Below are 61280 nucleotides of genomic sequence, written 5' to 3'. Positions count from 1 at the left end.
GTTTCTTCCTGCTTCCTTGCTTCCTGCCTTCTGCCTCCTCCCTTTCTCCCTCTTTGCTTCCTGCACACTTGCTTCTTGCCTCCTTGCTTCCTGTCTCATTGCCTCCTCCCTCCTGCCTCCTTGCCTTCTCCCGCATTGCTTCCACCCTCCTTGTTTCCTGTCCCCTTGCCTCCTCCCTCCTGCCTCCTCCCTCCTTGTTCCCTGTCTATTTGCCTCCTCCCTTCTTGTTTCCTGCCTCATTGCCTCCTACCTCCTTCCTCCTTGTTCCCTGTCTCCTTGCCTCCTCCCTTCTTGTTTCCTGCCTCATTGCCTCCTACCTCCTTCCTCCTTGTTCCCTGTCTCCTTGCCTCCTCCCTTCTTGTTTCCTGCCTCCTTGCTTCCTCCCTCCTGCCTCCTCCCTCCTGCCTCCTCCCTCCTTGCCTCCTCCCTCCTTCTTTCTTGCCTCCTCCCTCCTTGTTCCCTGCCTCCTTGCTTCCTCCCTCCTGCTTCCTCCCTCCTGCCTCCTGTCTCCTTGCCTCCTCCCTCATTGTTTCCTGCCTCTTCCCTGCTTGTTCCTTGCCTGTTCCCTGCCTCCTTGCCTGTTCCCTGCCTCCTTGCCTTCTTGCTTCCTCCCTCCTGCCTCCTCCCTCCTCCCTCCTTGCCTCCTCCCTCGTCCCTTCTTGTTCCCTGCCTCCTTGCTTCCTCCCTCCTGCCTCCTCCCTCCTTGCCTCCTCCCTCCTCCCTCCTTGTTCCCAGCCTCCTAGCTTCCTCCCTCCTGCCTCCTCCCTCCTTGCCTCCTCCCTCCTTCTTTCTTGCCTCCTCCCTCCTTGTTCCCTGCCTCCTTGCTTCCTCCCTCCTCCCTCCTGTCTCCTTGCCTCCTCCCTCATTGTTTCCTGCCTCTTCCCTGCTTGTTCCTTGCCTGTTCCCTGCCTCCTTGCCTTCTTGCTTCCTCCCTCCTGCCTCCTCCCTCCTTGCCTCCTCCCTCGTCCCTTCTTGTTCCCTGCCTCCTTGCTTCCTCCCTCCTGCCTCCTCCCTCCTTGCCTCCTCCCTCCTCCCTCCTTGTTCCCTGCCTCCTTGCTTCCTCCCTCCTGCCTCCTCCCTCCTTGCCTCCTCCCTCCTTGTTCCCTGCCTCCTTGCTTCCTCCCTCCTGCTTCCTCCCTCCTGCCTCCTTGCCTCCTCCTTCCTTGTTCCCTCCCTCCTGCCTCCTTGCCTCCTCCCTCCTTCCTCCTCTACTCGTATTGTAGGTGGTCGAGAGGAAGAGCAGAGCACCGCAGAGCGAAAATGGGAGTAGAAATCGAGACGATATCTCCGGGCGACGGTGAGAATTACTCGTTTTGCGTAAAAGCCCAATGTTTAATCTGTAATTTAATATGTTTTCTTTTTTTTTATTATTATTTTTTACGCCAGATTTCTCATTTTTTTCCTCCTTTTTTTTTTACAGGACAGACATTTCCTAAGAAGGGGCAGCGCGTCGTGGTGCACTATGTCGGTGAGTGCGGAGCTCAGGACGGCTTTTTCTTAATCTAATTCATGTCGACTTCACATCTCCTGTTTGTCCTTTCAGTGGATTATGTATGAAATGTGTGAGAAACTGGTCGCTGCTGCTGCGGCTCACTGCGGCTGGTCGCTGCTGCGGCGGCTGTTAGCATCGCAGCTAACATCCGTTAACCGACTAACGACTCACCCTTCTGCTAATATTAAGATAATATAATCCAAATGCCGGATTAATCGCGTATGTGTGCGACTATCCTCACTGGTCGATCGGATATGGTTCGTTTTCACCAGAATGGACAGAGGAGCTACCCTGCTATCAGTGTCATAGCTAATGGAAGCTAAGTGGCTAACGCTAGCTTTCGGCTCGCGCAGATAAAGTGACATTTCTCATCATTAATATCCATATTAAGCCCCGTAAAGATTATTTTAGTCACGTGATATCATCACTTTTAGTAGCAACGAGTGTAATCACTGTGTTATAGTTTGTAACGCGGCTGTGATTGCGGAGCCTGAAATGGCTTCGTTACTCGTTACTTTTCCTGGTCTGGTGGCTGCTGGAGGAGGACGGTGCTCACGTTCAGGAGAACCTGTTACCTGTTACCTGAACTCCTGTTCGCATCTCGAGGACTCGGTGGTAGAGAGAAGGTCATGATCATCCAGCAAAGCGTTGGGGTGTCAACCTGTGGTCTGGGAGCCTGTTTGGAGGCCATAAGAGTGAGAAGCAGAGGCCTGTTCTGAGATTATCTTAAATAAATGGTTAAAAAAAGCATTAAAAGGTCAGTTGGTTGAATCAGGAGCAGATCTGGTGTCCTGTCCATCATCGTGTTTGAGAGTGCGGGTGTGTCTGCCGCTGGTTGGCTTCACCGCAGTATTAGTTATCTCTGTTTCTTTTGCATTTCTTCAAATCTATCAACGGTTCATCACCCGCAGGATCAGAAAATATGTCAAAATGATGTGCTTAATATGGAAGTTGTTATTCATTATACTTCTGCTTTAAGATCCTTGTAATAACTTAGAAGAGAGCTGTGGTTTACCCTCTCCCTTTGCTCTCATTTTCATTATTACACAGCATGAACATTAAAAAGCAAACTAAGTCGCACTCCTGGAGACGAGTACCCCATAGTGTTTATTATGTGGCAACAGGATTGTTCAACCTCATTCAGATTATATTCCAATTATACCTGATCATTTAAACTAATTGCTTGGTTTTGTTTCTGGGTGGTGTTTCTTTTTTTTTTTCTCCAGGCACCCTGGAAGATGGAAAAGTGTTTGACTCTTCGAGGAACAGGGGAAAGCCGTTCAAGTTCAAGATCGGACACCAGGAGGTGATCCGCGGCTGGGATGAGGGAGTAGCTAAGGTGAGAAGGAACGTTTGCACTCAGGTGCTCAATAGATACAAGTGCCCGTTTATAATTTATACTTGATTCCGTGCAATGTGTCCGGCTCAATCAATTTGCTGTAAATATCAATCAAGCTCTCTTCTATTGTAGTAATGGATAGACGGTACTATCTGCTGGTTTTGGTTCACATGCAAATGAAACGATGAGAAGGCTGTTGGGTGTGGTGGCACAGTGATGGGGACTGTCGCCTCGCAGCAAGATCTGCGTTTATTTCCAGGTCGATGCGTCTGTCTCTTCAAGTGTCTGGGTTTTTTTTTTTTTTTTTCTCCTACCACAACTTCCTCCCATGATTGAAAAGCATTTATTGAATCCTCAGCAGTCGGTTGGTGTGCATGAAACCCTTAAGGCTTAGATAAGACTGAAATGAAAATGTATAATGTGTGCAGGGATGCATTTCTGATCAGTCCCTTCAGAACATTTACAGCCATTGTGAAGTTCAATGTAACACCTTTTTTTGGGGGGGAGATTGTGTTGTTTCAGAATTTTTCTGAATAATCTGACCAGAAGTTGTCGTGCACACATTATTTTAGCACCATCACATTGCACCAGATTGTATCACAGTGCAGGGAGCTGCTGGAAAGGATGAGTGTGAACGGCAAAACGGTCCTGTGATGTTTGACGCTCCGCGTCCTGGCTGAGCAGCGACTGTTTACGTCTCGTCTCAGCTTCTCGCTGTACCTGCTTGGATTTTCTCCGCGTGCTGGGGAAAGTTTGAAGCCGATCACGTGCATAAACCTGAGCGTGCGCGCGTCTTCTTTATCACGCTTACGCTTCACGTCTCCTCCACAGTTGAGCGTGGGCCAGCGGGCGAAGCTCATCTGCTCGCCGGACTACGCCTACGGCCCCAAAGGTCATCCAGGGGTCATCCCGCCCAACGCCACTCTCACCTTCGACGTGGAGCTGCTTGGTCTGGAAGCCTGAAACTTGTGCACTCAGCTTTGTTTAATTCCACTCAAATTTTCAGGGTGAGAAGCTGCATGTTTCGCACGACGATTACTGGTTCTGGATTGTTTGTTTGTTTGTTTGTTTGGCTGCTGTAGTTCACTCGGCGTTGTGTGTGTGGATTAGATGCTGTTGACATAACAAGATTTTGGTCTCAATGTCTCGTAATCCGCCGCACTAAGACCGTGTTTGTGTTTGTTTTCTCCTCAGGTTGACTCCTATCTTGGGAACATGGAGGAAAAACGTTAACACATGATTCCTGCCCTTGATTCCTGCATAGGACCTATGTCTATAGCTTCACTAGTCACCCCCTCATTTAGATACAAATTGTGTTACGTCACTTGCTTTAAACTTTTTCCTTCATGCTATACTTTAGACTCTATACAGTAATAATTCATAGGCCATCCCACCCCATTTACTTTTCCATATTCTGCTATGTATTTTTATCGTGATGGGTTGTTTTTTTTTTTGTTTTTTTTACTTGACTTAAAAATTGACTATTTGACAAAATGTGTCATCAGAACCACGTTTTAGAAAGAAAAGAAAAAAAAAGCGTCGTAAGTACTGAATCAGTCTCATTCCTGTGGCTTCGTGGCCTTTAGAGTAAATTTGTGTTTGATTGCGGGTAATGAATTGTGTTGAAATAAAAAAAAGCAGAACAAATTGTTAGAAAAGGTGAATAGCTCTATGGATAACCTTTTGTGATACTTGTTAATGGGCTGGATTTGAAAAAAAAAAAAATGTACTGAATATATTGTTAATCAGGGTTTCACAAATCACAAGCACATCCTCGCCATGATTTGCCTACAGCTCTCTGCAGATGAAATATTTCTTTGTACTCGCAGCATCATTTCTTCGTTTATGAGATAAATGATTTTATTGCTGTGACGTTCACTGCTGCACAGTTATTTGATTTGTGGGCCAAAAAAGAAAAAAAAGATGTTGTGAGATAAAGGTTTTTGTCTTTGTTGAAAAGGTGTGATGATCTGTGGCTTACTTAAAAACACATTGAAAGAGTTAATTTAATAAAAGCAGCTATTTTTCCTTCACTCGGTTCATCGTATGTCACTGCTTCACGTCATTTACGCCGACTCATAAATCAAGACTTGATGGGTCTCCCGCAGCACACTAATAATAAAATGAAAAAAGAAGAGAAGAAGAAAAAAAAATGAAAACAAGCATGTTTTATTTCTCAAGCGGACAGGAAACATCGGGTTTGTTGCAATACTCAGTCGTTTTCTTACAGACATCAAGCAAGTTGTGTAGCTTTAGAAGCAAAGTCCTGCAACCTGAAAACTCATAAAAGTGACTGTCAAGGAGTTTGAAGACGCGTCCTCAAGAATTTCATTCATAAATATCGTTACATTCAATTCTCAACCATGAGGCCAACATCGAGTTTTAGAAAGCTTCTTTGAAGGCTCGAGTCAGTCACCAGATTAAAGGAAACACAAAAAGTAAAGACTGTCATGTTTGGTGGATTATTTGTGTTTTTGTAAGAAAGCTTCTTGGCATAAAAAAAAAATTTCTTCTTAGAATTTAATGAAATATCTCTTTTACGTTTATTACAAACTGAGATGTTTTAGACTTTTTTGTTTCCCCTCCGTCTTCCGTCGTGCTTTACTCAACCCGGAGCACATCCGGAAAGAACAGACTCGTGGGCAGTCGACAGTCTTCTGAAGTCGGTGTATGTTTCTGGACTGGAAGGAAACGACACCCAGGCCGAGGGAGAACATGCAAACTCCACACAGGAAGGCTCCACCCAGACCCTGAGGCGAGTATGAACCACTACGTAGCGGCAGATCCTCGTCCGAGTCTTAAAATTTTAACCTGAAAGTCATGATAATTGTCTATTTTCCAAATTTCTATAATCAGTCATAATAATTTGAATAAATAATTTCCTTTATGTTCCATCAATCTTACGAAGCCAATCCCAACTGACGACACTGGACAAGCCGCCACAGTAGAAACGCTTGCAACTCATTTTATTTGCTATGCGTGTAGAAATGAACTTGTATTCAAAATTGTGAGATGCACATTTATTAGTAATTCTAGAATTTGAAAAGCAGGAGACTCAGTCGCAGCAGCTAGCGTAGCTTTGTATGTTTGTTCCTTTTTTTGTTTGTTTGTTTCCATTTCTCTGCTCCGCTGCTCGTCCCGCAAAAGCATGTAGTTTACAAAACTGGCCCCATTTGAAAGGTGTGATTGATTGCAGTGAAGCATTTTTACTTCTATAAGTAAATCCAGCAAACGCACGTACCTTCTGCGTACTGCAGGTTTCAGGCCTTCTGGCTCCAATACCTCAAATTGAAATTAGTCACCATCAGTCCTACTTTTCCTTTTCCCGCGTCCAGAACTTGTATGTTATATTACTTTTCAGTTTATATTTCTGATTTTGTGCAGCTAAATCATTTCCTCATTGTGACTTCTAGTCCGTTGCTTATGAGCAGTTTTCTCAAATGTGATCGCTAAAAAACAGAAGAGGTCAGCTTCAGTTACTTTTCTTCTCATATAAACCAACATTTTGCCCTGATTGCTTGTTTAAAAAAGAAAGAAAGAATCGTGTTTCTGATGCAAGCAGAAGAACCCAAACAAACTGGGTCACATGCATTTTGCAATAAAGACCATTTAAACTGCAGGCAGGAGCAGTAAAGATAACTCAATAAGGAAAGTATTCAACGTACAACTAATCCTTTGTCCTCTCGGACAAAGCGTTGCTATAGAATCACAAGGGGCTTTATGTAAAATATAAAGACCATAGAGGAGAACTCTAACTGCCGGTTGGACCCGACTGCGTTAAAACAGTCGGCGTTGTGCCTGCGGACGGCGTCAGATCGACGTGGCTCCGTTCATGCTGGCGGGCCGGCGTCTCCGCCCTGCGCCCTGACGGCGCAGTGAGTGGAGGGCGACGGCACAGCAGCCCCTCAGCAGGGACCCGATGTGATAGGCCGGCATGACATCATGTGGCGCCCCTCTGCACAGCCACGCCATGGTTGGGACCACCGGCATCGCCACGGCTAACAGATCGACAAGGAAGTAGCGGCTCCAGTGGCAACGCTGCGCTGAGGGGTCGCCCGTCCCTTCGGTTTCTTCACCGTCGTCTTCGTCGAGCTCCAGGACGGTGGCTTCCTGCCTCGCTGGAGGAGGAGCTGCAGGCTGCGGCTGGCAGGTCCGCGGCTCCGACGGCGTCTTTGTTATCTTGTCATGTTTGTCAGGAGGGAGCGGATCTGCACTGTAGGGGAGCTCAAGAAGGGACAGGGGCGGTAACGAGGATGACGGGGGTGGCGGGCCTGAGGGGGAGACGTCCATTGTGGGTGAGGAAATGACGCTCAGCTGCTCGGCGGCGCTCTCCTCGCACAGCCAGGTCATGGTGGGGCTGCAGGCCTGAGAGCGCACCTCTGGCTTCTTCCCCGCAGCGGGAACCGGGACGGGGTTAGACTCGGCAGCGGGGGCCGGGGGCGTGCTCGCCGCCGTCGCCGGGGGCTCCTCCTGAGGTAAGTGCAGGAATAGGTGATGATGGGGGAGGTAGGTGTGTCCACTGCACCTGCAGCTGCTACTGAGAGTGTGGCAGGAGTGAGAGACTGGCAGCACGGCCCCCCCGCTGCACAGCCGCTCGTAGGTGGAGGAGCGCGGCACAGACAGCGGCGCTCGGATGTGACCCTGCGGGGGCAGCGGCTCTGACAGGAGGGCCGCCTCCAGCAGCAGGTGAGTCTGTCCCGCGGTGCGGGGGGTTCCGCTCGGCTCGGGAGCGTTGGGGCCTCGCTCCAGCTGCAGGGTCTCGCTGTTCCGTCGGGTGTAGGTGGTGCCGCGGCTTAAAGTGCTGGCTGGGGAGCAACCACAGGAGCGAGACCTGCCCACCGGCCGAGCTCCCTGCAACCCTGAGTATGGCTTGTGGTCATGGGGGTCTTGTTCACGGACACCCAGATTGGTCTTGACAGACTCAACAACCCCCTGAAGGTGCAGGATCTCTCTGCGCGCCTCCTTCAGGGCCAACTGGGCCTCCACGCGGTGGCATTCCTCTTCTATCCAGTCCTCCTGCATCCTGTACAGCTGGGTCCTCAAGTCGTCTATTTCACAGTCCCTGATAGAGCAGAAAAGATAACGGAATAGAAACACTGTCACTTTAAAAGTAAAACCAGGCGATCTAGATTTAAGCCAGAGACTCAGTGTTACCTGTGTTGTAGGCGTTCCACGTTCTCCCTCAGTCGGGCTCGCAGGTGTCGTATACACACCTCCTTCTGCTGAAGGGGTGTGAGGTACTGCTCCGGGGTCGGCGGTCTGATCCCATGGTTGTCACTGCAGGATGTGTGCTTTGCCTGACGCCTGAATATGACGGGGGGGGCAGAAGCCATCGATCAACACGAATATCAGTATCACCCAGAAGTGGCTTGTTTTCATCTGTGGTTAGTTTCAAAAACCTTAAAAGGGTCATATTATGCAAAATTCACTTTTTAAAGGTTTTCCAACAGTAATAATCGTCCCCATACCTGGAATGACGCCCCAGAAGTGAAGAAAGTCTGTCCTCTCTCTCGCTGGCTTGTTTGAGTTTATAAAATGTTTGTTGCTCCAACCAGCCAATCAGAAATCAAACCCTATATAGTGTCAGCAGGGGTTTACCCAATCTCAATCAAGGTAGGCCCTCCCTTTGACTCCTCCCACAATTAGGCAGCTCTGCTCTGGCACATGGCACCACGAGAGGAAGTACTTCCTCCTCTTCTCAAGATGAGCATGTATGGGCGGAGCCAGTCCAGCTCACACAGACACAGCAGATTCTGAATGCTGCTCCTATGATCCAATATTCAAATGAAGAAAAATGGAGGAAAAGCTGGATTTGGGACCATAAACTATAAATACAAAGTTTGTGGACCAACGAGACCAGGTGAAAGTGTTGAAAAGCTGGATAATATGACCCCTTTAAAAACTAAATTAGAATCGTCTAAAACTAAATACATACAGACAAATACCAAGTTTGTTTGTTTTTTGTAAGCAGATTTGATGGGATTTAAAGTAGATTCAGCTCCAGAGTTACTTTAGAAGCTGTTTCTGGTGTTGAAGGAATAGCAATCGCCTATATCAAAACAAGTTTCTAATAATATCCCTGTTTACATAAATGGAGCTGAAGGGCTCAGCTGATGAGACGCCTGCAGGAACTCAACCAGTCCATCAGAGGGCAGCAGCTCGCTCAGACACTCAGCTACAGTCACAGCCGCCAGCAGCTGTCTTGTCTGTTTAGATCAAACGGCTTTGTGTGGACACATTCATCCATCTCCCAGATCGGCTCCTTTCAGGTTATTATCATGGGTCCTCAGACTGGATCCACTACACCACTGTACAGCATAGCTCCTCTTTTTCAGAATGTGGTCATGGTCTGCATGAAAACGAAGGGACAATGTGGAGCTGGAATACTGTCATTCTTTCATCCTGTCAGCAAATTCTGATGTAATGTGGCAAACCTCTGAGCGTCCAACTGTTTCATCCAGATAACCACGGGTTTCCAAAGCCTGATGTTTGCCACCCACCTGAAGATGCTCAGGTTGTGCCTCACCTGGGTGTACTTGGATACGTCCGTGCCGTGGGGCTGCCCTCCGGTGCCTTGACCCGCCCGGGGTAGGTGTGAGTGCTGGAGGTGTCGCTGTGGGCGTATCGCACGCTGCCGCCGGTTCCCACCGAGCGTCTTGCAGAGGGAGCACTGAATATGTGACATTGGTGAACCACAAGTGTTTTGGATGGAGGGGGGGTTGGCAAAAACTGCATGAGAGGAAAGGAACAGTACCTGCGCTGACCTGAGGTGGGCTTTCGACTCGGAGTGAGAGACATTGATGTGTGAAGTGACCTCCAACCTCTCCACGGCGGTCTCTATAGAGGGAAGCTGGCAGCCCTCACTGCTGGACTGTCACAGACACAAACAAACCAACAACAACAACAACAAAAAAAAACATAATAATTTTAAATCCCAGAAACTCTTGAAAGAATCCCTAAAGCTAAAAACAAAGTGTCTCCTGTTGTGGCTTCGCTGGAGGCCGGCGGCTGAGGTCCGACCGTGGAGAGTCAAAGCCGGCAGCAGCAAATAAAAGCTTCTTTCTGTGCCGACACAAAGACGACACAGTGAGCTCACTGCAGCTGCCTCAGACCGAGCTGTGTCCTCCCCGTCTGCAGAGCTGCGCGCAAACATGATTAGACCTCACATTAACTGCTGTCAAGAGTCGTAAAACAAACACGACCTGGCGTTTGGAGGCTGGCAGAGTCAAGAGTCGCCGGGGTTATTATCTGCAACGGATGAAGAGTTTGGTCTTTCTGTCGGGGGTCGGGCTGCGTGTTCTGTCTTTTGGTGTAATACATATACTGATCATCACGTACACGCTTCAAAATGCCAGCTGCTCTCTGCAGGGGTCACCGATCAAATAGTCAACATGTTTCAATACACTCATCATCATCATCATCATCGGTCAAGATTGTAGAAATTGAGAGCCTCTACAAAGACGATATTATGTGCAGGAGGTTTGTTTGGAAGACCCACCTCACCTTTTATTGGAGGGTGAGGAAGCATCTAATCCCCAAATCTGATTAGTTTAGCTCAAACCACACTAAAACCTGCAGACATGTATTTTCCTATATATTAGAGCTCAAACGCCACACACATTCTTGCGTCACAATAAGTAGTATCGTTTGGTCAACTACTGGATTCCTTGGACCTTCAATCAGCCCATCCTAAGGTAAGACATTACACTTGTTGATAGGTGTTAACAGAAGACTTTACTTGAAAGTGAAAGCGTTTGTATGTCTCTCCAGGCAATGCTCCTGTAACATTGATCATGATCTTGATTTAAATTTTGACTGCATCACACCATTTCATTTATCTCATCAACTTCTACACAGACAAGACGTTTGTGTTTGAATAACACGGACTTAAATCAACCCTATTTATTCCTTCTTTTCTGATTTGTTTTTCATTTGATCACTGTCCAAAACATGCCAAATTACATTCAGAATTAGTGATGAAGACGATTTGAATGCAGACACACTTATCACAAAAACAGACAAGAGAAAATTGTTCAAACTAAAACAAACGACGTTCATCAGTCACATCAGCAACGTGTGCAATGAATTGATGAACGTCCCTAAAGTGCCGCGGAGATGATTCATTTGGAGAAATGGATCGAAGCGATACCGCCAAAAACCATTTGAGCTGCATTAGCTAAATACTCTCCCAGGTTCGGCCAGGTTACCTCTCAGGACGGCCGTAACGGCCTTCACGAGAAGGTAAGAACATCTATTACACAGATATGAGTGATAGAAAGCCTCCAATCAACTGAACAAGCATGAATCTGAGGCACTTGGAGAAAACTCGCCAAAAAGGGGAGCCTCAACATCCTGCACAGAAATTCCACTTCAACAAACCTTATTTCTGTCACGTGACAACCAGTACATTGGTTTTAAAACTCAAATTATTTAAAAACTTTACATTTTGTTGTGTTGAAAATTGGTACATTTGTCATCATGACTCAAACAAATGATTTCAGTTGGACTTCAGGTTTGAAAAAACAAACAAACATTGCTGTATATTAAATAAACAAATACAATTAAAAGATGGGAAACGTTGAAAAAACACTAAAATTGTTAAATATTGAATATACCATAACAAAAGAAAATCTGCTTTGTGTTTGAAAGTCTTTGTACAAAAGACATCATAACATTTCAGGTAAATTATATGTATATATTTTATGGTTCACAGACTTAGATGAGAAAGCTTGAAAGCAACACTTTGATTTGTTTTTCATTTTTCTCAGCTTGTGTTTGCATCATGACATTTTGTTTGTGTAAAGCCCAGCATATGTAGTGAGGAATTCAACATTCATAGACATATTAGGAATTAGAAGAAGTCAAAATAGATTATTAGTAGCTATAAATTCTACAAGGAACGACCCATAATGCATTCAGATGCATAACCTGGTATTATGCAAAAGCTTCTCGCTGAAATGAACCCAGTGACCTCACTACAACTCTCCCTGAGCTAAATGGGAATAATGTACATTTACATTTAACAGCAAAAGCCCAAGCTGAGTACAAAATGTTCCATGTCTCTTCAGAAGTCCCTGCAGCTCTGAAGAAACCTGCTGATCCAGGCCCAAAAAATCTACCTGCTGTTCAATAAATCCCGAGACCCGAGACTGTGAAGGGAAGAGAAAGGCCCAGCAAACGTCCCATTGTGTCCTATATTTAATTTCTAGGACGATGAGGCAGGGAGCCCACCTCCCTCCCCTCTGTCTGCGCAACAAGTGGCAAGCGCTGGTGAGAAATACGCAATCATCTTACGTAAGTGTGAGAATGAGTGTTTATTGAGGAGGCGAGCTTCCGACAGCTGGAGGATGAAACTGCACTCAGAGGCAGCTGATCTCATCCCACCACTGTGTTTCAGGATAAATACACCACAGAGGGGATGATGCGCCTCGTCCTTGAATTGTCATTTAGGGATTAAATAAGAGGATCTCCAACATCTGTCCCCCTTTTTTTTTCCAATAAAGCGCTGTTAGATAAGCAAAGAGTCATGAATAAACTCTTTTGCAGCTGATTGCGCGCGTAAAAACGCAGAACATCCAAACACCCCAGCAGGTACTTTCCCCACTAAAGAAACCCACTTCCCTTCCAAACAGACAACAAATTCACCCCCAGCTGTGTCCTACATACGGTTTTGACTCAGTGAGGACCTGAAGCAGGTTTCTGGATGTGAAGCAGAAACGCGGCTGCATGCGGGCGCGCGAGAAGAGCGCGTGTGAAACGCTACCGTTTGGGCAGGTGGACGCTGCGCATCGGAGAAAAGCCTCGGCTCTTGCCCGAATGGACGGCCCCCGGTGGGATGCGGACGAGCAGCCGTTGCTGGTGCTGATGAGAGTCCATCCTGCAGCCATGAAGCCCGGAGACGAAATGAGGCGACTGCGTCTCTGCTGCGCCGGAGCCTCTTAAAGTGACAGCAGGGAATCACACAGCCCGAGCCGCCGTGATGGGGGGGGGGGATTTCACCTGGTATACACACGTGAAAAGTGAATAAATCTATGATTTATATGCTGAGAAGAGCTACAAACTATTAGGTGTAATTCCAAACATTCTATCTTTGAACTGCTGGTCAGTGAGGCTCCTTGAAAATCTACCTACAGTCAGATTAGAGTATAAGGTTTCAGCTTGACTTCAAAGAAAATAATACAAAAATGATCTGTAAGAAATTGCTCTCTCATTGTGGCATTTGGCAAATAGAAATAATTTTGGGAATTCTAACTTACTTAAAACAGAAAAAACAATAGTCAGACTTAACTTCAGAAAGTGAGATAAAAAGGGTTATGTGTCTTTTTATGCAGTGTATTTAAACTTCTGATTCTAACTGTATATATCCTCAAACCTTCAGTTACAAGCTCATTAACCTCTTGGTCACCACTGCCGTGTTCCTCACCATATATGTATTAATAAAGAATTGAATGTAATATGATTATATTAGATTAAATAGATTTTTTTTTTTTTTTTAAAGTGAGGTTGCACAGTGGCACAGAATGGCCTCACCGTGAGAAAACCTCTAGTTTGTCCAGGTTTTTGACCTGAGTTTGCATGTTATCCCTGTGTTTTGTGGGAGTATCCCCCACCCCTCACCCACCCCACCCAAATATTCCTGAAGATGTATTGAGTCTGGACTTTGGCTTTCAATCAGTGCAACTCATACAAATGGTTTCACTTATTTTATTATTTGAATATGTCCTTCAAAAAAAAAAAAATGCATTTAATATAAAATGTTATAAGAAAGCTTATTCCTCATTTTGACCTTACTTATTGCTTGGGCCTATAGGTTTGGTCCCATTTCCCAATTTACAATGTTTGTATAAAGGTAATAATAATGATACCTTTTCTAATTAATGTTATTTTTAGGTAGTGACTATACCAGTGTGAAGGTTAACTTCTGTTCCAGCCTCTCTGGTTCCTTACAGTCTGTCTTTTTCTGGCTGAGTCCCCTCTCTGGCTAATCTCTAAAGTGGAGCCCAACTGTTCCCTGGACCTTCTCCAGTACATGCACACAGATATCACCAGAATTGGCAAAAGTAGTCACATTCTGTACTTAAATTGGAAGTACTGAGAGGCTAACTGTGCTTAGAATAGAACAGAATAGAACAGAAGAGAACAGAATAGAATAGAATAGAATAGAATAGAATAGAATAGAATAGAATAGAATAGAATAGAATAGAATATATATATTTTATTTGACTCATCTATTTGAGTTGGAAACATTTTGCAGCTTCAGTGTGAAGAACTGCTACGCTGCTTTGGATGTTTCACTGCAGCTGAATCGTTTTCATGAACATTAAAACAAGGAATGAGCCAGTTTGAACAATGTCAGGAGGAGAAACACTCTTGTCTTCATATGTAAGGAGTAAAAGTGAGAGGTCATCATACTGATAAAAACTTGAGTAAAGGATTACTTGCCGCCTCTGCGCTCCACCCAGATCACAGTATCAGCTAATGTGTGTACTGTTACTGGTTATATACACAACAACCAGAGATAAAATATAAAGGCGTTCATAAAGTGACGTTAGACCGTAGACATACGGAACATCAACAGAGATGTTAAACATTGATTTCTCTGAAAGACTTCTGATGTGACAGAACCTTTCTAGTTTTTATCTTTAGGTTACTATTAAAAACACATAACGAGAGACATGACACCTCAAAAAGAATAATGGGGTAAGCAGGCAACAACAAAAGTGAGGAATAAATGCACCCAAAGAAGAGACGTTTAGTCATTTATTTATCGAGCGGTTTGACAGCACAGGAGATTAAAAACAAACAATCTCTTTTATCTGTGACTGGATTCTGCTCTGATAGAAACATTGAGATGTTTCTAGGACTGCAGGCATTTATAGGAGATGACCTGTCTTTCTTTGAGAAGGTTGGCTTCAGGTGGCATCATCTTGCCTTTTACTGAAAGAAATAAGAAACAGAGCAGAGATGCCAATGATCCTGCAGCAGTATTTCTGAGCCCTCTGCAGCTTCTCATTGGGCCTTTTTGCACTTGTGATGCATCAACGGTTTAACAATAAAGCTTTAAGTTAAATTAGAAATGGCCTAATGATTTGTTTTGATAATTTTTCTTTCCTCCTAGACTGTAATGCCAGTCAATTCATGTCTGTTTCAAACAGATACATCTGGAAGTTTGGATTTTATATTTGAAGCAATCACTAATAACAGTGATCATATTTTGTTTACTATTTTAGAATAGTTTTTCTCTCTACATTGTTTCACAGTGTCCTGCAGTCGGAGCTGGCCCAGGTCAAATGGAGGCTCCGAATAAAAGGGAATTATAAGTCCCCCTTAGGATTACAGTATTTAGACCAGCCCAATCAAAAGTTTATGAAGAAATCAAGAACACGGATCCTCAGTAAATCGATTATGAGATGACATTTCCAGCCTTGTTAGAGTCCACAATTATTTACTTTAATTCAGAGGTGTCCTTAATCATAGCAAACATACACAACAATTTAACTGTGTTAAATATTTTAAGCTCAGAAGATTAAAAGGTGATTCTCTTGTAACGAAACACAACTGTTCACATGCAGAAACATAGATTACTTAACAAGCTGCACTAAAACTGTCATCGTTAATTAGAGCAGCCTTCATTCTGATGACTTTCTCTTTCCTCAGACGTCCATGTTGTTCATTTTAGAGTTATACTGCCACCCAGTGGCCACTTGAATGAACACATCAGACAACTTGTACAAATTGCAGCTTTTGATGAGGCGAATCAATTTTAATATTTCGGATGGATCAGATAAGTGATGTGTGCTGAAAGTAGCTTCCAAGGAAAACATTAAACTGTCCAACAATGAAAACACAGACTGCGGACACGGTGGAATATGTTTACAAGGTTTCTTTTTCATGTGCTTGCCCGAGTGGCAAGGCCCAAAGATTAGTATCCTGGGATGCTATTAAATCTTATTCATTTTTTGTTTTTAATTCTTATTTTTCTGACATTTTTACAGCGAGTAACTAGTTCTGCACTGTTGGAGCACGGTCATAAACAGGGGGAATGAAACGTTCAGCAATAGGTTGTTACCACAGTTGATTTGGCTAACCGTTTCTGGAAAAAAAATCGCAAAGAATTTTGAAAAAATGTCCCAAGAGGCACCTTACGGAAGAGTATTTTACACAAACATCACATAAAATAATTATTGAATTGAATTGAATTGAATTCCATTTAAAGACGTACGTGCTGTTCTACTCCAGGCCGGCAGGGGGCGGAGGTTCCTTGCGGAGCCGTTGGGCAGGACGGAGCGGACAGTAGAGAGAACAGTGTGTCCCGCCGGTGTTTCAGTTTAGCCGCAGAAGGTCGTCCGCGGCTCGGCCACTTTCGGACGCTGAATCGCAACCAAAACCATCCTGAACGCTGGGTGTAGCGGGTCAGGTGCCGGAGACGGGACGTTATGTGAGTATCACTGGAAAAAGTCGAGGATCGCGGCCGAACGCCGCGTCTGCTCGGTCTGTTATGAAACCGTGCTAGCTAACGCTAGCAGCTGGTAGCGCTCACGGGTTCGAACGAGAGACCCGTCGGAGGTGCAGCTGGTCCGGATAAACGCTTAACGGTACGCGGTGTTTTAGTTTTTTTTTTTTTTAAACCAAATTCCGTCCTGATACAGTGGTTGGAGGGTTTGGATTGTCAAGTGTGAGAAAAGCCCCCTGCCCCCGGTCTCGGACCAGACCCCGGGGCTCAGCGTCACGCAGCCAGGCGTCAGAGCGGCTGGTTTGATGGCAGCCGCGGCCGGTGCCCGGAGGTTACCCATGGGTGTGCGGACAGTCAGCGACTTCCTCCACATCGCCACGGTGGGCTCCCCTCGCTCCTGCCGTACGGCGGTGCAGAGAGGATGCCAGCGGCAGAACATCAGGTGAGCCTGGCTCGGATCGTCCCGGTTCTATTATTAAAGGCTGGAGGTATTCGGCTCTCGGTGATCTGCTGGTCAGGCGCTGCCCCGGGAGAAGGTCACCGGCTGGAGGGAACCAAAGCCGAACCCAGCCTGCGCATTACTACACCCCGCTTTTTGTGAGAAATACTCGATAACACGGTCGCTAGTAGTTCTGAGGTCGATTTCAGTGTATTCACTTATAAGTACAAAACCTCTTAACTGATTTTTAAAGTCTACCTCTTCAGCTTGAAGCGATCATTTCTAACTTTATTCCTCTTTTCAACTTGTGTTTTCTCATTTGGCTTTTCAATTGTCTCTGGATTTCAACATTTCTCTTGACATATCTCCTGTTTACCAATATTCTCCGCTATTTATTTCCTTGTCCTCCCTTGTTTATCCGTGAAGCACTTTAAATTGTGTCAACACACTGAAAACACAACGTGTGCATAAACATAACATTCTGTTTTATATATACAGATTAAATCAGGGACGTCCAAACAGAGTCTAATGGAGTCACATACACAAATGCACTCACCAGAGGTTAATGGCTTAACATTTAGTGTTTTAAAGTGAGCAGGACCATTTAAATGTAGGAAAATTATGCTGGATGTTAACAGGAGGCTTGGATCATTAGCCAGCCTCATACATATATATATATATATATATATATATATAGCTTAGAGGCTTTTGGATGAAATTATTTAAACAACACAGCAGGACAGGTTTTATATAAAGCCGATTTTCTCACTAAATTGGTTTTACAATATTTTCCCCGATTCCGAGAGCAAGAAATGAAACTATGAAGATTGTTTGATTGCCGCACGGACACATTTTGTTTATTATGGTTTGGATCATTTCACATAGACGTTTTAATGTCATTGCTTCAGGAAAACTTTGTTTCATAATGTTCTGACCTCTGTCGAGTGATTGAGGAGTTTTAAATGTTGAACAAACTCTGGAATGTTGTTAACGTCGAGTATGTAATTTGACACACATCTGAGACGTTTATATGGGCTTCAAAGGAAACTTCCAACGTGACGTCTCAGGCTGATCTTTCTGATATGTTTGATGGCAGTAATCATAATGTAGGTCAGGATTTTGGGGAACTACGGGTGGTGTGGGGTCACTTGGCGGGTCGTTCTCCTCAGAGAAAATTCATCATATCAGATTTGCTCAGAATTTAAACTCTGGGTGCCAGAAAACTCTGCTCTCCAGTTCAACAAGTACCAGTCATGTGTAAAAAAAAAAAAAAAAAAGGGCTTCTCATTAAAAGCTCAACAGAGAAAGAGGTAGGTGAGGGTGTTGTAAACATTAACATGATTCAGGAAGCCCCTGGTGCAGCTCTGTGTGTGTGTGCGCGCGCTCATGCACTCGCTGGAATGTGGCGGCGGTTTCTTTTTGTCGAGGCTCCGGCCGATCGAACGCGTTCCAGAATGAGGCTTTCGAACAGTTTCCCCTCTTTACCTTTCAGACATTTGTCATCATGCGGCATTTTGATGACGAGATCTCCCAGGGTGCTTTGCCTTCAAGACTGGGACACAATGACAACGAATCCCCAGCGCAGAAACTTCATCAGCCTCACCAACAAAAGAAAGGAGTACTCTGAGCGGAGGATACTTGGGTAACTTTCTCGTATGAGCCACTAACGGCTCTGCTTTCAGCGTCCAAAAGCAAAGTTAATCTTTCCTTTGTTTTCTCTTCTAGGTATTCTATGCAGGAAATGTACGATGTCGTGGCCAACGTTGACGATTACAAGCACTTTGTGCCTTGGTGTAAGAAGTCCCAGACCATCATGAAGCGGGCCGGCCACTCCAAAGCTCAGCTGGAAGTGGGATTCCCTCCTATGGTGGAGAGATACACGTCTATGATCACCAGTGTTCGGCCTCATCTAGTCAAAGTAAGAAAAACCTCCCGGTGTACGATGTGACGTCTGTGTACTGAAGTTGGTTTGAAGTTCTTAAAAAGGAGAGGCGGAGAAAGTTATTAATAATTTTACTACTAATATATTGGAATGTTTCCAACAAAAAGCTGGAAAAAAAACATATCTCTTTACTTTAATAGGGTGCATTCAATTATTTTACCCAAATAAAATCTTTAAAACAAATGTAGATAAAGTTTTGACTGCTGAAAGGCGGAAATAATTTTCTATAAACATGCAGATGAAAAGGTTGGATTCTAATTTAAAGTTATAGGTGTACTCGGCAGCAGCTCTAGATTTTTAAATTATAGGAATAAACTCAAAAGTGCTTAATATCAATAATGTTAGTGTTTGTTATGAGTCATTTTCCTCCCCTTTAAATGAAATAAACAAATAACCCAGACTTTCACTGAACCGTCAAACCCTTTTTTTTGTTGTTTTTCAATAGCGACCCCAGACGGTGTCTATTTAGTCAAATACTTAATGATGTAATTGTCCTGTAATTTGTTCTTTCGCCGCTGCTAAAATTTAATAAAAGTTTTAATTGAAGCAATTTCCTGAAAGTGAGCCCAGCTCGGGAAACACGATTGTGTCCGTTACACTCACACGTTGCTGTGGAGTTTCTAACCTGGCCGTCTGGTTCCGGGTTGTTTCAGGCGGTGTGTACCGACGGAAAGTTGTTCAATCACCTGGAGACGATATGGCGCTTTAGTCCCGGCATTCCCGGATACCCTCGCACCTGCACAGTAGACTTTTCTGTGAGTATCAACAAGGTTTTTTTTTTTTCCTCTTCTACTGCCTCGGTTAGAGGAAGTCTGCACTTTCTATCAATATGACATCATGTGTAACAGCCACGTCCTAAATTAACTTCCACTAATGATGGCAGAGTATATAATGAAAGTTTATTGGCTTTAATAGTTATATTGTGGCTGTGGACGCCCCGATGCAGAGCTGGGCATCATGAGGCCCTTCAGCTCCGATTGGCCGGCCGTCAGGAAAATCCTGTATCCAATGAAAAAGACAGTTATTTAATTTACAACGTCTAAAACGGTCAAGTTTTTCACGTTTATTGTTATTGGCCATTAAGACATTTTTGGTTGGGTCTAGCATCTTGGCTAGCAGAGCTGCATCTTTGTGTTTGAATGGCAACGTTTTGAAAACGATGTCTGGTTCCATGGAAAACTGCTGAAAACGGTGTTTTCATCTTGAGCCACTAGTGGGTGCTGTTGTTTGTTTATTTTGTAACGAAACCACACGCAAGCAAGCAGAGAACAACACGCTATAAACATTGACGCTAGTGAGTACACGGACATTCATAAAGACGGTGAAGTTGCCGAGTGAAAGTCGACTGGAAGTCATGGCGCGCTGGAGGGAAACGTCACTATTGTCCGTCTGCTCACACGTGTGCAGAAGAACGCTTCACTCCGGCCGCGGTGCGCAGTGGGAACGTTTCAGCAAAGTTTTGTTTCCTCATTGAAAATGAAAAATGAAAACAAGTCCCGCTGAGAAAAGGGCGCCATGTCTCTGACCTTTGATTGTCACACTGGATTATTTGACTCTTCACTCTGCTTGTCCTCTGCCTGCCACAGATTTCCTTCGAGTTCCGCTCCCTGCTGCACTCCCAGTTAGCCACCATGTTCTTCGACGAGGTGGTGAAGCAGAATGTGGCTGCGTTCGAGCGGCGAGCGGGCAAGATATACGGCCCAGAGACTCGTATCCCCCGGGAGCTGATGTTTCACGAGGTGCACCAGACGTGATCTCGCCCTCCTTGTACGTCCTCACCTGGCCTTAAACCGCAAACCACCACCCCCCGACCCCACTCCCCCCCCCGCCCCACCGTATCTCCGCTAACACCTTTCAGACCTGCATGATGCCGCTTCGTCGGTTTCTCCACTTCCGAGCCTCCACTAGTGTCTGCAGAGGAACTAGGCGATGACTCCGCCCCCCCTTAGCAGAATTCGTTCTTTTTGCCCCGCCTCCTTCCCCTGCCTCCGTCTCCCTTCTCTTCAGGGTGAACGCTCTCCAGCAGAAGGAATCCACCATGGCTGTTGCTTTCTAGCAGTTACACTTTCTCGCAGTACTTCACTGCTACCTTCATGCTGAGAGTGTTATTAGGAACTCCACCGTTATTTTGTTTTGTTTTTGCTTTCTTCCTCTGAGACACAAGCCAGACATGTAGTTCTCTCTGGCTCCAGGTTACTGTTCTAACTTCTACACATCAAGTAAACTGCTGCTCTGGGATCATTTTGCTGCCTTTCACTTTTCTTTTCTTTTTTTTTTTTTTGCTTTAGTTTCAGGTCAATTTTAATATATTTTCTGACATAAAAAAAAACTGTTTCAACAAAATCATAACTCAATTTCAAGTCTTGGGATTTACCGGTGCACATTTGATGTAAAGAAGATCCAAACTAAAAGGTGCCATGATTCGGGACGTTAGAAGAAGCGTCGTCGCTGCGCAATGAGACGATCTGAGTTTAGCTTTAACCTGGTTGTTGTGCTGTGAGCATTGTGTGTTTGGAGAATGAGACTTAGGCTGCCAGTTTTTTTTTTAATTATTATTATTATTAATGAATGCCTTATTTTACAGCCCAGCTTTGAGGGGGAGGAAAGAAAAAGGAGCGATGAGGCATTTAAACTTTGCACAGCCTGAATGGATCCACACGATGACGTCTCTTTGACGCGTTGAAAACAAATTAAAGAGAAGTTGCTTTATTTTTGTGGTTAATTTTGCCAAATGAGACAAAAATCTGAAGGGGTGGTTGTTTGTTACACCCCACCCCCACCCCCACCTCCTCCTCGCGCCGCTTCGCTGTCGTGCACATTCTCCCTATAAAACGTGGCGACGGGCTGTAGAATAAAACATTGCGAAATCATTTATCCTCGTCATGCTTAATTTGTGGGAGCTTTTATTTCTATTTATTGAGCTGCATGGACGTAACGGATCCAAGATAAGGCGAGTACATTTCGAGCATTTGCGTGTTGCTTTGTCGGGGCCGGAGTTCGGCTCCGTTGGGATTTATTCTTCATATCAAGAGTGAGACGTTCACCGATTGTATTAGTTGTGCGAGGGGGGGGGGGTGCATAAAGTCGCTGAAGGTCACGAGGTGACGGGCAGTTGGTTTAGTCCGCACGCTCCAGATTCGCTCTCGGAAAAGACTGAACTGTGACTTGATTATCTTTTTCTTTTTTTTTTTGAAGCTGATGTGTTTTGTTTTATTTTTTCAGGTCATGTGAAAGTGGAGGGTCAGTTAATCATCAATGCATGAGGAATGTGTATTCAAATCTAAACAGGCCTGTTGAGTCACTGTTAATGTTTAAAATGATCTAAATGAAAATAAAAACCACAGTAAGTTATTAAAGATTTTAAATTGATAGTTTTTTGGCGTGTTTAGTGTTTGTTTTTTTTTTCTGGAAAAACTGAAAAAAAAGAATGTTTTGATTTGTGGTTATTTAAGCTGTCCTGTAAATCTACAACCTTTTTTTTTTTTTTTTTCCTGTTTATCAGAATCATGAGGCAAATGAAAATGTGTGGTTTGTGTCGGTGGATCATCCAGTCGAAGCTCCATAATAACTCAAGCTCACATTACAGACCTTCAATACAGCTGAAACTCTTTCCCATTCAACGCTCAACTATAATCAGTACTTTAAACATAAACCCAATATGTGAGGCTCAGCTGACGTATTAAGAGAGTTAAAGGTATTTTCTTTCTTACTGTAGCTTTGCTTTATATCCACACTTGAAAGTCTTAGAGTCAGACGTCATCTCGGCACATCTCACCTTTTACACTAAAGTATTTGTATCGCAGGAAAGGAAGGAGTCGAGTCGACCTGCAGAAAATTGGACCTGAATCACAAGTTTGTGTCCGAAGTTTTCGTTTCAGACTGAAAAACGTGAGATGACGAGTCGTCATCGGGACGACGACGCGCTGACAGAAACCGACTGATGCCTAAAGAGGAACGTGACTCACGGGCCAGATCTGAATTCTCAGCAATGCTGCATCGTTAAGGAACTTTTAAGTTTGATGTTTGTAGCAACAGACGGCGTGATAATAAACAATAACCTGCCAATGATGTAATAATAGAATCTTATGGCCTTCGCTATACTTTCTATTTCATTACACTTTTGGGAAGGTTCACATTATCGGCTTTGTTACACTGGGAATGACCAAACTGACCGTCAGGTTTTAAAGGTCATTATTCGATTTATTTGCTTCAAGGTTTGTTTTTTTTTTGTTTTGTTTTTTTCTCCTTGAAGTTCCTCGAGCTTTGCTGTTAGTGCCAATAAAACATAAAGACATTAGAGTGAGTCTGAATTAAAGCCACACATCCCCCCATCTTCAAGATGGAGGGAGGGAGAGAGGGAGGGAGAGAGAGAGAGAGCGCGAGAGAGAGAGACGTCACTTTGGACTTCAGTCACTTTTAATGTTGCAATCCCCAAATGTACCGATGTAAATAGTGTGGATGTACCCATAAAGCTTTATTTAAATAAAAAAAAAAATCAAAACCCGAAGGTGTGACTTCTCTTCGTCAGTCTGGTTCGCGAGTCGTCCGGATCTCGGTGACGCTCAGCAGGTTTTACTTTTAATGGAACGGCGGAGGCCAAATGGAGAAAAGGACACAGCTGACCAGAAGGAAACCAGAGTGGGGCGACGGTATGTGGGCCAGTTATTAATACCAGCACATAGAAGAGGTGGGCATTTGGACCAGGCGCCTTTTCAGGATCGTCAAGATACAAAAGAAGAAAGATTTATTGAAGTCAAGCGTCACTGAGTTAAAAAAAACAAAACACAAAAAGGTCATTTCATCTTGGTTTTTTTTTCTAGATCATTTAGAAAAGTTAACTATAACCAAACCCCAAAACCATTCAAATAATGTAAAAAGCAAAGAATAATACCCAGAAAATGTTCTGTGAAATGGAACTTACATTTTAAGATTCCTAAAGTTTGAAATGTTTGTGTGTCACCATATGTGGAGTAAAGCTGTGGAATAAATATCAAATATAAATCCGTAAAAAAAGATATGGACTGTTTCTTGAGAGGTACAACAGTTCATCTTGGTGAGGGTTTGCTTGTTAAATGTGTTGAATCCCATCGTGTCCATTTGTGGCTTCAGGGCCACGATTGGACACGAAAAGCCACAATTAAAGTTTTTGTATGAATTTCCTGGACATTTCCTGACGTCTTGTCTGAAAGTCATATGAACGTTAATGGGGGAAAAAACGAGAATCAAATCCAGATTAACATCCACAAAATAACCTGAAATACGTAAACACGCATCCAGAGCTCCAGTCCTCAGCACCATCATACACAACACAGGGCTGAATATTAATAATACTTTTATTACCTTCAGACAGAAGCCTCCACAGACATGGATCAGCTTCCTGTTGCTGCTCCTCAGAGTCCCCGAGCTTATTTTTTATTAGAAAATCCGAGTTCCCAGTTTGAAATTGAGCGGCTGTCTGATTTAAAGTGGCGTTCAGGACCAGCGCCCCCACCCTTCAATGGTGAGGAGAAGAACTGCATGCCGCCCGGAAACTTGATTAAAGTGAAAGAGTGAAGATTCACCCTCATGCACAAATAAAAAATAGGCTAGTTTTACACATGAGCAGGACAAACCTGAAAACGATATTTACCAACACTTTAGCCCTTCGTTTGCACACATTAATTGGCTTTTAACTTATTGCAAGTTATATATATATATATTTTTTTTTTCTTTTTTTAATTACTAAATGCAATATTTCCACCTGTTCAATCACTGTATTTGACTCACGAGTTATTGTTTTTCATCTATGATAAACATTTGGAAACTCAAGTCATCTCAATGTTGCGCTTTATTAATTTTCTTTGTTTTATTAGAGAGGCCATCGTTGCAGTGTGCCTGTCGTCGTTCCGGCCGAAGTTCAAAAACATAGAATTTGAGGTCAAGTGGCGACTGGAAAAGGCCTGTGGGCTATTCAAATTGTCATTTCAGTGTGGAACAAGTACTAGAAATATTTATGGGTGCATTACACTGCGTAGAACTGTGACAAAGGACTTGACTTGAAATGTGAGTCTGCTCTGTGATGGACTGCCGACGTGAAGCCGACGGGGTGAAACCCGCCTTGACCCGGTCAGCTGCCATCAGCCCCGTCACCCCCGACCCCATTAGATAAAGAGGCGTAGATGGCCCCATATGACCAGTTAGAATAGGTTATTGACTCCTCAGGTTGGTAGTTTGAGCCTCACACACGACTGTTACTTAAATGGAACAGACGGAGTGTGAAAACTGAATTTCTCTCGACTTTAACCCTTTGAGCCCCGTTCTCACTGCATTCAACTTTATCGTTAAGCAAACCCAAAGAACGTCGACTTCCTGTTTGAACTAAGGAGCCACTTTGTTTTCTAACTTTCTTTCTCGGGAAACAAACTGAGACCAAACAAGTTGTTATTAAAAACCTTTATTATTTTTCATTTTTTGATAGGTTTTTCCAATAGTTGCTCCCGCAAGCTGTTCTCGCCCTTTCTCGACCCGTCCAGCCCCAATCTCCTTTTGTGTTTTTCACCGAATCCATCTGCTATGAATTCTCCCAGTTATCACGTACAACCTCTATATACTCCTCTACGATCAAAGTAACCACAACCTTGTGGAGAAGCCGCCGCATGGTAAAAACACCACAACACACACACACACACACACACAGAGCAAAAAGAAAAGAAAAAGAAGGTTTGTGAAAGAGAGAAGGTAGCAGAGCAGAGAGAATCAAACATCCGCGTGAACGACTGACTAAACATGAGTACCGTCCCAAGGAGAGACGCGAGAACTGAAGCCACACGAAAACTGGAGTGCTGACGAACCCGGGACTTTAAGAGCAAGCTTGAAACGATCGAGTTAAAGAAGGAAGGAAAAAAATAAAAAATAAAAATAAAAGCACCAGCTAAACCCAGAGCCAGGCGACAAATTGTGTATGTACAAGATAGCTGCAGGATTCGCATTTTGTTCGCCGTCAGGATTTCACAGTGGCCAGTGAGGCAGAAGGTTACAGCGGGACTGGACACCGGGACACGTTGGTGAACGGTGGTACTCATTGTGGTTGTTACAAGCAAGTGATCGCACAGAGCTCATACATTCAAGCTATACATATATATACCTATGTACACAAAGTATAAATAAAACCACAAAATGAGAAACCAAAGATTAGTTTAGTTTGGTTTTTTTATACAAATTCAAACACCAAAAAAAAAAAAAAAAAAAAAAAAAACCCTATAAGAAGGGACACAATCATCCTGGGAGGGTGTCTACTGCTACTAAATCAGGGATGCCAATCAAGCAAGTGCTCATTTTGGAGTAGTTGAAGTTTATAGCGCTCTCCTGCGAGGACGAAGCGAGTACAAACTCAAATAAGACAGGACTTAAACAAATTTAATACAAAGCTCCCTCCCCATCCCTCCCCCGCTCCCAACATCCCACTTCGGATTCAAGCTTGCTCTTAAGGATTGTATAACAACACCCTTTGCTATGAGTTGTTACTGTACATCATTCTTGATTCTCTACCGCTCATTAGACCCGTTGAGCAGAGAGACTCCATTTAATAAAAAAAAAAAAAAGAAGAAGCGCGTTGAGAGGAAAGTAAAGCAGAAGAGACAGAAGACTATAAAACATAGTTATTTTGATCATAGAGGTCATACAGGTCATCTTTTAAAAGAAAAAACAAACTACAAGTTGGAGAAAAAAGGGGGACACTAAAGATTTAAAGGGGCAGTATCTTTTAACCGATCTTCATTTCTTTGAAATCTTTTTTTATTTAAAAGGGGGGGGTTGTAAGTTTTACTAGTGAGGAGCCTTTGTCTTCCTAAACTGGAGTGTTCGTATGTGGGAGTGAAAAAGTTTGGACCAGCTGAGCCAGATGACAACATTGCATAGAGGGGGGGAAAAAACTGAACCGAACGGGGGTAAAATTAACCTGGAGATTTTTAAACAAATAGAAGTCTAGGTCACTCCCACAATTCCCTTTGAATGTCATAGTTCAGACTCCTAATGAGGAACGTGGGGGGGTGTAGCGGCGATAGCAGACTATAGTGGGTTACATGTACGTGTCTAACGTCTGCACCAAATATAAACACATGACAGGAACAGCTCTTCAGTGGTCGATTTAAACACTTAAACACTACTGGTGCGACAATTTAAAAGGCCCTTCTTTTGTGTGAAATGACATTAAAAGCGTACTGTCTCTTTGAATCCCATTAAATCCCTGGGGTTGGACATGATGGAGGGGGAGGGAGGGTGGGGTCAATGCATGTCTGCCTTTTGTTTTGTTTTTCTTTTTGGGATATTTCCACCTCCTCCCACCCTTCACACTAACCCCCGCCGTCTCTCGGGTGGCGCTTCAGCCCGACTTTGCTCCGACCAAAGTCATCAGTCCATCCGTGCTCATGGACTTGGGGCGCTCCAGCGGGAAGCCCAGGGCTCTGCTCCACACCAGCTGGGCGAGCACGCCGAGCGCGCGGGACACGCCGAACAGCACCGTGTAGTAATTCATCTCGGTCATGCCGTAGTACTGCGCACACGCAGGGGAGAAACACAAGTCAAGTGGCTTCGGGGTCTGCGTTCGGCGCGGCCAGATAATACGACTGGTTTGTGTGCCTCACCTGCAGCAGCACTCCGCTGTGAGCGTCCACGTTGGGCCACGGGTTCTTGGCCTTGCCCTGCTCCAGCAGCACGTTGGGAACGATCTTGTAAAGCTGAGCCACCATCTTGAACATGGGGTCGTTGGGGAGATGCTTCAGGGCGAACTCTCGCTGGCAGGTGTAACGGGGGTCGGTCTTCCTCAGAACAGCGTGGCCGTAGCCGGGCACCACCTGCAGCCAAGACGTTTCTTTTCAAAGTGAGCCGACATACAGTCAAGTATCACAACAAAGAGAAGCTTTTTCCCCAAGAATAAATTACATTACTCTGATAGTTTCTGTATTCAAATTGCTCTGTTTCCATATTGATTTTACGAAGGTTCCCAGAGTTTCTAAAAGAAGAATCTGAGGCAGATCTGTCAGTTATCAGCTCCCTGGTCTCCACTGATTAAATGAAGCTTAAAACTTTCCTAATTAATAAAACTCAAAGCTGCGGCTGGCTCAGGTCACCTCAGATCATTTCTGCATCAGGTTTAGTCTGCTGGGAGACCTTCTAGGCTTTTCTTTTCTCAGTCTCATACGTCAATATATTCCCCTTACAGATCTTTAACTTTATGTATTTCTGTAGCCTGTGATCTCTTCTCTTTTTCCTTTCTACCTTCATCAAATCTGAAATGTATTGATTAGCTCGATGTTTAATGTCAAAACATTTGTTTCTCTTGATCCTGTCCTGTTATGTCTTTGTCCTTTACTCTCTCACGGTAGAAATGAGGATTTTTCTCTGTATTTTATTTGAACGTAAAAGCACCATATAAACAAAGTCAAACTGATTTGACAGAACAATTTGGAGGATTGTGTTCAGGTGGTAAAATGTAATTTGTGATGCAAAAACTGCAAAATCTCAAGCATTACTTTTCCAAAGTGTAAAGGCATGTAGAAAAAACTAATCGAGAAAAGTAGAATTATATCAAGTATCATCCTTTTTTTTTTGTTTTCAGAGGACGTAAGCCACCTGAAAATATGTCATCAAGAAAAGATGATAGATCATTCTATTAGAATTACACTGGTCAGTGATAATATCCTGATATAATAACACTCATCTATTCATCACCTCACACATCAGTTGGTGTCATTTATTAGGCAGAAGAGGAAAATTTTGTCCTCTATGTTTGTGATACAGGTTGAAAAGACATCGAAAAGCTGAGACAATAGACTCAGAATCTATGAGAATAAATCTAAAAATACGAGCTCCCATATATTATATGTATTGTTTTAATGTTATGGTTGATCAGTGAATAGCAGAGTGAAAAATGACAAGTGCTGCTGATAAACGTAGCGTCTCTTTACCCTTCCGGATTTGAGAGTGTTCCAGATGTAATCCCTCATCTTCTCATCAGACACTTCTCCTCCCAGCTCCTTCTGCAGAGCAGTCAGCCACACCAGCACCTCCTGCAAGACGCAGCACCAAACAGCCACTTCAATCACAATCCAGCATCAAAATAAATAAGCTGACGTCAATAATTCTTTTGAAGCTCTCCATTCTGATGGTACCAGAAACAAGTCAATCCTGTTTCACCGGACTCTTTGTGTTTTGGAGATTCTTAAATGTCAGCAGAACGTGTGGCCAAATCATATGATTGATTTTAATTAGAAAACACAAAAACCAGATGGTAAAATGTGCTGGAATTGGACGAGGAAACTTTGACAGCTTGCAGGCTTAATGGAGGAGTGACCTTCCTTTGACTGCTGGTGAACAAGCTGTGGTGGTCAACGGTCTCCCAACTCCAAAACAAGCTTCATAATTCAACACTGAAACAGCGACGACTAAAAAGAATAGTTTGAAGATGCTTTATTCTAGTAATCCACCTTCATGTTATGTTATTAGCATCACAGTGTGACAAAATGTGAACAGTCGATCCAATGTGAACTTTATCTGGAACCGCTGAAACTCCCACTGGAGCAAATGTTTTCGGTAAAACAATGATTTGTTTTGTCCGAACCTGATTGGCCAGACCGTGCAGAGGACCGGCCAGACCGTTCATGGCCGCGCTGAAGGACAGGTAGGGGTCAGACAGGGCGCTGCCCACAAGGTGGCTGGTGTGAGCGCTGACATTGCCGCCTTCATGGTCACTGTAACGTCACAGAGAAAGAAAAGGGAACTAAATTTACATCAAATCAGCCGACTCAATCATCAATGCTAAAAATAAAAATCATAGTTCCTAAAACAGCCGAGGATTATGGGTTATTGGCTCGCGTGGCATTTACTACTTTTCAACACTAGGGGGCAAACATTGTTTCCTGGACAATGCGGTACAATCAGTCATTTTAAAGTGCAGGCTGGCAGGCTTTGCCCTTTGTATCCAAGCTGTGGTCCAAAACCTTGAATGATTCTGATCCTAGACGGACATAAAATCACAGATTAGGTTACAACATGTGACACATTCACTGCATGAGTGGGAACTTGATGACTAAACAGACTGCGTTAGATAGACGTCATATAATCTGGGTTTAAAAGTCCTGTGACACATTTAAGACTGTCAGACTACTGTCAGGTTGTAAAAGTTTAGCAAAGATTACAGAGGAAAGATTTGTTGAGCTCATCTATGCCAATCATATACAAATAATGAGAATTTGGAATTTAATGGAGCATAATCCTTGATATTTGACTGAATTAATTAGGAAGAGCAGTAGTGACACTTATTTTCCTTCATTAAATGCATTCAACACCAGCATGTTCCCACAAATATTTTAGTGCAGCGAGCCGATTTTTCTTTTTTACATGCATAACTACAACCTGTAAATTGCACTCTTGGATCACAGCGCGATTTGGACACTGCATCAAAAAAGCAATGGAGAGGAAAAATGGAAGATAAACTAATTTTGTCCATATTTATGCAGATGGGAGTTTGTGCTTTTAGCCTTGCTTGATACCGTTTCACTGGCATGAAGGTTTGATATCATCAGTTCATAAATATGACTAAGATAAATACACGATACACATTCAATTTTGTAACAAGATATTTCTACCAGTAATTATGAGTATAAACTGACACTTCTGGTTTTATGATCGATACAAAACGGCCGATCGTCATTCTACAGTTAATCTGATGCAGCAGCTTAAAGCCATGTTGGAAATGAAGAGCTCTCCTCCTGACACATCACCCCGCTGATCTACTCGCGCATGAAAATCCATGAATAAAATCAATATGATCTCCGTCCTGGAACCACTCGGTATGTTTGAAGTGATGTCCACTTCATCAAACGCTTCACCTGAGTTTGTTTGTACGCCCCACGCGGACTTTACATTAAAACTGCACGACTTTGATCGAGGCGTAACCAGGGACAGAAACTTGGAACGAGTCCAGATTTCTACATGAGAAACTAGTTCCTAACATCAAAGCCAACACAGATTTTATTTTTTCCACACGGCACCTGTGAATAGTGAGGTAGAGCCTCATCAGCTCAGTGAACTGAGAATCGCTGTAGCCCAGCATGTTGGTGAAGTTGTGTGACCAATCGAGGTTGGAGTCGATGGCTCCGATGCTGCTGCCTTCACGGTACAGGTTGCGGTAGATCTTTGCGGCAATGCAGGGCAGTTTGGCAATCAAGTCCATGGAGTCCTCATAGACGAACTGAGACAATAAAGACGAGAAGATTAGACATTATATAAATGACAATTATGTGACGACAACGAATCTGCAGCTCTTCAGATAAACCGACCTCCCAGTACTTGGTCTTGTGGACTCCCTCGGAGTACGCCCGTGCAAAGCTGCTCTCGCTGTTCAGAGCTGTGATCGCAGCGCTGAACTGAGACATGGGGTGCAGGTTCGTGGGGAAATTGTCCAACATGGTGACAACGTGGGAGGGCAGAGCTGCTCTTTTCGCCCATTCTTTGGACACCCAGTTGACCTTGGAGGAGGAAGAAAAAAAACCAACATACAATACACATGTAAACATTTCCTGTTCAGTTAGGAAGCAGCTCACCAAATGCTCAAGAGTCAAATAATTCAAAGTTCACTCCTCAGCCGCCTACTTTGATTAATCTATCGTGTCAAAGAACACTGATATTTAATCAAAGGGTAAAAGTTGACAACTGCGCTCTCGAAGTACAAGAGTCAGGTAAGGACAAAGCCTATTGACAGCGTTATCGTCATACATCCCTACAGGAAGATAACTCACAACAATAAAATGTGTGCAGGCTGCAGCTTGTTTCTCAATCAACCTCTGATTTAGACGGTTGGATTTCTTGACGCCTGTCACTGTGACCAAGCCACCGCTACAGATCTGCCGTGTGTAACCTAATTTATCGTAACAGGTTTATTCTATTTTTTCTTTAAAATGATAAAACTGCCCAATACACCAACATCTTCCAATGTTACTGGCAGTTTACTAAAAGATTTCAGGAGTTTTTGAAGGATATGTTTTTATGCATCAATCATTCTTTGCAGAAGCAAAGGGGCCACACATTATGCTGTTCATAACATGAGCAAAACTACAAGAACAACATGATCTTAAATAGCAAGCGCAGCTATTTAGTTCCTATATCTTAGTGTCGTTTTCAATTAACAAAGAAAACAACTAAAAGGCACAAAAGGGTAACGATGTCACACTGTGCGATGTGAAAGTACAGAATCTGTCTTGAGACGGGTGTTTTAGTCACGGCTGCCACGACGCGCTCACCTGTTCCTCGGTGGGGACCTGTCCCGTGACCAGCAGCCAGAAGAGGCCCTCGGGCAGCGGCTCCTCACCTCCTGGAGCTTTGGGGAGCAGCTGCTGACACTCTGGAATGCTGTAGCCCCTGAAGCGGATGCCCTGAGCATCATACGAGAAGATCGGAGGAGAGGAGAGGAGAGAAAACGAGATGTCAACTCATGACAACCAAATTGTTTTTAGACGAACTCCGATTCCTCAAAACAACGCTGACAATTTGTTATCTCCCTACAGGCAGTGTCCTGGCAGCAGGACGACACATGAATGGTTCTGAAACATTGGGAAATTCCAATCTCACCAAGTAACCAATAAAAGTTGAAGTCAAATCAAATTAACAAGACTAAAGAAAATATTAAGTTAATTATGCTTATTGCTTTTCCTAAAGCGCTCTGACGAATAAACAATTATCTTTTCAATTATAATAGTTTATTAACTTAAAACTAGAACATTTCAGATTAAATGTGTGCGCCTGCCGCTCCCTGCCGACTAGCATTGCCTCCATTTCGTTTTTCACCGATCCGCTTTGACTGGACTTTTTTTTTTTTTTTTTTTTTTTTTTAGGTTTTTGGTGGAACCGTTTTGCAGAATAGTGTGCTACGAAAGTCATAGCACAATATTCCTCAATGTTAAAGGGAAGAGAGTAATTATTTGCCCCTTGTCTCTTAAAGAGGCAGACACACAGAATAAATCTAGAAAATGATGTTTCTAAACAAACTTCACTATAAACTAACGGCTAAATTAAAACATTCCTGTTGCCGAGCTCATTGGAAACTGTTCCCGAGTGACTTTGAACCTTGTTTGGTAACAGATTAGAAAGCTTGTTTTAATCTACCGACAGGTGATAAATAAATGCAATAAACTAATACCGACCTCATCAGGATCCAACACAGAGGTTTCATACACCAGACCCTTCATGCCTCTCATACCTCCATAAACCTGTGGATGAAAGAACAAATCACATGAATGTAGAGTGTGAAAACTACCGTCACGACACTAAATATAAATGTGAGCGTCATCTGCACATTATTTCTGTATTAGGTAACATTTTTATGTTCAATAAGAGTTTCCCGTTTCTGTTAACGACCCACCAGGCAGTAGAAACATTTGTACAATCTGACGGTGGATTAGCTCTGCTATACATTAGCTTTTTCTAAAAAGGTGACAAACAATGTTAAGTTTTCCTTATATTTGATAGCCATGTAGAGATGGACTGCATTACTAAAGAAGAAAGTTCTTGGAGATATGTCTTGTCACCATTACTAAGCAAGCGAGAGGGCAGTACATTAGGAGCGCCTCATAACATTATTTTTTTAATTGATAAAAAATTGGATTGGCTTTATCTGCTTCATTTCAGTGTCAAACAACCGCAACCTGCAAAGTCCACATCAGGCAGTAAAGTACAATAAAGACTATCACATGATAAAGATTCAAGAAACTATTTCCCAAATTTAAATAAAAGGAATCTTTTCCTATAATCATTTAAACTGAGAATATGACGGCACACCTTTGGAGTTCCTTTAATAATAGGGAGCAGTGCAGTGAAAAAGACAGTAATAATTCATATGAATTGTTCGAATGCACCAGTTCCCGATTAGCCAATCGGAGCAGAGTTTGCAGCGACTCAGCAAAAACGCTTGGCTGGCAGAAAACGGTGCACATACTGACCGGAGTGAGGTGGCTGAGCAGTGATGCCTGACACAGTAAATAAGGCAGCGCAGAACCACAAGGACTAAATGTGAATATAGTTTATAGTTCCATCACTTGTTTTGTTTACGACCGTCAGAATCACTCACCATATCCACAGTGATCTGCCCTATGTTGGTTTTGCCATACTGTTGTTTAAAATTCTTGATCCTGCTCTGTTCTTTGGGAATGAGGTCTGTCAGGACATCCTTCAAGTTCTGTGACAAAAAAAAACCCAAACAACAACACAATATTCAATCAGTGATGCTATTGATTAAACAGCCAGACTAAAAATGAATCACATCCCCTTCACTGTAGTCTGTAGTTAACTAAACAGAGTAAACGTGTCAGAAAAAACGAAGTGATCCATAGCAGTGCAGAGGTCAAGCATGTTCTGTTAACATTAAGGAAAAAAAAATAAAAATAAAAAATTCCAACTGTGTACACATTTTATTGCTTCAGCCACAGATTTAACAATCTCCTAAAACACGAAGCAAGCAGAGAACTGGAGTGAACTTACTGTTGTTGATGCGCTGGCATTTCTGGCAGCGACAAAGAAGCAAGTGGCTGTCTGTGAAATAAAGAAATAAACAAGATTTTCTTATTAGTATTGCAATGCAAGATCATTTTACACACCAAACACCAGGATTACCCGAAAGAACCTCAACACACAAGGATGATTAATAAATGATTCATCTGTCTTAACCAACTTCAAATTCCTCTGCTCTGTAAAGCCCTTCTGGGCATTGTCTCCCAAAGTATCAAGTTTCAACGTGCTTCCATTTTTACTCGTGCCATCCTGAGACGTGTGGAGGTTAATCGCTACACAAGGTTAGCCCACATTTACACTGAAATACTTGGAGAAGACATGCCTGGACAGATCAGAAACAGCTGCAACAATTAAATGACAACAACAACTCTTTCAGGACCTTCCTCTCTTGCCATAGCAGGAATATTCAGACAAAGACAAACAAACCGAAAAACACACACATAATATATGTGTTAGTACTTGTACGGGTCATGAGACCACCAAACAACAAAACGCGCGGCATCAGAAACCATTCATAATGTCAATAAAGTATTGATTCTTGTCATGTGATTTCCACATTTCACTTGATTTTGATTCCAGTCTAAAACAAGCACACATTGGAACAGGAAATGTTTTTGCGCAACGTTTTGTTGGTTAATGGTTTTCATGGTCAGTTATTTTTAACTTCAACAAAACCTCTCTAGAGAAAGTCCTGTTTTAAGTCTGCAGTGAGTAAGTATCTTAAAGTATCTTCATTTAATGCAGGTTTATGCCAAAAGTTGCAATTTGTGGTGCAACTATAGTTTACATTTTTTTCTTCACGGCCTTTAGCCATTTTCTTTACAAGAAGTCAGAGTGCAAGTCATACATGGAAAAGCAATATCCTTTTGGATTACTGGTGAAACTGGGAGAGAATGATGGGATGTAGGAGATTAAAAAAACACTGGCACAGGTTGTGAAAGTGTTAGGACGGCCGTAATCTCATTGGAAGCTCAGTGAAAGCAGTGAAAGGTTGAGTTTTTGCTGCTGCTCACCACACAAACAAAACTTCTCTGTCAATTGGTTTAAATTGTCAAAGGATGAGAAAGGAGTGTAGGGGGAAGGGGGTCCACTCTCTGGAAACACAACTACTGGGGGTGAAAAAGGTCGCCAAGGCTTGTCGAGACAAAAGGTAGGATCTTGCGTCACCACGCACACTTTCCACAGCTGAGAGAGAGAGATTATGCAACAGCTCAGCGACTTAAATATAGAGCACCAGTGTCTCTCAGCCACCAACTTCCACCAGTTACTCGACACTCATGGGCAGATCAGTAAACCCCCCCCCCCCCAAAGGCTGTGTTACAAACAAACACACAAAACCTGATTGATCAGTCACTAAGCATTCACAACAAATCCTAAGTCCTGGTTTGTGGCTAAAATTTACTGAAACTGTGCTTAAAAGACAACGTGCATTTGAGCTTGACTTGAGTTAGAGTATTTCTTTGCACTTTTAAGACTGTAACAATTCAGCTTTTAAACAGGACGAAATCCAGGAGGACTTCTAAAGAACATATGCCACCCCCGTCCCCTCGGGAAAACTAAAAGTAGCTGGAAAAAAAATATCACAAGACCCCGCAATGACAATGTCATATTGTCACTGTGAGCCACATGGTGTCATGCAAGAAAAGAGACAGAAAAAAAGATGATACTACATATAATAGGATGCCTATGACAACCCCCACCAGGCATTTTGTTGGAGCTAGTTAATCAGTGAAAATGGGCCTAGGGAAGGACCACCAAAATGTGTTTGTACATCATCAGTGGTGGGGAAAGGCTGATATGAGGGCCATTAAGTGTAAGTAGTGCACACTGAGGTCAGTGGGGTAAGACAGCATGGGACAGACACTGGAAGGTAAAACACCATCATTGTTGATCAAGTATACTACAGGGGATATGAATGAGAAACTGAAATGCCAATTGAAGCAATATATATATATATATATTTATTTTTTTTATATGTTTTGAGATTTATAAGGTCTTTTAACAGAGGGCATATTCAAAAAATAGTATATTCAAGTCCACGACAACCCGTGAGTCCACGGTGTTCAGAGTCTTGGTACGATGGCACCAAGAAGAATGCGTCGGGATCCGTCTAAACTGCTTGATATCACATAATTGGCTTAAATCTTAACCTGAAGGTCAACGGGGCAGCTGAATGCATCCAAAGTTGGAAGATGTCGTCTAGGAAATCACACTGTTATAAACGGGAGAAGCATTGTTTGGGCGGAAATCAAGATGACAAGTGTATTTGTGAGACAAAGTTTAACCGGGTGTAGTTGATCACCGGTTACAGGCGGTGACAATACCAGGCCAACGGTCTGCTCGCTAACGACAGCTAACCAGGCACAAGTTTACCAACAGCGCAATTCCACCCTACGTCGCCCCGATGTGAAACAATTATTAAGAGCTGCTGTTGACTCCAGACACGATCGTTGTTGGATTGTTTACCGTCCAATCGATCAACTGTATTTTACCCTGCGGTGGACGAGGCTGCGCGAGCTAACGCCGACTAGCTCGCCGTTAGCCGGCTAGCACAAAGTTAGCTTCAATGTCTCGATTGACAAAGTGTCATCGAAGCGGCGGCCGCATCTCTCACCTTTGAACCGAGGAGTTTAGGCGCTAGCCTGCTGACAGTCAGAAACGACATTGTGTCTGTGAAGAAGTGTTATTTCCACGTGTGAAGGTGAGGAAGCCGTCGCCAGTGCACCGCGGAGCTGGTTGAAGGTGCCCCTCCGGAAAGCAGAAGGTTGAAGAGGGATCCGGGCCCGCAGCGAGCCGCCTCGTCGATTGGACGATGGGCCAGTCCGGTGGCAGACAGCAGAGCCATCCGATTGGTCGAGGGGATGCTGGTTGCATTTTGATTGGATAGAGGCCGCTCTCGCTTTCCTGACGTCATCAGAAGAGCGGGGTTTGTTCAGGACCGAAGTTTATAAAACTCACTTCTTTGTTTGAATCAATGAAAGCTGAGGTACTGGGACATTGATTGGATTTCAAGAATAAACATCTTTATTTCTTCCTCCCGAACAGGTGCCCCTGATGGTCTCTTTGTCTGTGGTTGTCCCTAAATTAACTCCCAAAAGTTTCACCAATGTGAAAACGTGTTAATAAGATTATGGGCAGATTATTAAACAATGGGCCCCTTGGACAAGACAAGCCCACTATGACCAAGAGGCGTGAAATAACTGTTTATAGTCTTTGTGGTGGCATTCTGTTGCTCTCCCTGATCCTTTAAAAATACTTTAATATTAGTTTTAGATTCTAGTCTAAAATCAAAAATATTAAATTATGTGTCTCTTTGATTGTTTTGGACCAATTACAATTTGTCAGCTTATGTTTTTAGAATTTAGGATTATTTTGTGTATCTTTGAGGTCCCTCTATTTTTTGTTGATGTTTAATCTCTGAGGTCATTTGAAATCTTTTCTTGATTTTTTTGTGTGATTATTCTTATTATTCCATTCTTTTTTGAAAAATCTGTGTTGCCTTATAAGCGTTCTTCAGTTGGCATGCAGGAATTTGCGCACGCATGGATTTCCTCTGGGTACTCTGCTCCTTCAAACAGTCTGTGTGTTTGTCCGTCTCTTTGCGTTTGCCCTGTGATGGACTGGAGGCCTGTCCAGGTTGTACCCAGCCTTCGCTCAGAGTTTGCTGGGATTGGCGCCCCACGACCCGGAGTTGGATAATAGAAGAGATGGATGGATGGATGTCACACTGGGAGCATTTGACTCATTGAACCTCTTGGTCCAAACGTTTAAAACATTAACTTGATGATCTCAAATTAAATGCAGCTTCTTCTCTAACAGAGAATTTGCTCAGCTCTGTTATTATTAGTGATATTATATATGTTGCATGTATTCCTTTTGAACGTTTAAAACCAGCCACGAAGTTCAGTTTTTGTTGAACTCATGTTGCACTGACATTTCTGTACGTGATCGTCTGTCAAAGATTCCTTCCAAACAACTTTGTTTCATTACAATCAAAATAAGGAAAGGTTTTAACAAACATCTGGGGGAAAGAAGTGTGGCTTTTTCTCCCCTTTGATTCGGTACAAGACTATCAGTTCAATTTTCAGTTCAACTTGCTAGTTCTGAGAATCACAACACAAACTCTCACTATTATGTCCAAAGAAATAATTTATTTCTTCAATACACAAGAAATAGTTAAAATGCCAAGATGTATCAAAACAAAAACATACTGTTTGTCCAAATACGGTATACAGACGTCTGTACAGATGTTGTTGTAATCATTCTTGATTTTGAGCTTGATTTTAATATTCTTTAGTTGCATACTCATTCCTAATCACATAATGCAAATAGAACCAGAGGAGAAAGTTCACAAAATGTATTTGACACATTGAGAATGATCCATATGCTTAATTTCACCTTATTCAAGCGGGAAACACACTATAAAATAACTTAAAACAACCCTTTTTTTTTTTTTTTTTTTTTACAGTGGCAGGGTATGCACAGGCCTTTAGCTGATGGAGACAGTTTGTGTGATGTCTTGGAGATAAGATTAAAGTCAGATCGCTTTTTACCAGAGCTGTGTTTAATTTAGTTAAAATGTTGATACTATCACTGCTTTATTCAGTAACCTGTAGGAAAACTTCAGGCATCGGTATGCAGTCATTAAATATGCAAGACGGAGTCTTCGCATTGCATGAAAAAGTACTTTGAAAGTCTGCAAGTGTGTTCCCATCTGTATGCTGAATGTGCACAATTAACCCCTGTGGGCAAGATTACAACCTGCAAAACACGCAAAATGCAATTAAAAGTGACCCACATCATGCAGCCATTACGACATGCATGTTATAAACTCTTTGTAAACTTTTCAAGGACTCTGTAGCCTTCTTGTGAACATCTCAGTTGACTTGTGTAAACAAACAGGACTTCAAATATACAACCGAACAGCAGAATTAGTTGTGTGCAACACGTGATACAGTACATGAACTTTTCCAGTTGTAGGAGGTGATCTGATGTGTTTGGTCCCCTCTCCTGTGCTCTTGTGCCTGGAACTCAAACCCAAGGTAATGACGTACAGTCCCAACGAGAGTCTTTCCCAAAGAAGAGGAAGAAATACTCCAGGGCTCAGTCATCTTCCTCCTCTTCCTCCTCTTCCACATCGAAGAAAGTGCCGTGCTTCAAGCAGGTTTGGAGGTAGTTCACCACAGTCCGCTGGAAGTGCTGCACACTGCGGGGCTCTCTTAAGTCGTGGCCCTCATCTGGATACAGCTGGAGAGAGTAGTTGGCCTCCACCTTCACGAGCCGGCTCAGGAGCTCCGCGCTGTGCTGGAAGTGTACCCTTGCTTTGGTCGTACACACAGCGACACACAGATAAAGCATGAAAGGTGAAAAATCACAGCAATCGAGTGTAGAGTGAAATTATGTCTCACTCACCATCTGCAGTTCCATGAAGGAGCAGAAAGTTCTCGTCCTTCAGCTTATTGACTTCCTCCAGCACAGAGGCAGTCTGAAAACAAATCACATTATAACCCGTTTTATAGCTGAGGTGTAAAACTCATAAAAGTTTAGCAGCCACATACAGCCAAATCTGATTTTTAGTGGGTTGGATAAATCCAGTTATGGCATAATAACCTTTTAATCATGAAAACTTCAAATGTTTCTTTTTGCGTAATTGCGAGATATGAGTTCATTACTGGGAAAAATATATTTACTTAGACATCTTTTCAGAAAATGTAAATAAGTTAACTTTTTTATGAAGGCAAAACAAGTGTTTTTTTGTTACATCCAAAAATTCAACAAATGACTTCACTTTGTTTTTCATTTGACGCAGTGTTTCTCTCCAGACTCTAGACTCCTCATGCATGTTTCACAAATCAGCCTTCACTGTTTGACTTGATGCTACTTTGATAGCAATAAGTATGTTTACCAGAAGAACTTGAATCAATTTTATGTGAAGCTAAGATCGGACGTGTTGTTTTAATTGTATTGTTTTGTAATGAGAGGGTTTTTTTAAATATTATTTTGTCACAGTAGATTTATCAGTAAATGTAGACTGATCCACCAAACATTTATTTATCATCATCTTGAGGGCTGTAATTTGCAGTTACTGCATTAATGTAGGAGGCAAAAAAGACAAAATAATTGGACAAGCTCCACAAACTACAACCTCCAAATGGCCATAAAGTGGAAACGACGCGGCAATAACACAGTTTCAACAAAGATAAAACATGGTCACCTTCACAGACATAAGATTCATTGCTGGATTGTTGTATTAGATTGCATTTATTGCAGGTAATTAACTCACAGTGGAGTATATATCCATCACTTTTATCATTGTTAACACATCAAAACCACGTCCACGTCAATAATAAATAATGAAGAGTTTGGGAGCATTAGGTTTGAAGTCTTACTGAGTAAGCGTGCTCCTCTTTTGCTGGAAGGCCAAGATACCGCTCTGAAAACGCAGCACCTGAAAGAAATGGAATCATTTTCGCTTTATTATTACATTACCTACCTCTGCGTTTTGGCACAGTTTCCATGGGCTCATTATATGAATATTTAATAACGTGATCTCAACTCACTATAAAGCCTGAAGTCAGTTATTGGTGCCATGGCGGCCGTGCACTGGAAGAGCTTATCTGTTGCAGCTAACATCTTGAGAGTTAGATATCCACCAAATGCCTGCATAAAAGAAGCAAAAGAGTTTCAAAGTCTCCAGTCTATTTGACGACTGCACTTGCAAAGACTCCAATATCTAAAGTTTAAAGCACTTTAACCTTTCCGTAGAGGGCCATCCGGCGATCATCGATATAAGGCAGCTGCATCAACAACCTGTGGAAACATCATAAAAGCCCTTCAGTTTTTCAATTATCCAGCTTTATTGTCACATTTAAGTTATATAGTTTTATGTTGCCGCATAATTGCACTGACTCAACAACTCCCAGATAATCTTTGACTCTCAGCGAGCCAATCTTGCGCGGATCTATGGCGGCCGTCTTCTGCCCGCGGCCGACCCCGCTCCTGCCGTCCACCCAGGCCAAGGCCACACTGTGCATGCTGGAGAGCACCTGAGGCCAGTCCAGGGCAAATTCCTCTGTCACAGACTGACCGCCAGGAATGCCGTCTCTGAAGGGAGAAGACGAACCAGATCAGCGAGCGGGGCCGGGGCTGTTAGGTTCAGCGGGGTAAAGAAAAGGCTAGGGATCATAGGTTGGGAAACAGATGGCGCTGGCTGTCACTGGGCATGACCTTTCAATGACACTTACACAATGATGAGGAGAGGGTGCAGGTTGGCCTCGTAGCCCTGAGGTAGAGATAGTTTCAGGTGCAGGTCTAAGGGGAGTAAACAGAGATTGAAAAAGAGCAATGTTGGACGAAGACACATTAAGAAACACGTGTGACTTCCACTATGATTCTAATTCTAATCGCATAAGAACTAAATACACAAATGATGGCTTCAGATAATGTGTAACCGAAGCAGTTCTCTTCCGGGCTGTAAAACTTCTTTATTACTGATATACTTTACTTGCTTGATAGAAACACTAAATATCTCTGAGTGCTGCTGAATGTATATATATATATATATATATATATATATTTATATAAAAGGAACTAGAAGGTCTTAGTCTTACTGTGGTTGTCTGCTGGAAGTGTCCGGAACAGCGTCTCAGGGAGCCTCTTGTCCTCCAGAGCTTTAGACAGCGGGCTGTTATCCTCCAAGACGACATATCCTACCGGAGGTAAAACACCACTGTTAAATATTCTTTATTCTGGGCATTAATGCTGACACGGTGCACCAACAGTTTTGAGGGAAAAGCTTTACCATCTGCATGCAAATTTCTCCAACTAAGCCCACAGACAGAGGGCAGTGTTCCCAAGCATGACATTAACCAAGCTACATTTTGGTATGCTTGAATATGTTGCTCTCTGCAGGCAGCCATGAGAAATTGCAGACAGCCGGAGTGTGTGTGTGTGTGTGTGTGTGTGTGTGTGTGTGTGTGTGTGTGTGTGTGTGTGCTATTGTTGCATTAATCAGACAAGCAGATGTAAAACTCACTGGAGGGGTCCTTTGTACTGTGAACCGTCACTTTAGGGATTCCTGGGCCTGGGGAGTTTTTGCAAATGACAAACATTATACAACCAACTGGCTAAGCAGCATGAAGCCTTCATGTTCGCTGTAGCTCTGAATGTATGTGTGTGTGTGTGTGTGTGTGTGTTATTTTACCCAAGCAATAGAGAGTGAAGTGGGTTTGATTGGGGCTGAACACAGCTTTAAAGAAGCGACATCCATCTATGAGATTACAGGAGATGCACTGGCGTTGAAACACTCCATCCAGGTCCACGCTGGGAAATAGGAGGACATTGTTATTGACTACACTTTAAAATAATGGGACAGTCTTAAGCTGTTCCGTGTGCTCCAGGAGGGAGTCAAATGATTTCTACATTATTAAGGAAAGTGTCAGCGTCTGGAGACAAACGATTCAGGCAGTTGACTTTTCAGAAACAGATGGGGTTCAATAAGGTTAGACATAAAAGTCGTTATACAGATTGCTCTGTTAGGCAGCGTTGAGTCTCTAAATGTCCCTCTCCACTCCATTGCTTACAAATTTCATACAGGATTAATCACAGCCCAAATTTAAACAAGCCGTTTCCTCTCTTCCATAATAGTGAGTGATTTACTGAAGCCCAAAGCGAGGGACCAGCGAAGTGTGTTTGTCACAAGTGTATCAGTCAGTTTCAATTAAATCGAGGTTTGACTGGGAGGTGGGACACCGGTACAGGTGTCAGTAACCATCAACACTGATGAAAGATTGTAGTGCAGGGATATTCACAGGAAGTTTGCAGGCAATCCAACAACTGTATTCGACTGTCTTGTAATACCATGTTATTATACCACAAGGTGGTGTGGTGAGTGACTCCAGAGCCAAGTGTATTAATAAAAGAAGACACAGCTGGTGTAGATGTCTCTTTGAGGTTGTTTTCTTCATGTTTGTGGTTCATAGAAAACCCCTATTCCATTTTGTAAAAACTTTAAATGTACCTGCAATGATTGTTTTTTTTTCTGTGTGGCTGATATGTGTTGCTTTGTAATCATTTTTCATCTCTTAGTTTTTTGTTTTGCATCATATTGTGGTTGATTTGCGCCTCTTTTAACTTTAGCATATTTCCTGTAATTGAATTATTCTATTTTCTTTTTTTTTGTGGTTGATTTATGTTTTTATCATTAATCCATATATTGGTAGTTTTGTTTGTGTTTTTTTTTTTATATAGAAACGCTTTGGTTGTTGTGTCTCGGTTGTTGCTGGGTCTCTGTGATAACAAAGTTTTTTTTTCTATTTTCTTGGAAAGTGTGAAACTCTTTGTACTTGTTTTTACGTCCTTTATATCTGTTCTGCAAGTCTTTGTGGTTATTTGCCCTTCTGTTGTCCAACAGCATCTTTTTTGCATTTTTATAATAGTTTCATGTGTACATTATTTATTTCTTTGTGGTCTCTTTACGTCATTGTTTTCTACCACATTACAGGTGTTTTGCATTTCTTTGTGGTTTCTTTGTCTCCTATTTTCAGCCTTTGCCTCTTTGTCCCTCCTGATTCGAAATTAATTGATTATTTGAACATAATTGTAGAGTTCTGATCACCTAAAGAAATGATTTATTTATGTTCAGGTGTAACATTATACTTCACATATGTTGCCTACATTGCTTTGAAACCCCCCCAATCACTCATTGAGGTCCTCTTAAGTGTTTTGGTTAAAAACAAAGATAACCATTGAGATTAGCAGAGCGCTGGCTTACCTGTACAGGTGTCTGCTGTGTCTGGATTCCTCTGCACTCAAGAAATAGCTGATGATGAGGAAGATGAACCACATACAAGGCAAATTAGTTACAACATTCAAAGAGCTTCAGATCACAGTCTAACTTCATCCTAATTATTCTGCACATCAAATATTCATGACAAGAATTTATCTACACTTATTTACATATTTCAGCATGTTAGTAAAAGGAGCCTTGCATCGGGCTTATTTTGTAAAGCAGCGTCAGTCTCTTCCATAAGCTGCACAGGAGCAATCATCATGGATACACGTAAGAAGAAGACTGTACTTGTGAATTACTTCTCTGCAGGCAAATTGCAGCACTAACTCAGGAGATCTGAGACCAACAACCACTGGCAAGATTTACAATTGACTTTGGTTGTTTGCTTGTGATGCTCACACCTCACTCAATCAGCTGGTGTGGGCTTTCTGCCTCCAGCAGGATGAAGACAGATTTAGGCAATAATCTGCTCTCGTCAAGTGTAAATAAATCTTTGTGCTCCTTAGATTCAATACTTCGCTACAAGCAACGTCAGACTCAAAGCTGAAAGCCGTTGTCTTTACACCCAGATCAATGCTACATGGTCTATTTTTAACACTGTTTTTACCATTGCAATCATAAGTGTATCAGTCATTGACTGTGCAGTTTGACCTAATGGGAGAATTTGCTCTGCTGCAGTTGACACGTGGGGAATTTACTCTCCGCTCGCAGCGAGAGATGATCATTATAATGATGGCCAATATTCGACTCCACCCCCCCCACTGTCACTTTTGTGTTCATAGTGAGATGCTGAGAGCTGATAAAGCACGATTTAACCGCGCTCCACGCACTGTGGCTCTCACACATACATTTTTCCAGCCTTCTCGTCGAGGGCGCAGAGCAGGGTGACGTCCCAGCTCCCCGATGTCAAGAAGCGAGGGGGTACAGAGGGAATGGCAGGCTGCGTTACGCAGAGAGAACGAGATGAAGAGCAATACAGAAGCAGTCACATATACAGAGTAAAAATAGGTGCAGCCAAACTGCCAGTGTGTCAGCGACAGAGAAAAAATAAAGAAAGAAAGAAAAAGAAGATAGGCGCATTAAGGTAAACTGAATTAAGACACAGACGGCGACAGAGAGAGAACACATGAAGAAAAGTTTGTTCGTTTTGATGTCGGAACTGAAGTCAGAAATGCACAGGGACACCTCTCGAGCCCAAAGGTATGGAACTTTACCACCAAGACATGCCTTTAATGCCTAATTTGAAAAGAGAAACAGATAAACAGGCACAACTCCATCCTGTCAGCGCCACCCTCCCCTGCAGGTTCATGCTTCTTTTAAAAACAAAGAACAAAGCAACATTAAATATTCTTCAATGACTCTGCTTGGGCTGAATAAAGTGTTCAAATAAAATGAAACGAATTCGCACAAACACTGAACACCACAGGGGCAAGAATATATTCATCAGTCACGTAACCACTGACATAAAGATGGAGTTTGAGCAAAGGCTTGCAAAATTGGGCAGAAAATAAATGCAATTAAAATAGCTGCGCTAATCAACGACGTGGAGGAAATTGTGAGGAGAACGCACTCTATCATCTGTGCTGAGATCTGTAATCACACAGAGGTTTTATGTGCTTCCTACCAAGCCACCACTGAAATTTAAGGAGCCACTTTGGTCATAAATTTGTTCAAGCTGATGCAACGTCGATTAATTAGTGACCTTACATTATCCATTGGCGTGAATGGGTGAATAACTGCTTGTCTTTCTTTCTTGCTGTGATAAACTGGCAACCTATCCAGTGTGTATATCAGCGTGACCTCGCTGAGATCGACTCCATCTTCCTGCAACGCAGAGTTAAAGAGGACAGATGGACGCTGCAGCAAACGCTACATAGTGGTGACTTTGGGCTGTCTGCTTTCTGTGTAGAGTTTCCATGTTCTGCCCGCTGAAAGGTGTCCTCCCACAATGCAATGCACAGCGCCTGTTTGGCCCGGTTAGTTTAGCTTTAGGTGACTTTGGATTGCCTGGAGGTGTGATCTGACGACCTTTCAGCTCCAGCTCTCGACAAGCCCACGGTGGGAACAACATGGGAATGGGAGATAAACGCGTGATGAACAAAAAAAAAGTGAACTGACCTGGGCGGCGAGACCAGCAATGTGGCGAAACTCTCCACGAGCGCCTTGTTTAGCCGGCAGGATGGTGTAAAAAACGGAGCCGTCTCCTGAAAACAACGGCACGTCCTGTCAAAGAACAGTACGGAGTCAAAACGGAGGCAGTGGTGATGAACTGGTGTCACTGAACTTCAGAAAAAGTAACCAATGCATACTTGTCGTTGGTTTTGTAAAATGTCCAGAGCCATTTTGTGTTTCTGTGGAGTGAAATCGCAGGAGATCTTTACCTTATTTACAAAGTAGTAAAGCAGCTCAAACGACATTGCCGAGGGTAAACACTTATCATTTATCCAAAGCAAAAATCAGAAAGGATTAACAGAAGGCCATCAGAAATAGAATACTGCAGTACATCGCTGAAAATTCCTCTCGTGTAGCAAATGACCTTAAATATTAATCCACCAAGCACAGATTTGAAAGCTTAAAGAAATCAATCCTAACTCCCAACACTGTGTAAATGAAGCAAAAAAAATTCTATTAAAGCCGTATATTGCAGCGGCGGCGCTTCAGATTACTAATGTGGAACAAGTGATGACCGCTCACCTCGGAGCATGCCCCCGTGGTGGCCTCGCACACGCACAGCACTGATTGGTTCTGGGCACGATTCAGCCAACGAACCGCGAGCCGGGTGCTGCTGATCCAAGTCACCATGGAGATGTAGCTGTCTCTGAAGAGGCCATGCAGAAAATGATCACCGGGAGAAGCAGTGGAGGAGAGGAATGCAAAGGAATGCAAGAAGAAGAAAAAATTTCACGTGTGATAAATACTGAACGGTGACCGCTGAAATCTTCAAGGTTCAGTCTGTCTTTACATTCATAGACGCATGTTGGGGCTGCTACACACCGTGCAGTCTGATAACTTCATGAACTGCTGCCCTGGGCAATGTGGATTCCATAAACTTGGGTTCAATAATATGTTTGACTGGGCAATGACTGCTACAACATACTTTCTGTGTAGTTTACATGGATTTTCTCAGGGCGCTGCGATTTCCTCCCACTGTCAAATAGGATGGGAAAAGGAATTCCACCAAGGGCATTAATAAAGTATGATAAGTTAAGTTTAGTAATTGTTGAGGGACATGGTGTACCCTGCCTCTGTGAACAAGATAAAATATCGTGTATCGAAGAAGGATGCAAGTCATGTATGTGCAAGAGAAAAATGGGTAAACTTAGTCAAGCTTTAACTTCTTCAAGAATCTGCAAACTCAAGCGGTGATTCGATTGTCACCTCATTTTCTGCTGCATTTCTATTGGCTGATCGTAGCTGTAGTTTGGAGCTGCGGTCACACTGCGCGGTGTGACTTCTCACACTGACAGAAAAGGATCTCAGGCTGTCTGTGGTCGCACCATTGTGGCTACAGCCGTCCACAAACTGTCTCACTTTTCAGTATAAGACGAAGACTCCAGTCACTCCTCTAGATATCCTTCTGATTGATTGATGACGGAATTCTCCTTTACCTGGCCCTGAGGGAGTCTGGTGGAATCATCTCCAGAGTGTGAGCTGGACCGTACAGATTCACCACAAACAGACTGACTGATGGGATACTGGATCCAGCCTGTAAACAGGGAAATAAATAAATAAATAATTCATTGTTGACATGGGAAACCAAATGTGGTTGCTGGCATCAATATTTGCAGCCACGCGGACAAATTCTGAAATTCCTTCTCGGCTGTGAGTGGGCGATCACTTTAGAGCGATTTACAAATTCTAATTACATCTATTTTTTTCATTTTCATCAGTTACATACACTTTGATTTACCGCATTCACTGTAGTATTTCAGAGGACTTTTGCAGAGAAATTTCCATGAACAACAAAACAACGAGTGAGATCAATCTGTATGTAATACTACTTTGCACCCCTAGATGGTGTTGTGAGTTACTCTCCCACCTCTTTATGCATTTAACCCAAGAATGGAAGAACCAGCATAGTGAAACACCGTTCACACGACAACGTTTCAAGTGAAAAGGCATCGTTTTTGTGTTTTTGTTTTACAAAGGTTTTTGCTTTTAAAATGTTGTAGTTTCTCTGTATGGTCACTTGTGAGCGCTGTTTTTATGTAAAAAAAAAATCCAGATGATGGTATAGTAAATGTATACTTTATCAAAGGGTTAGGGTTGTTGTGCACATGTGCAGTATCAGTATTTCAGAAATCGATTTCCCAATTTGCAAGGAGTCTGAGCCTTTTACAAAAAGTTTCACCTTCGGAGTAGTTTTCAAAAAGTTGCATTTTCCAGCTCCGAGCACCATTGTCGTGTAAAACAGACACAGAAAACACACAGAAAGTTTCCCTTTTTTCAATTGACAACATTGTCGTGTAAACATGGCCTAATAAAGGAAAAACTGATAAGCACTGAAGCTCTGAGCAACAATTACAGCAAACTGCGGGAATACGAGTAATTATGGCTCAATACTGCCGCCTAGAGCACAATTGTGAGAGTACACAAATCTTACTGTACGTTTAACATAGGTTCATGAATAGTTGCTAAGCCCTGCTTATCCCATAATTAGTACAACGCTTCTGTTAACTTCAGTTGTTTGGGGTCCAGATTTATTAACTCCATCATTTCTTCACATTCCTTCCAGACTAAGTTAAAATTAATAAAATTAAATAGCTGTGCTACACATTGATACGAGTAATAGTGTGTGATTTATGAAGAAACCAGAATAAATACTGCTTCTGATGGAGGTGAGGGTCATGCTTTTCCCCCAATGCCATACTTTCTGATATTTTCTTCATTAAATTATGCCAAGGAAGATTTTGAAAAATAAGCTCATGAATAAGCATGATTGTCACGGGTATCTCAGTTGCAGTTCTGACTTTCTCTTTCAAAGAAAGATCCTCCCACTAAAAGATTCTGATTTTATTGCCTATCAATCCCAAAAACCACAAGTATCTTTTATTGTAAAATCCCTTAATAAGTCCAACAATCAAAATGTGAGAACAAAACATATTTAGAGTGAGATTCTAAGTGCCGATCTCAGAATGTATAATGTAACTTTCACTCTCCAAATCTAAGACTTGACGTCTCTGCTATATTTGGATTTTAAAATAAACCATGTGAACCTTTTTAATATACATAGCCGGTGTTTATTGAATTTATGAACACTAATATAAAGTACAACACTTCTTCTTAGTACTGTGCATTTCTGAAAATAACACATTTACAACACTGGGCCATCTTCGTCACAAGTATGAGATGTAACAATTGGATAATTAAAACTTTCCATAGTAAATAAATGATAAAGCTATAAATTGTCTTGTAAATGTGATTTTGGTCATTTTCATACGTTCCTTTGTTTTGATGGACAACAATCCTTTAATGGATAAAACCATAAATACCAACTATTTTCATCTGAAGAGGATTTCCAAGGCCAGGCCTTTTTCTTTCTTTCTTTTTTTTTTTAAATGTCTTTTCATCATTTTCAGAGGGAAATGCATGGTTTTATTTCATCCAGATTGATCTACTGCAATGCTCCCTACGCTGCCGCCCCTCCCCTCCTCTCTCTGTTTACAGCTGGTTCAAAATGCAGCAGCTCATCTTTTAACTGGAAAACTGGAGTGAAAGCACATCACTGCAGTCCTGACCTCCTTTCACTCACTGCCTGTACGTCTTTGGATTGATTTTGAGATATATATATATATATATGGTTTTTTTTCATTGTAAATCTCTACACAGGCTCGCTCCATTGTATCTGCTTGATCTGCTGCAACCTCACGTCCCATCCGAGGTCGCTTGTGTCTGCTGACCAACCTATAGACGTAAACACACTGGTGATTGAGCGTTTTGCTGTCTTTGCTGCCAATCTTTGAAATGGACTGTCTCTGCATGTCAGGCCATCTTTAATTCATATCTTAAGACGCTCTTCTATTTCAACTGAGTTTTACCTCAGTATGACTTGTTTCTTTTTCTCATTTTAAACATTGTGTTTATATTGAAATCTTGCTGTGTTTTATATCTCTACAGCCCTTTGGTCAAGATCTGTTGTTTTTAAATGCTAAAATAAAGAAATGTTCTTTCATTTGAATAATTTTTCAATAAAATTGTATTTATTTTTCAAACATTTCCTTCAGATTCAATTAGAAAAAAGGCTTAAATATCGTTCAAAACCACCCTCGCCTTGGAATTTTAAATTTTCACACAAAAAGTGTCCATCCCCTCGTTGTGTATCTACTTTTTACAGGTTGAGCCAAGTCTAGCTCGTACTGAGTATTTTAAATAAAACCTCATTTTGATTAGGTTCATCTACTCGGGGGAAAAAAATTATTGTGTGTGTCGACTATGGTCTCTCTTGATTACATGCTTTTTAGAGACTTATTAACTCCAGAATGCATTCATGCCTTAATTTTTAAACACTACGATGTTTTGCAGATTTAATCATAAATTGGCATTCAGTGGTATTTGCAGAAACCCCTCTGGCAGTCACAGAAGCTCTGATTCTTCTTTCAGTAAATCTCTACAGGCTTTGCAAACTTGGATTTGGGCAATTTGGACAGCTGTAGCGGCTGCTGAAGAGGCTTCTACAAAGCCCTAAATTAACATAAAATTAGCGACGTGAACGCTTTTGTTGAAGACAGATTTTAGTTTGCGATTTCCCCCTCAAAGAACACAATCCCAGGACATGTCTTTATTTGTCATGATGGACAGGATGTATATTGTTGTTTAAAAATGATTCAAAAAGGACAATAAATGCCAAATCAGCCAAAATATGCTACAACTGAATGTGTTGGTTGTACTTTCTGAAGTCACACTGAGCTTAGAGATATTCCCATCATGATCAATTATAATGAATGCTTTGACCTCTTCACTTTTCATCTAGTACTATTAGTGGGTCGACATTTGCTGAATTATGAATTTTCACTGTAATCCTCCTCTGCATTGTGTTAAGGACCGCACAGTGAAGCGTTCATAGTCAACTTAGATACGTAAACAGGTACCTGGAAACGTCCTGCTCCACTCTAGACAAAACTACAAGACTACAAGACAAATACACATGGTTTAAGATCATTGCTGGCTTTTAATTTCTCTCAAGTTTTACCACTTTTAAATGTTTCTAACAAAGCCTGTGCACTCTCACATTAGCATGTTGAAGGCTATTGTGTCCTCTGACGGCCTGTTAATAGTTTTTTTTTTTTTTTTGGATCGCTGGACACAGATGGATGTGTCCTTGTGGGTTGTACGTTAGCCTGGGTGGGTAGGACGTTTCCCTCATAAAACACAAACTAGTAAGAATCTGAGCTTCATAAATGGAAACCATAAAAGAACTAACAGCAGTGCACTTTTTTGACCTCAGACCTGCCGGCTTGTCATTCAGATTTCAGGGTGTTTACAGAGTGAGAGAGGAGGTCTGTAGTTTGAAACCCCTTTCGAAATGCTGTAAGATCAATGGTATAATTCACTAAAACTATCCATGTCATGATTTTCTTGCTTAACAACTGTGGGCTTTGAGGAAGGTGTGCATACACCAGATGCAGCAAATAATTGGCCACGAGAGAAATATAACAGTTTTTCCTTGTGTGGGGGTTGTCATGGTGGAGCAGTGGTCAGCTCCATCACCTCAAAGCAGGAAGACCTGGGTTTGAGTGCTCTGTGAGGTTTGATTGTTCCTTCTGTTACATGGGTTTCTTCAGACTATACTGACTTCTTTTAGATTACTGGAGACTCTAAAACTCTAAAGGCTTCAGTGTGTGTGTGTGTGTGTGTGTGTGTGTGTGTGTGTGTGTGTGTGTGTGTGTGTGTGTGTGTGTGTGTGTGTGTGTGTGTGTGGTGATTATCTGTCTCTCTGTATTAGCCATTAATGGACAGCCAACCTGTTTCACCCAGAGTCAGCAGGAGTCTGCTCTGGAGCCTGTGGCCATAACTTAGATGAAGTAACAATAAAGGGATGGATGTTATTTCGTGTGAGTATAATGTGATAAACCTCATTCCCGTCGGAGAAGGTTGTCCCACATTTGTGCACACTGAGGCAGCCGAATAACATTGAGTTGAAAATTCTGTTGATGAAAGTCCAGTGGGACCAAAACATTAGTGATTAATAATAAATTGTGGCGTTTAACAGGGGGAGTGTGCAAATTCTTTTCTTTCACAACATCAAGCCCAATATAACAAGGCGAGCATGGTGTCAGCATACTGTCGTGTTCACATTAACATTGTGCTCAGTTGAATAACACACGACTTCTCTTGGGGTAAACAGCAGCTGTTTTCACCTTGGGGTAGGGGAAGAGCACATTGGAGGGGTAGAGCCCCCCTAAGAAGTGGGGTATTTCCATCACAGGTGTGGCAGAGTTGTTGATGCTGAGATAAGCGAGCCGGGCGCCGTCCAACGACCACCAGTGTGCAGGATAAGCCAAGAGAATCTCCTCTGTTCAAAAAGACCAAAAACTCATTCTATGGTGCCACGCAAACAACTAATCTGCTTTTCATTGATTGCTGCAATAACAGTGTGAAGCTGGACCACATCCCACCTTCGTAAGTCCAGTCGGAGAGTCCGTTCACCACGTTTTCCTCCGGGTCGGTGGATGTGAGCCGCAGAGGTCTGCTGGTCACACCGGGCCTGTAGAAGATGTCACCCTCAAACACGTAGACCTGGCACGGGCAGCACACAGAGACAGCAAGAGTCCATTATCAGGGGCAGCAAGGGTGCAGACTTCATAGCTGGCTGCCTGATTCAAACAGAGGACGCTGTCCAAGAATGAATGAATCGCTGGCCAACACACACACACACACACACACACACACACACACACACACACACACACACACACACACACACACACACACACACACACACACACACACACACGGGTGAGAGCCAGTATATCTTTTATTTGCCAGTTAATATGGAGCAGATGAGCACTGACACAGCTGCAGCGGCCAATTATATGACAGAGAAAGTCGCTGAGTTATATTGTGAATGTAAAACAGCCCCATTACAGTAACACGCCCGATGAAGCTGAACTTCATCGTATAATTACACAGCACCGCTGATGTTATCATGTTGCAGATGATAGCAAATGCAATAACAGGTAGACTGCACCATTATTGATTGTAACGAGTGAGAAAATCTACTCTTCAGATTGAGAGATTAACCCTTTATAGGGATCTCGCTGCAAGAATTAGACTGAAATATCTCAAATCCACTATGCTGAAAAAGGACATTTCGACATTTTTTTTACCTTTAAATTTTGGTTACTTTTTGAAAATAACCACAATTTAATTTCACCCTTAAATAAAGACATTGGTTCAAAAATGATCTCTAAACTGGATTTACTTCTTTTAATACCTGATGTATATAAAATACTGACTAATCTTACTGCAACATCCTTTTACAATTTTTGAGTACTTTTGTCCTACATTACAACAATGTATATATCCTACACAAGTAATACCTCTTTATGCCTGACTCAACCATTTGTATTTTGGGATTTTCCTTAAATGATCGTTGTGAGTTTGAAAGAAATCAAAAGAAATGTAGAAGGTGCCACTTGTAGTCATTTGCCTGATTAAGGGTTGAACTGATGACACCACATGGAGCGGCGAGGTACTGCGGTGGTTAGCAATTGATTTATCTCAAACGGACAGTACGTTTGCAGCTCTCCTACACGCATCAAATCGATGGTCAATGAATTAATGAATCGAGTGGTCGCATAAAAAGCAACCAGTCAATTAGAATAAAATCAATAAAATCAAGCAAATAGATTCCATTTCCAAAGTCCAATAAATCTATGGAAGTGTATGTTTCAGAACAGAAGACTTTGCTTGGATGCCTCACTTACCAGTTGGTTCCCCTGAGGCCCCCAGGAAGCGTACTGTAGCACTGCCTTGTCACTGTCCGGGGGGTTAAGCTCCTGCAGATCCCTGGAACACACACACGAAAAAACCCCGACTTAAGCATTCATTAGGGACAGCCATCATGTTTGAAGCCCTCTGATGTCCGTCCATGCCCTGCGCTTCAGAGAGCTACTGCACTGTGAGGACAAAAAGAGCAAGATGCAGAGAAGGAAATGAAACAGAGGATGGAGCTGGTTCATGCAAGAATGCAACATTTTCTTTATTTTATCCGTATTTTTAGCAACACACTTTTCATCCTTGGGATGGGCAAACACTTCGCTCCTCTCCAAGGCATACTCAGGCAATGAGCAACACTGCAGGGTTTGTTTTTTTTCTTTTTTTCCCCCTAAAAATCCCTTTTCAGAATCACTAATTTCACGTTCCAGGGATAATCCACAGCCACCACAGAGCTTTTCCACTGATAATGCTGAACATGGATCTCAGGCAGTGACGTACAGTACAAACCTTCCACATGGAGCCTGCAAGAGACACTGACGAATGAATGCATGTCCAACAGAAACATGAACGTTCTGGGTCGATGAGACACACTTTTGGGGGAGGAAGTTTCTCAATCTGCAGGTCTGCTTGCATCTGTTAACGCTCATGCCCAGTGCAGCCCCATGCATTAGCATTCACGAGTCCACCTACCCATTAGCCACATTGTAGATAGCATAGGAGGCTGTGAAGGACTGAGAGAACACCTGAAAGAGGTAGAGGATAACATGCACACAGCTGTGCTGCACAGAGATGAAAACACACACGCACACACACATATTTCAGTGCTCCCGCATGCTCCTACACACGCGTGTGTAAAGTTAAATAAAAATGAAACAAATGTTATGGGGGGGGGGGGGGGGGGGACTGCCGAGGTCAATAAGCAACGAGAAGGCATGTTTGCATTCTGCGATCGCTGCAAAGCACGGCATCAAGTGGCTTATTGCTTTAGTCAAAAGGCAGCAGCACAATACTATTATTCTACAAAATGAGGCAGCTAAATGGTAAGCAATCCCACAATTATTATTTACTGGACTGAGGTATTTTTTAATGCAATTCGTCAGAAGCCCAACAAAACAGTAAACGGCAAAGTGTCTCATACGGTTTGTGTGGTAATTGTCAGGCATTATTTCAAAAATGATTTGTTCGCGATTCAGCCAATCACATCTCACCACTATAGATTCCATTTATGCGAGTCATTAAAACCACTGGCGGTAATTTTGTCTACCTCACATCATTACTATGATCCTGAGTGAATAACAGAAAGTTGGACATTTGAGACTGAGTAAAAGAGACTAAAGACATTATATGCAACAGAAACGTACAGACATTCCCATTAAATGCCATCATTACAGTTAATATACTTCCCATTGAGCTTTATTGTATCTGGCAATTGTGTCGCAACCCCGACACAAGCATCAGCGGCTCGGAATAATTAAATTAACATGCCGAAGAAGACTAAGAGACCCAAATCAATGAGCGTGTGCACAAGTGGAACTGAACAGAAATTGATAAAAGCATTACCTGATGAATTCTAGGTAATATATTGATTTCTACCATTCTCTCTTTTGTTTTTTTGGGGGTTTTTTTTCAAGTAAAAGGATCAAAGTGGCGTATTTGCCCACTGGCCCCTGAAGGCCCCCCCTCAGCCACCTGGAAAACCAGTCCCAGAAGAAATTAAATGTCACGTCCTCTACAACAGCACACTTAGCAGTGAAATTGGATTTTTCCTCACTGGTGTTCGTTCGTCGTTAGAAAATGTATGGATGGCGTGACACAGAGGTAAAGCTGCAGGGATAAAACAGAGCAGATAAATTCTAAGGCTATCTAAATGACATCGGAATCTGATTGCAGTGTAAAGTCTCAGCACGAGGGGCAGAGAGGTGTACATTAGGCGAGCTGTTTAACAGCATCAAATATCAGCAAGAGCAGGAAGAAGGAGAGATGAATTTGTCAAACGCTGAGAAAAAAAAAAGGGAGCAAAGGAGAAAAATGACTACATACAGCAATCTGCATACAATAGAAGCCCAAATGAAGCTGCTGTGTGTACAACCTCAATCAGAGGAAACCTGGCGTGCTGCAAATACGACATTTGAGCATGAATCCTACAACACTATGTGACAAATGTTTTAAAATGTTATCCCATTTTCTAAAAATCTGTGTCAACATTACTCTTTATGAGAGTGAGTAAAGCCGTATGGCATGCTATTAAACCATGAAGCAATAAAAATGCACACTACACAAATAGTAGATGGGTTTACTATCAATTACTTAATAGTTATGAAGCAAACGTTTACAAGCAACTGGAGCATCTGGAATATGAGATCACACCTGGACAAATCTTAGTGGACTCTCCTCGATAAACAGATTCTGTCCATTTTATTCACTGCATTCAAACAACTTCCGTGATGTTTTTCAACTGCGCTTTTTGAATAGAGGCAAAGAAAATGTTGCATAGACATAACAAACTTGCTGTAGTTTGACTCCCTAAACAACTCAAATACCAGTAAAGACTTAATATTTAGATTAGATTGGACTTTGTTTATCCCACAATGAGGAAAATTAACTTGTTACAGCAGCAAAGACAGGTGAAAAAGAAGCATAAAATACAATGTACAAAAGATAAACACTGTACTATAAATCATTGTAACAATATACAATAGACCTATGACGACATTTTGCAAAATTCTAGTAGTAAGTATGTGTGCAAAAATATTTACATGAACACGTAAAGAGGTATTTCGCAGTATCGGTAATTATTTAACTGAAAATTAATTGAAAAACGTCGCACAAAATACAGTTTGGTGTGGAAAAACAATATCAGTGGATATATATGCGTTACGTGGAGGTTTTGCACGAAGAATTAACTTATAATGCACACTATAAAACAGTTTTTGTAAACATAATGAAATGCCAGTAAATTTGGTTTCTCCAGAACATCTTTTGGGTAAATGTATGTAAATGATAATATTATAATGTTGACAATGTGAGGTTGAGCTGTTTGTTGCATTATTGTTTAACATTCTAAGCCTCAGCAGCATATTGAAAACTCAGGTCACGATTTATTAAGATCTTGCATAAGAGATCAATTCCCTATTCATCTGTTCATGGTCACCACGGAGTGATTGAACAGAGCGCTGAGTCACAACAACCACATAATAAAACGTAATATAGTGTTAAATGTGCTGATGGAAGAAGTTATATAAACTATCGGATCAGTAGTGCGAAGATATCTGAATTTGGCAAATGAAAAGGAAAAAAAAACCACAATATGGAAGATGATGGGGCACAAATTAAAAGTTTGACGTACAATGGAGAAAGATATTTCATAATAAAGCAGATAAAAGTTGTGGCGAGCCAGCTGAGATAACACAATAACAACATTTCTGCTAAAGGCTGCGTCAACTCTCCAGTTTGTGCGTGTCAATCATAGACAGTACGAAGATTTTCCAGTGTTAAAGCTGATTTTTGACAACCAATGCACACAAGGTGGCCCAGGACCTCAAGTTAACAGCAACCGGTTTACAGCAGACGACTGTGACACTGCATGGCCCATATTCAAGGTTTCATTTATCAGTGGTGAAGACATAAAGTTTAAATATTTTTTTTAGGGCCAAAGTGTTAAGCACCACTGCCATCCACTCTCTGTTTAATCGGTTGTTTATGATTTGTTTGGGAACCCGATGCTTCAACTTGTAATTTCATTTTCATGAAACTGTTTGCAGATTCTTTATATTGAGGGGTGATCGTGTACGTGTGTGTGTGTGTGTGTGTGTGTGTGTGTGTGTGTGTGTGTGTGTGTGTGTGTGTGTGTGTGTGTGTGTGTGTGTGTGTGTTGAACAGAAATAGAGAGGGAGAGCATCTGTCTTGGAGAGGCAGAGTGAATTCTAATAGCTGCCAGTATCATATCATAAATCCCGTGGATCGCTGTGCTTGTCACTCCCTCTTTTATTTTTTACTACCCACCCCCTTCATACTGCCATAGTGTGTGTGTGTGTGTGTGTGTGTGTGTGTGTGTGTGTGTGTGTGTGTGTGTGTGTGTGTGTGTGTGTGTGTGTGTGTGTGTGTATGGGGGGGTACACAGATTAAACACTCCATAAGATAGTGTGGGATAATGAGACAAAGGATCTGTGTGAAGATTACAGCACCCCTCAGCTATACCCAAGATATTGGGACCTTTTGCACGGCGTTGAATTGACAGCGCAGAGATAAAGAGCATCCTCCCGTCTCAACATTGCTCCAGCCCCACAAGCATTTCCAAGCAGCCCCACAATGCGCCGCCTTTGATACAAACACCCGTCAGCGTTTGCTGCAGAGTGCAGACACAACTCCCCTGGCGTTTTTGTTTGTCCCCAAACTGCACCGTCTCACCAGCAACTCGCTCATTTGCATCCGCTCACCAGTCGAAAACGGTCACCTCTGCTGACCTATTTTATTAACGCTTGTTTAAAATGATGCCACTCATTTCTATGCTTCTCACTCTGCCCCCCCCCCCCCCCCCCCCCCCCCGTCGCTTTTATTTTCTCACGCAAACAGAAACTCACACAAATAAAATCTTGCTTAAGTCAAACAGGCTTTAAAGCGAAGCCATTTCCTGTAGGATATCTGCTTTCTCTTGTTCCTATGAGGCGGAATCCCTACCTCACTTCCATGTACACCGGCTTATCAAAATCCATTTATTTTCAACCACCAAGCACCCCCAAAAGCCTCCAGAGCTAATACAAAATCCAGGGAAACCTTTTAACTTTACACATGGCCAGCTCATCCATTTCTCTCCACTGCAGCTCTCCCCTCCCAGGATCTCTGACATTCTTTGATAATCATTCTGATTGATTTCAACTGGCCAGTGTATGTGAGGGCAAACGGTGCATATCCCATTTTTCAGCCCGCTCTGCCGTGAGTGTCTCTCCCCCCACTGGCTTTCTGTTTTTCTCTATCATTCTCTGCCACTCTCGGCAGAGTGCTGCTCCTCTTCTCAACAGCAAAGCCGGTGCCTGGCGCAAACTGCTTCAGTCAGCATAAATCCCCCCAGAGATAGACGGAGGGGGGAAAAAAAAAAAAAGTGAGTGAGAGTGAGGAAGACGAAGCAAGAAGGGAGATGGAGGCAGCAACAAAGAGGGGGAGAATGACGGAAAAAAACCCAACCCAACCATACCCCGCCGCACGAATATCCATTCCTAAATAAACAAATGATTCCAGGTGGCGTGCCTGCTGCCTCTGATTTCCTCGAGTGTGCACACACTCCGAGCATACAGATGAGACGAGACAATTCATGCTGATATCAAAGGAAGTATGCTAATGGCATGGCTTAAATCAACCAGAGCAACCTCCAGACCTGGTCGTAGATCTGAGCTCTCCCTCTACAGAGATATCTGAAAACTGATTGACTACATGCTAACTGCTCAATAATTCAGTTAGAATGGATGCGCCGGGTTTGTGACGAACGCTGTAACACAGCAACAGGCTCATTCGTTCCCCCCACACAGAGGAAATATGATACGCAGTGATTAGATGCAAAAAATAAAAAAAAGCAGGTCTCAGAACGAAACCCAGAGAGATGGAGGAGACTGAGAGAGCAAACAAATGAGAGCACATAAGAGACGCAAAATCTGTTTCCATATTCTTTTTTAAAATGTGCTGAGGACCTCCATTTCCTCCACATTGGCTTTTTTTTTTCTTTCTTTCTTTCTTTGCCGATCACTTGCACATTACACAACTTGGCTTCCCTTTGAGGAAACAAGTCAACTATTTATTAATGATTTGAGTGTTTGCAAGAGCGAGCTGGTTGGAGAAGCTGAGCTATCTGGTGATAAACTAAAAGTCGGGAGTCGATCTGCGATTCTCAGCCCCGAAGCTTATCTGAAAGCACCTGCGATCGGAATTCTTGTCAGATCCTCATTAAAATTCCCCGCTGGACGAGCGAGGGTGATTTCATTACCGCGGCTCCAACTTTACCTCTTCATCTCATTGATATCCCCTCCTTTTTTTCTTTTTTTTTTGTTGCACCTTTTCACTACCCACTTCACACTGATAACTCATTCTTTGCTTTCCTCAACGTCTTGCACTTTCTGCTATCAGCCAGTTTAAATATTCAACTCCTCATATGTTAACCCAGCCATTTGGCGGTTGGTGTTATAGAGCTGAAGACTGCTGCAGTAGCAGAAATGAGCTCACACACACGCGTGCACACACACACACACACACACGCACACACAAATCCCTCCTCCCCCTCCTCCTCCTCCTCCTCCTCCTCCTTCATGTTCTTGCTCCTTCCCGCTGTTGTTTCCTTGAGTCTCTGATCAGGATGTATGTCACCAATGTTTTGCAGCCACCAGTGGCCCGCCAGACATGTTGAGCTTTGTGAGACATAATGGCCTGTCTTTGATATTTCATGGATAATTTATGGCCCTAGATATTTTCTAGTGATTACAAAAAAAAAAAAGGCTTTATAGTTTGTTTGTTTTGGTTTTTTTTTTACTGAACAAATCTGAGGCCGACTTCACGTCGTGGGAAAACTTACCGGTCGAATGTCGTACGCCAACAGGACAAACCTCTTGTCTGCTGACACCTGGAATTTAGTGGCGGTCAGATCCTGCAGAGAAAATGCAACGTGAGACAACAATCTAGAGCGCTGTGTTCTGTCCGTCTGGGTGGCATGTGATCATGATGTTTTTACATTATACAGGCATACGTAGACAGTTCTTGACGCAACCTGAGCAGCTAGAGATTAACATTCATCCCTGCCGGTCAGCCAATTCCTAACAGGAATAATTTGACAAGTTATAACCCTAACCCAAGGCTCAATCCTGGGACGTTTTTTACATCTTTTATCCTCTCACTGATAAAAAATCACATTCTAGGATAGTTAAGTGTCTTTTTATTCATTTGTTCTTCCACTGTTTATCCACCTAATATAGTCTATAAAGCTGGTAATGTGGCTACTTTACATAGCTGTAACAATGGAATAGAATTGTTTCTCCATTCTAATGTTAATAATTAACAATTTTATGTATTTCCACAAAGTACAAAACTATGCATTTTGAGTCTAACATGATGCATTAAAAATTAAAATTTCTTTTGAATATTTAATGAAATGTGTGTACAGCTGTCACGTTTCTGTAACACTTGCAAAAAAACAGCAAGTGATTTTTAAATGAAGCTTCAATGTGAATTTTGATCTAAAAGCCTGAGACTATATTTAGCTAAAACTGCCTCCAGATTTCAAACCAGGGAACTCCCATGTGTTATTTTGTATGCGTACAAAATAAAATATATTTTTCAGTAATTGGAAAGAGCAGCAGAGATGATAA

The 61280-nt window shown here is 42.5% G+C and overlaps 5 protein-coding genes across 5 annotated transcripts in view; 2 read left to right on the top strand and 3 right to left on the bottom strand.

Annotated features, from left to right (window-relative positions):
- Positions 1–1064: 1064 nt before the first annotated feature.
- Positions 1065–4864, top strand: fkbp1aa (FKBP prolyl isomerase 1Aa). Its single transcript, XM_080469303.1, has 5 exons — positions 1065–1297; positions 1421–1468; positions 2719–2831; positions 3663–3838; positions 4026–4864. Exons 1-4 carry the CDS (start codon positions 1261–1263, stop codon positions 3792–3794), a joined length of 330 nt encoding a protein of 109 aa, XP_080325429.1. The 5' UTR covers positions 1065–1260; the 3' UTR covers positions 3795–3838; positions 4026–4864.
- A 121-nt stretch (positions 4865–4985) lies between these two features.
- On the bottom strand, positions 4986–9702 carry snpha (syntaphilin a). Its single transcript, XM_080469302.1, has 4 exons — positions 9586–9702; positions 9358–9501; positions 7986–8135; positions 4986–7893 (listed from the first exon to the last, which is right to left on the bottom strand). The coding sequence occupies exons 1-4, from the start codon at positions 9627–9629 to the stop codon at positions 6642–6644; spliced, it is 1590 nt and encodes a 529-aa protein (XP_080325428.1). The 5' UTR covers positions 9630–9702; the 3' UTR covers positions 4986–6641.
- Positions 9703–16094: 6392 nt separating this feature from the next.
- On the top strand, positions 16095–22033 carry coq10a (coenzyme Q10A). The gene is made up of 6 exons (XM_080468725.1): positions 16095–16269; positions 16481–16726; positions 18216–18365; positions 18449–18641; positions 19319–19420; positions 20252–22033. Exons 2-6 carry the CDS (start codon positions 16590–16592, stop codon positions 20417–20419), a joined length of 750 nt encoding a protein of 249 aa, XP_080324851.1. The 5' UTR covers positions 16095–16269; positions 16481–16589; the 3' UTR covers positions 20420–22033.
- A 4009-nt stretch (positions 22034–26042) lies between these two features.
- Positions 26043–36980, bottom strand: cs (citrate synthase). Its single transcript, XM_080470347.1, has 11 exons — positions 36820–36980; positions 34176–34226; positions 33766–33873; positions 32843–32908; positions 31943–32074; positions 30983–31171; positions 30695–30894; positions 29263–29392; positions 28610–28711; positions 27287–27496; positions 26043–27195 (listed from the first exon to the last, which is right to left on the bottom strand). The coding sequence occupies exons 1-11, from the start codon at positions 36868–36870 to the stop codon at positions 27025–27027; spliced, it is 1410 nt and encodes a 469-aa protein (XP_080326473.1). The 5' UTR covers positions 36871–36980; the 3' UTR covers positions 26043–27024.
- Positions 36981–38338: 1358 nt separating this feature from the next.
- The window catches only part of LOC308113851 (inactive dipeptidyl peptidase 10), a gene marked incomplete at its 5' end in the record, with an annotated part of 32958 nt that continues 10016 nt past the window's right edge, over positions 38339–61280 (bottom strand). The window contains 21 exons of the mRNA XM_080470372.1: positions 38339–39526; positions 39618–39690; positions 40595–40653; positions 40766–40865; positions 40961–41015; positions 41115–41309; positions 41450–41516; positions 41816–41914; positions 42241–42288; positions 42409–42527; positions 43978–44025; positions 44844–44935; positions 46114–46218; positions 46305–46346; positions 46690–46813; positions 47604–47701; positions 52353–52507; positions 52611–52731; positions 53922–54003; positions 54625–54677; positions 60491–60562. Coding sequence (XP_080326498.1) covers positions 39309–39526; positions 39618–39690; positions 40595–40653; positions 40766–40865; positions 40961–41015; positions 41115–41309; positions 41450–41516; positions 41816–41914; positions 42241–42288; positions 42409–42527; positions 43978–44025; positions 44844–44935; positions 46114–46218; positions 46305–46346; positions 46690–46813; positions 47604–47701; positions 52353–52507; positions 52611–52731; positions 53922–54003; positions 54625–54677; positions 60491–60562 — 2025 coding nt within the window. The 3' untranslated portion in view covers positions 38339–39308. The remainder of the gene's footprint in view (positions 39527–39617; positions 39691–40594; positions 40654–40765; positions 40866–40960; positions 41016–41114; positions 41310–41449; positions 41517–41815; positions 41915–42240; positions 42289–42408; positions 42528–43977; positions 44026–44843; positions 44936–46113; positions 46219–46304; positions 46347–46689; positions 46814–47603; positions 47702–52352; positions 52508–52610; positions 52732–53921; positions 54004–54624; positions 54678–60490; positions 60563–61280) is intronic.

This window comes from Lipophrys pholis (genome assembly GCF_963383615.2).
Source record: "Lipophrys pholis genome assembly, chromosome: 8".
In the NCBI taxonomy this organism is placed as follows: Eukaryota; Metazoa; Chordata; class Actinopteri; order Blenniiformes; family Blenniidae; genus Lipophrys; species Lipophrys pholis.
Note: the sequence above shows the minus strand (reverse complement) of the source record. Positions and strands in the feature narration are given on the sequence as shown.

Excerpts from the sequence above, each read along its gene's own strand:
- cs (XM_080470347.1), bottom strand. The coding sequence starts at position 36,870 with ATGTCGTTTCTGACTGTCAGCAGGCTAGCGCCTAAACTCCTCGGTTCA. Across the intron at positions 32,909-33,765 it reads GGCAGATCACTGTGGATATG|GTTTATGGAGGTATGAGAGG; the intron begins GTGAGTGATTCT and ends TTTCATCCACAG. Across the intron at positions 32,075-32,842 it reads CTGTGTTGGATCCTGATGAG|GGCATCCGCTTCAGGGGCTA; the intron begins GTCGGTATTAGT and ends TATGATGCTCAG.
- coq10a (XM_080468725.1), top strand. The coding sequence starts at position 16,590 with ATGGCAGCCGCGGCCGGTGCCCGGAGGTTACCCATGGGTGTGCGGACA. Across the intron at positions 18,642-19,318 it reads TTCGGCCTCATCTAGTCAAA|GCGGTGTGTACCGACGGAAA; the intron begins GTAAGAAAAACC and ends GGGTTGTTTCAG. Across the intron at positions 19,421-20,251 it reads CCTGCACAGTAGACTTTTCT|ATTTCCTTCGAGTTCCGCTC; the intron begins GTGAGTATCAAC and ends TGCCTGCCACAG.
- snpha (XM_080469302.1), bottom strand. The coding sequence starts at position 9,629 with ATGTCTCTCACTCCGAGTCGAAAGCCCACCTCAGGTCAGCGCAG. Across the intron at positions 9,502-9,585 it reads CCCACCTCAGGTCAGCGCAG|TGCTCCCTCTGCAAGACGCT; the intron begins GTACTGTTCCTT and ends TCACATATTCAG. Across the intron at positions 7,894-7,985 it reads GTGGAACGCCTACAACACAG|GGACTGTGAAATAGACGACT; the intron begins GTAACACTGAGT and ends CTGCTCTATCAG.
- fkbp1aa (XM_080469303.1), top strand. The coding sequence starts at position 1,261 with ATGGGAGTAGAAATCGAGACGATATCTCCGGGCGACG. Across the intron at positions 1,298-1,420 it reads GACGATATCTCCGGGCGACG|GACAGACATTTCCTAAGAAG; the intron begins GTGAGAATTACT and ends TTTTTTTTACAG. Across the intron at positions 2,832-3,662 it reads GGGATGAGGGAGTAGCTAAG|TTGAGCGTGGGCCAGCGGGC; the intron begins GTGAGAAGGAAC and ends TCTCCTCCACAG.